The following is a 63,212-nucleotide window of genomic DNA, read 5'->3' as shown; positions in this document are numbered from 1 at the left end:
TTCTAATGCTATTGCTATAAATATCTGCACCATATGCATGTATGCTGGCGTACAGTGCTTGTGGTAGAAAACTTTTTTCCACATCATGAAATATACAATCTCTGCTAAGGTACCAAGTATATAAAGTACGACATAACCACGAAATGAATACTCATAATTATTAAATAGAGCTTTGCATTTAAAATCATTTCTAAGAACAAGCCAGTTTACAGTCCGGTTTCTATCAGTTGGCACTCCATGGACAGTCCGGTTTCTATCAGTTGGCACTCCAAGGACAGTCTGGTTTCTATCAGTTGGCACTCCAAGGACAGTCTGGTTTCTATCAGTTGGCATTCTTAGGACAGTCTGGTTTCTATCAGTTGGCACTCTAAGGACAGTCCAGTTTCCATCAGTTAGCATTTCAAGGACAGTCCGGTTTCTATCAGTTGACACTCTAAGGACAATCCGGTTTCTATCAGTTGGCATTTCAAGGACAGTCTGGTTTCTATCAGTTGGCATTCTTAGGACAGTCTGGTTTCTATCAGTTGGCATTCTTAGGACAGTCTGGTTTCTATCAGTTGACAGCAAATCATATCTTTTTATCACATCAACAAGTGTTTTAGTTTCAAACACAATTTCTGTTAGCGCAAGAAGGCCAACTACTATCATTGTCACTTTGGAACGACCAGCTTTGGCGACGAAGTTCGAGCAACAAGCGGTTATTGCTTCTAAAACTCTGACGATGTGCCACTCTGAAGCCATTTCTTCCACTATATAGATGCTCCTCCACTATTCACCATACACTGTGAGCGATAACAGCGAGAATATCAGTAAGCTACTAGTAGCCTCAATAGACCTGTTTAGCCACGGATGTAAATATTTCCCACTTCAGATATTGTCAAAGTATCTACTTTGAAAACTGAAAGCGCTGATCAAGCAGGTCCAAACAAGGAAGCTTATGACAGTCTGTTTCAATGCGCATGTGCGCGGTCACGCATAACTTCCTAACTGTCAGGCATAACATAATAACGTGACGCAGTCCGTGTGATGTTCGCCAGAGAATTGTTACTTCATCCATTTCAACCTGAAAATTGTTTGAATTAGAAAGAGTTAATTCTCGAGAGAAACAGCACGTGGTCTAAAATGTGTCAAAAAACAAACATAGCTAAAGAGATGAATTTTCACAGCCGTCATGGCGTGGTTAGAACGTGGTTGGAAAACAAAAAGATCCTGGCTTAACGCCTCTTTGACGCCTGCTCGAGCAAAGACAATACTTTTTTTTTTGCGGTTCCAAATTGCATATGGCCACCGATAGTTCGAGAGGCTTACCACCGAATATTGTCGTTTTACCGTGGAAAATATGTAACATTGGGTACTTTTTCGGTAGGTGTTTATGGAATGACTATCAAAGTCTTGAATTTGAGACGTTGTGTGGAAAAAGTAACAAACTTTGAGAATCACTGCTCATTTCACGAACACGGTTCGGCATTTTGGCAGCTCAAGTGTGCGACATTTCGCTTCGCTTTGATGGTTTAGAGCAATTTAACAATATGCTAATATTCACTCAAAGAATAAAGCTTACATGAATATTTAATATACGATTGATAAAACAATAAAACTCTAATAATTTCAGATCATTTTTATTTTATTTTTAGTCGTATCTTAAACTTAATTTGGCTACCTGTGCTTTGATGTTAACATCTGCATTTTTAAACCGGATGAAACTAAACGGCTTACAGATCTTCACAAAGAAGACAGTGCTTTAGACTGTCGCTTCACTCTTCACCCCTCGCTGAACATGAAAGATTTGTACCTTTTGCTGTTTTGAGGTGTAACGAAGCAAAGCCCTTTTTGACAATTTAAAGACGGTTTATGTGAAGAAAATATCTCCCTTCATTGTTCTTTTCTCCATATAAATTGGCCCTTAGCTACAAAACGGTATTATTTATCAACAGTTCACATTAGTGATCGCTCGTGCGAAAACTATGGCAGACATCATTTTAACTTTATTGACGGAAATATTAGAAAAGTTTCTACTGGTGTTCTGATTTCTAAAGTCGCGTATCAATGGAAATGGCGATAGCATTTATCACATGGTGTTGAGTTGTCACAGCTAGATTGGTGAGATTAACAGAGATAACCTCATTATTCGTAACCAGATAAAACAAATGTAAACTGATTACAAATTTGTGCTATAATCACTTTCAGTTTCCTCTAAATTTAAATAACGAACTCTGCAGCCAGATTCCAGCCTACAATCCCGGCCAAAAGGGTTGAGACAATCCCCCCTCCCCTATTTCAATGTTGTCAATGCTGTCGTTTTATGAAAACAAAGCCTGGTGAATTGCAAACCCCATAAAACAACATTGAGTGGAGGAGAGGGGATGACATGTTTTTCACAAGCTTGCCAGGCAAGACATTCACGAAAAAGCTGTGAAATGCGTTTGTCTGAACTGGTTTTGTCCGGGATTGTAGATATCCGAAAAAAATATATATATGGAAACTGACTTAATGATTTTTACTTTACATTTTTGTTTAAATAGGGCAACATAGCCCACAATATAACATCATACAATCCAATGCATATGCATTATATAACTCAATGGGAAATAAAACTGTAAATAATTCATTCGAATACACCGATTTCACAAATGGCGGACGCGCGGAAAAGAACTGGTACCAGGCATGAAAACGAGGCGTTTTAGGATAAACAACGTTCGTGTTACAAAGGGAGAAGTGAAAATTACGCGAGTTCTGAAGTTTTTGTTCGGCAAACGGGGAAATATACCGTTTTCCTTCCAAGTTTTCGAGATTACGGAATTCTTAACGGGTTTACAGGCTAGTAATAATTCTTGTTTCTGTGTTGCAAGAAGAAAGTGACCGTAGATCTGCAGGGAAACAGAGTTAAATTTTTGGTTTTCCAAAAGGAGCTTCGACGATTGTTGGCCGATAAAAATTTACACGGAACGATAGTAGTAGTAGTAGTAGTAGTAGTAGTAGAAGTCTTTATTAAGAAGCTAGTCACAACAAACGTGTGGCTTTACAATAAAAAAAAACAATCTAAAATAAGCTAAACTAGTAAAATGAACCTATTATATGTATCAGTTACAAGGATTTTAAGAAATAAATTTAAAAAGACATCTATTTACAAAAGTGCGTTTGAAACGTTCTGTTTTTACTTTAGGGAGTATAAAGTCATGGCCCCTTTCTCTAAGAGCTCTGTTCCATTTGGGTGGGAGCAAGTCATATAATACATGGCCAGTGTCACTTGTGATTCTGTTGAAAAGATCACTGTCCCTATTTTTAATAACATCAGATATCAAAATGATCTTATTTGTATAGCCAAAACGATAGGCTCGCCGAAAGAAAGTGTCAATCCGATCTAAATATTTGCCTTGATAGGCGGAGCCCCACACTTCTAATCCATACAGAAATAATGACATTATTAATGAGTCGAAGAGCTTACTAAGCTGATCTTTAGTGTACCCATAATATTTGCATACCCTAAGAATATATAGTCGGCTAGCAGCTCTAGAAAGTAAACTGTCAACATGAAGGTCCCAGTTACAAGGATCTTCATGGAAGGTAATTCCCAAAAGTTTCAGCCACTCTTTTCGCTCAATCCCAAGCACTGGAGGAGGAGCAGGCTGAGTAGTTCTACTATGCAGTAGCATTTCCCACGTTTTTGACAAATTTAAAGACATCCTATTGTTGGCTGCCCAGCTCTCAAGGTTCTTAACTTCTGCGAGCGCCGTGTCAGAGTTCCTTCTAACAGGTACACTATCGAAACTAATTTTCAAACTCTGTCAAGGTACGTTCTTTTCCAGACGCTGTCAAGGTATGTTCTTTTCACCTTTGTGAAAGCAAACGAAAAATTCTAACTCTGTCTCCTTGCGGATTTAGTAGAGCACGAAGACTGGCTTTAAATGGGGACCTGACAAGTCAACATTTAACTTTGAGCAACCTTGACCGGTGTTACGCCGCAAAATGTAATAATCGCCGCAAAATATAATACTAACGAAAAATGTAATAACAATCGCCGCAAAATGTAATAATAACGCAAAATGTAATAACATTGACGCAAAATGTAATAAAGTTGTTAACGCAAAATGTAATAGCTTTTTAACGCAAAATGTAACAAATTTTCAAACGCATAATGTAATAACGCAAAATGTAATAACTCTAAAATTTATATATATTTTGAAATTGTTTAGCCAAGCTCAGTAACATTAACTTTTTGTTGGTTTTATGCGAATTCGGCATTATAGACGTACCATTCCGCCTTTGCTTTAAGAAAAGCTCCGGTCTAACTCAACTTGCATACTCGGGATATTCCTCGACAAAACAGACCACAAATAGAGTGTTTCTAGTTTAAAATGAAACAAGAAACTTCAAGCAGTTTAAAACCGGGCGGTTAATGTTTCGCCACTTCTTTCCGTTCTTTGGCTAGAAAGGCACATCACCGCACAGTAAAAAATCTTTGAAAAAGCAGTCACTTAACCCTATTCAGACCGGGCTTTTTTGACCTTCTCTGACACAGAGGGGGCCTATGTAACCTCCAGAATATTTAATCAATCACAATGAAACTTATGGGATGTATTGTATGTCCGAATACCTTTCTTTTGGTATATGTCACGTGGGATGGTGACGTCACATCACGTGACAATTACATCATGATGTAAAAACAGCCGCAATCTTGGATTTCAATTTTTTTCCAAAATGCCAGAAAACCACCCAAAATTACTGCAAAGTACTCAAAATCAATAAAAATGTGCTTTAAACCGTAAAAATATAAAAATAATTCCATTAAAGTTAATTTTTATTAACAGAAACACGCAAAATTACAAATTTGGGAAAACATGCCTGTCAAAATGTTATACAAGTTATAAGAGTTCAAAGTCACCGCGGGCCTCAAACTCCCCCCCCCCCCCCCCCCCCCCCCGCCCCCCGGTCTGAATAGGGTTAAGAAACACACAAGTCGTGTTTGCGTGAGTCACGGAATGTGCGTGAGCTGAATTACGCATGCAAACATAAATTTTGTTCCGAATCTTAAATAAAACACACTCAAACCGCTTGAAAGGTATTAATTGATTCCGGTAAAAATTAAAGAAGTTCTTGAAGTTAAAACCAAGTTCTTGAAGTTAAACTGCTATTTTGCTGGAAAAACACAGTTATACCTGACTGCATGTTTTAGCAGGTAATTTCCCTGGCGCGAAGACGTGTCACGGCCGTGTCTTGACACATTCTTGCTGGGCTTGCAATTTTCGTTTCGATTCCCAAAATAAACTCAAAACAAAAAGTGGAAATATCCAGAAAACAATATTCAGCACGTTCCGAGTAAATTGTACGACTTGCACTCGCTCCGAGCCAAACGCTTGGAAAACACACAAAAACTAGTTTACACAAACAGAGCGCAGCGTATTCGTAAATATTTTTAAAATAGGTGAATGATTATTTATAGCTACAGGCGGGCGATCGCGTAGGTCCGACGTTGTGGTTTCATTTTAAATAACTTGGACATGTCCAAGCGGTCTTCGGTTTCGCAATGTGATTATTCAGTCCTTTCTTCGGGTAAAACATGCACTCCAACGACACAAAAATATTTTACACTAAACAGAAAGCAGTGTTCATGTTAAACAAGTGATCGCTAGTTAACAGCAAATCTTGCGTGACCGTGACCAAAAGTTTCAAGTTACGAGTTGCGCCAACAATTCACATGACTCAACTTATCCAGTAGCAAATGTTCCCTAAGAAGCCTAAAAACAATCCGAACACCATTTCTTTGAGTACTGTTACTTCACTAATACTTCTTATTTTATTCTCCCCAAAAACAAACCCAAAAATGGCAATAAACACACGAACCTGCAAAATGCACTTCAAGACATCCCCGCCGTTGTTACATTTTGTTTACCTCAACTCTCGTCCACAATCACCGATATTTCAAGTTCACAGCCTAATTTCAACTCTTCTTGCCAAAAAATTCTTCCTCTAATCCTTCAAATATTTCTTCCGTCTTCATTCGGATTTTAAAACAGATATTTCTCAGCCTTCTCACCATTCTCGTCCCCAGAGTCCACGACCCCTCTAGTCTCCACCGGTCAAATATGTCCTACGTTCAAAATGACCGATTTTGAACTTAGTTTTTCACTCTTTTGGCCCCTTAAAATTCGCATTCACTTGCTTTTTCCCCTGCAGTCTAACTCACTTCTACCGTCCCTAGTGATATTACACAACATCAAATGGACCCGTTCCATTTCCTTCAAAATATACGCAGAAAACGACACCGAAAAACCAGGGAGAATGAGGTATAAAGTAGACTTGCATTTTACGAACCGGCCTTATGCCCGGTTAAAAATAAATTTTGACAATCAATTCAAAATGGGATTTAGACTGCCTACTGGCAGGGTCTGAAATATTGTGTGGACACTGACTGTTTTGTTTTTAAAATGGATTTACTGAAGAGATAACGTCGGAAAAAGGAAGTTTTTGGTGATTGTAATAAGTTTCAAGTTGATAATATTATGAAATCAGTGTGTGTTTAATATTTCCCAAGTTTACTGGAAAAGGAAGAGGACAAGTTATTCTTGTTGTCAGGGATCTTATTAACCATTCACTTAAACTTTCTTGTTTACCTTCTTCGATGAGAAAGTGTTAATTACATAGGACTGTCGGTGACAAAAACTGACGAACTATTGACAACAAGGACGACTATTTGCTTGTATCTGTTTTGCTAATATGACGGATTTGTGGGGTGTATTTCTTAAACCGCCCCTTTCTATTTTCACTTGTCTCGGATGCTAAGAGGCCAGTTTTACCAGCTCCAATGAAACACGTTTGGTTTGCTTCATTTTAATGTACAAAACAGACCCAACCTTTTGACAGTTAAGAGTCAAGGCTCCATCTCCTCCCAAATCCGATCTAAAAGGACAGCGGGGTTGACGGGGGTAAAAAATTCATATTTAAAGTAACTGCCAGAAAGAAATAGGTCTAGGAGGGGGCAAATACACGAGGTCAATTATTGAGTACAATTCGCCTAATTCAGGAAACAAACATGTTATTTTAGAGTTATTACATTTTGCGTTATTACATTATGCGTTAGAAAATTTATTACATTTTGCGTTAAAAAGTTATTACATTTTGCGTTAACGACTTTATTACATTTTGCGTCAATTTTATTACATTTTGCGTCAGTATTACATTTTGCGGCCTTTGTTATTACATTATGCGTTAGTATTACATTTTGCGGCGATTATTACATTTTGCGGCGTAACAACCGGTCACATTTTCTTTCAACAAATTTTAAGCTTAATTACTATTATTCTCTCGCTTTTTAATTATTTTTATACTTCGCAAAATACCTTTGCTGTGCTATGGCAAATCTTTGAAATGTTGACAAATAATAAATTAAACAGACGAATCGAAGCCCAAGACTACCGGTATTGAATTCCAATGGTATGTTATATATGTTTCTTCTTTGTAATAAACCCTTATATTTGAGAAAACTTGATACACATTTTTTCACAACGTACACAGGCAATACATTTTTGCGTGTTTATTTTCGTTATTTTTCAATGACTTACCAAAATCCTTAAGAAAATGTGTACACTCGTCTGGATACTGGAGCTTTCTTGACAATTCTGAGGTTTGAAATCTTGTGCGACCCACCGTATTTCAAGCCATGTGAAAGGGTTTTGCTTACAATCCGAAACAAAACAACATATATTTGGCCGCGAACTTATTTCGAACTCGGTTATCTCGAAATCAACCTGAAAACGATCTAATACCCCCATTTAACGGAGGAGAGCTTCAAAACTCAAGTAATTTTCACATTTTCCCTTGTAACACGAAAGTTGTTTATCCTAAAACGCCTCGTTTTCATGCTTCAGTACCAGTTCTTTTCCGCGCGTCCGCCATTTTAGAACCTGGAAACATGTATCATAGACTGAACAATAACGATTATCTCTTTATCAAGAATAAACTCACTCTTCTTTCATTTAGTAATCATCATCATCATCATCATCATCGCACGTGAACCAAAATATTAAACACAGATATAAACCAGGAAAACCAATACAATAAAACCTGAATAAATAGTATGAGCCGTAAAACAGTGCTGGGACCACAAATAATAGACATATCGTCAGCTTATATTGTCCAACATACCTTATTATCTGCCTAAGATTTTGCGTGTCTTTGTCATGAGCGATGCCGCTAAAGTTTCCAGTAGCCAAAACACTATATTTCATCTAATTACTAAAAAGAGCCGGTGTCTCAAAAAAGGACGTCATTCTTAACTTCTATTGTACATGCATAAGACCAGTTCTAGAGTATTGCGCGCCGGATTTTCACCATAGCCTTCCCGCTTACCTAAGCGACGATATAGAACGTGTACAGAAACGCGCGCTATTTATTATCGATCCACACGCATCATATCAGGATAACCTTTCATGTTGTAATCTAAGCTCCCTAAAGGAACGACGTTCTATCCTGTGCAAGAAACTCTTCAATAAGATCATGCTCGATAGTAGCCATAAATTACATAAGTTCTTACCACAGGAAAATGTAAATACGTATAACTTAAGAAGCCAATGTCATTTTCAAGCATATAATGCTCGAACCAATCGTTTTTTAAAACGATATAAGGAAAAAAACTATATTTAAAAATATAGTTTTTTTCCTTCTATGGCCAATTTTTAATATTTTGTAATATAATTTAATAGTTGTATTTTTAATAATTTATATCTTTGTAAATTTTTACGCAATTCAGTTTTTTACTGTCATGTAAAAATATGAATAAACTATCTATCTATCTCTCTATCCTAGGAGTAAACTTTGACTCTGAAGATGACTTCCGCTCAGGTTGTCGAAACGTCAGTCACCAACAACAGTTCTTCTCAGAACTACTCTCAACCGGTCGATCACACTTTACGACCTACTGATACTCCTGGGTTCAAACCATTTACTTTAGTTAAAATTCTGTAATCCTTAAACTTAGACCCATCCGCTTAGCTTCCTTAAAGGTCACGATGTTTATCAAAATGGTAAGCTGGGCTTGAGAGTATACTGCGCTGATAGTGTAGGACGCAAAAACTATTTGAACTTCTAGAGTGAAGACCAAGCGCGATTTGACATAAATAAACATTCCGAATTCACGCAAAATGACATTTATTACAGAAAATTAATATTACGTAGAACAATCTTACGGCCTAATCCTGCAGTCAATGCAGGTTTCAATTTCTTTCTAATGGGTAACACTGGATAATCACACAAAGTGTTTGGTAACATTATATCTTGATGTTTACGTACTAGAACAGCGTTTTCTATGATATCGATTTTAAATTTCTTCCTTTGAGACCATTTAGTCAAAGTTTAACATTAAATATTGCATTTTGATTAATAGTTATGATTATAGTAGTCTGTTAAAGGGGAAATGCAGGTCAGTGCAAGAAGTGTTTATGGGCATACATAGTCACAACAAACTGGGTATTGAGGCTGGCGGCAGTCCCAGTTCAAACGAAGTCGATTCATAACACATTTAACTGGCGGAAGTCTGCACTGAATATCCCACTCGGCATTCATACAGCTCTGGACGAATTTAAAGTAGTTAAACTTTTCACAAACTACGAATTTAGTCACTGCAAGAAAAAAATAAAAACAAAATTACTCACCATGACTGAAATAAACTGACTGACAAAAACTTGATTGCTAATAGGCCTTATTCGTATTCTCGGCATTGGACTGGAACTAGCTTGCAATGGAGGCTCATGCGGGGGAATATCATTAAAAACAGCTCCATGTCATTTGCATTTGAAAAGATTACCCGCATTAGCCTCCATTGCAAGTTAGTTCCAGTCCAATAACGAGAATAAGACTAAGGCTTATTAATGAGACTCGATGTAGTTTTTTGCCTTTCGGTGATGGTTTTGAAAATATTAGATCAGAATTCATCTTCCCATAGTACTTCCGTACCGTGTCGCAATAGTCAAGTACTGGTTAAATAAATGACTTTTAAATCATATTTGCAATGTATATTGATCGATTAAACCACAGTTAGCAATGTTAACCCTCGGACGTACAAGGGTGTGGGGGGCGGGGGGTTTGGGTGGATGCCACCAACCCCCCCCCCCATAAGCTTTCTTCCAAATTTTGAAAAAAAAAAAATAGAAGAAATGTGGCAGCCTTGCGATCCTGTAGGAAACATACATACGAGAAATGAGTATCGATGACAAAAGATGACAACAGAAACACTCGTATATATGTTGCACTAACTAGTACGTACCATTTAGCTAGTCCTTGTGACCTGGTGATACTATTGAGGGTTTCTTTATGTGCTGGACAGACTTGAGAGATATTTAAGGTGTTTATCCTGGTCAATTGTTTAACTAGAAATGGCTGTTATGTTATGTGTTTTTGTGTTAGTTTACTTATATAATTACTCGTCTTCCGGTGTAGCTGAAGAGGAACTTTGTAGTTACGTTAAAACGATGATGTTAAAAAAATGCATCGGTGATTGAAATTTTGTTCCTGTTGTGCTCTTTTGTTCTAAACAGCAAAAGAGGAAGTCTACAGAGGTCGCAAAGGAGTACGAAAAAAAAATATTGATCGGTTTAAATTTAATCTGAACAATCCCTAACTACTAATATATAAGAGATAATGAGACAGTCTGGAATATTTGATTCTTCGAAAATTCTTCTTCCTTGTTTCATTGCCGATATGAACTGATTGACATTTTGTTCCTTTATCGCTTATTCGACAGTAGATATATTTCCTTACAGATATCTAAACAGATACGCTATTTTTGGACCGACTGTGAGACGGTACTTTAAATGAAACTCGAAAACAGTGAAAACATTTTGTGTATAACTGACTGGTTGGATGTTTTTCAGTAGTCTGTAATTGTGTGAGGACTTTTTGTGCAGTATAAGGGTATACTGAATAAACAAAAACTGAGTTGGATTAGATGCCTTTCCTACTTCCTTCTTTCTGTCTTCTGAGAATGTTTCCCTTTCCTGTATTGTTGTAGGAAATGCCTGAAGCACATTCTGCTGAAGAGCACGTTTACTTTGTTAACAAAGCAGAAAACTGTTAGTCGACAAGTTCAGTTCATCCTGGATTGCTGAAGCAGGGTAGTGATCTCCTTTTCTCCTTCTCCATAAAGATGCATTTAATGTGCCTACAGTGAAAACTGGTCTCGATTACGTCCTGTAATACTGAATTATTGACAGTTCACTTTCTTCTTTCTGTCTCTGAACTGAACAATGTACTGTACCTACATTGCTGAAGGAACGGAAAGCTAACTTCCACTAGAACGGATGTTCAGGTTTGTTTACATAAGAAGAGACCAGACTCAAGCAGGGTCGCGAGTTCAAGCTTGAAAGAAAACCGAAATATCAACTTAGTCGGGATTCGGGGAAATTGGGCCACATGTCCTGCACAGTAATCCAAGCACTTCATATATGGCTATCTTAAAATCCATTTACTCTTCGTCCTTATAATTTGTATAGATAATCACATGATTTTTCTCGTGCAATTTGGGATAAATAAGCACGAGTAAATTTTTCAAAGGCTAACAATAACATGCGCGAATCTCGTACAAAAAAACAATTTAAGCTTATTCAAACTCGGCAAATATCATCACGCGTTCATTCAAGACAGGGTCAAAGCCTTAATAACGCACAGGTTTCTCAATGTTTTAAAAGATTTTTAGCAGGGAAATCTGGCTAAACAGTCAAACAAATTGTCTGAATAAAAGATCCTGGGTTTTACCTCTTCCAGAGATTTTCTCCTACTTCTATCTGTCGAGCTTTGCTTGAGCGCTTTCAACTCGAAAGCTGTTTCGCTTTTCATTTCAACACTTCCTTAGATGAAACAGTTCTCTTTCTCGTACAATAAAAATGCTATAAGTTCTGTTCTCGAAGTGCAGTGTCTTTCAAGCGATGTTAGCATAACTTTGAGGCTATCTGGTCCATAATCTTCGCCAATGTGTTTGTTGTTTTTGAATTCGGCGAATCTGCCGGCGTAAATAAATTTGTTCAAGCAAAGCGTGAAGCTTTAATATAGTCGGCTTGTAGCTTGGATTTCGTCGGCAATTTCATTGTAAAGAAACCAGATATAACGAGAACCAAAAACCAGTGCTTTTCAGTGTTATGATTTTTAGAGCTGTCTGCAGGTCCTCTACTGTTCTCAAAACGCCAGCCATTTTTTTACTCGTATCTCGAAGCAGATCCAAACTTCGCGCCATTCAGATCGCGTGGAAGCGTTTGATTGGCCACGTGTACATGTGGCTGCCTTTGTTCATTAACCAATTAGGATGCTGCGTTTGTTTCTCTTTTCTGCACTGTATTTCCTCATTTCTGCACTGAATTCCCTCATTTCTGCATCGAATTTACTAAAAACTGCAGTTCTCTAAGCCAATAAGGTTCGAGAAATTTTTTAATGTATATTATTAATACTGAAACATTCACAGTTCATTTCCTTTTTTTCTGTCTCTTAGCTGAACAATTTTCTCCTTTCCTACATTGATTAAGAACGACAAAGTTACCTTTCCATTAAACGGATGTTCTACTCTTCTTACAGAGGGGAAGGCTATTATAAATGAAAACAAAAGCAGGATCGTCAAAATGCAAGTCGGTCTGACAGTATTCTCCTAATTGGAATCGGTAAAAACGCATGTTTGTGTAACTCATTGCTAGGATGTTTTCGGTCTTTTATTTTTTGAAGACTTGTTTTGATTTAAAGAAATAGCTGTGTTGTTGAATATGGGACGGCTTTCAGTTTACTAATGTTATCGCTGACCTTTCCGTGTCGCTGAAGAGGAACTTTGTAGCTAATAGTACGATGATGAGAATAGTACTTTGGTCACAGAAAGGTAGGTAGTTAAAGGTAAAGTCTGCGTCGTGCCGAGTGGCCATCAGGCCGAAGCTTATCGATATCCCTGTGTTTCCGTGGCATTAAGAGAGCAGGAGTATTTCTACTCCTCACTGAATAGGATGCTAGTCCATCGCATGGCTATCCCCCAACATACACCTGGGTGGAGAGAGGCACCAATTGAGTAAATTGAGTGCCTTGCCCAATAACACAACACAATGACCCCGGCCAGTGCTCGAACCCAGACCGCTCGATCCGGAGTCCACAACACGCTAACTGTTAGGCCACCACGTTTCTTTACAGAGAAGTGCGGAAGAAGGAAAAAAAAAATCGGTCAGGTTAGTTATAATTAGCGACGAGGTTTCCGTAATGATTTATTTATTTCATCGCGTCACGTTACATCAGACACATCCAGCATACACTGTACCTTGCTTCCATTTCATATACACGTAAATGTACGATACAAAAGTACTTTGTATATGTCGCTTTTATGGAAGAAAGAGAGGCACTACTTTACATCAGTTACCTTGCGGACTGCACTACTAACATTTTTTATTTTATCTTGCTAACGCTTACCGCGGAGGTCATAAAACATGTACCATATGTCGCCTGCTAGATAAACTGTGGTTGTGCAGCAAGACGTCCACCGAGTGTTCTTAGGATCACTTCCAAATATACCAATCCACGTATATCGTAGGATATCTGTTATGTACGTATGGCAGATAGCACGGCTTTCTTGACTATATATGGGCATCATGACCAAATGTTGAACCGTTATTACTATTCCTAGGCCTAGTATAGGCAAATGACTCAGACATTTATTACTGATTAGTGCAGAATGTACTATTGTGATGGTTTGTTGGGGATGTCGTCCGCTAACGCTATAACCCGCTATGGTGAAAACTTTTAATAGCCAATTAATTAATTAAAATCAATTAATTAATTAGTGCTGTGAAAGTGGTAGGGGGTGGAGAACGCCTGCCGTACATCCTAGGCAAAACGTGACTATATTTTCCTTACTTTCATACAAAGATAACAAAGGTATATATGTGTTTCAGAAAATGCTATGCTCTCCTTGTGGCACTACTCTACAAAAGCGTGCACTGTAAATTTTCGGCCCGAAACTCCTAACAACCAGGAAAAAATATCCTAGCTGTGCCGCGTTTTAAAACAGCTTTCGAAAGAGATGTTTTTGTTATCTGGTTCGTGAAAGAATTGTTTTTAAAACAACTAACGTCGATGTGGACGTGAAAAAAGAAAGGTATCATGTTACAGCATATGCAAGGAAAACAAAAGTATCTTATTACAAACGAACTAAAGTATCGTGTTACGATTGTAAAAGTGTTAGGAACACCCAGGAAGGAAAGCTGTTGGCGTTTCAACGTCTAACTAAAAGTGAAATAAAGCTGATAAACATGAAACATAAAGCATCATTCCTCTTGATCGGCTCGATTGCATTCTGTACTTTCCTTTGAGTCTCTGAGTTTTTGTTTTTAATGTGTTATGAAAAACAACGACCAAATAAGCTTCAACGCCAAAACGCTGATGTATCTGTACGATAAAATTAATGTTAGATAGCCATTAAATATGTACCCTTATTGACTTGTTGCTAGCCTTAAATATAACAGCACAGAAATGCATTCTATGATTTCCATTGTGTCTCTGTTGCTACGCAAGAAAATTTATATAAGTTAAATAAACCACATAAGGTTTCCGTTAAATTTTAAAAAATGGGATGCTTCTTGACAAGCGTAAAAGTTAACTAAAATTTGACGCCAATGCACAACCCTTCCGACATACACTTTCTTTACCTTTTTTGCCTTGTTATTTGATTTTCTTTTTGGGGTTACTTTAATTTTTCTGCAGCAAAGAGATTGTTATAGCAACATCAAATTGCGGTGCAACGAAGTTTAAAACACGGGCAAAGCGCTCTGAAACTATTCATTCTTGAATTAGCTTAATTTTTTTCGCCAAGGGAGGGGAGGCAGACAACACGCTTGCAGTTGGCGAGGACACATTGCTGGGCATTTGCTGGCTTGCTTCGCTATTGAGATAGTTCGTCATAAACGGTGAGGCAACTTCCCAAACCTGCGGAGAAAACCACAAAACAAATTGAAAACTACACTGGAAAATATAACAAAATTCTCGCATCTGGGTTATTATCAGATCCACTATTTGAGAATTACGGTATAGCCCATTTACCTTTGTTTCAAAACGGGTCCTGCTGCAAAACCTTTCACACGAAAATGAGATTTGCTTGTTCACTTTCATATTTATCAAACACATTTTTAACTCGGAAAATTCCGAGTTTGGTGATGAGTGGGCCAATTTCACTCGATTCCTGTTAACATTTTAATTGAATAATTAATTTATATCAGATTGAATTAATTAATTAATCTTGTGAACTGGGTAGGGGTGGGTGCAAAACTCGTAACACATCTACGTCACTCTATATGAAGTACACAAAGGCTATATACTTGTTTCTGAAAACCTCCTGCTCTCCTTATGGTGCTATCTTTCCAAGCTCACGGATGTATGGGCTGAACGCATGCGCAGACTGAAATCTTGCTCGAAAACCAAGATGTAAGATGACAAAAAGTCACTACGTTCAGGTCATGATCAAAATCTACTTTTGTAGCCTCGAAATGAGAAGGAAATATTCTAACACTCAACTGCACAGATCTGGACAACAAGTTCTTTTACATGGTGACAATTTCTAACAGTGGAACGACGATCGGCCACATGCCGCCATGAACCCGTTCTCCTTTCCTAATAATGTATTTTACATAAAACCAGCAGCATTTAAGTATCATAAGTTTTAATTTGAGCTAATAAATGAAATATTCGACAGCCAAAAAAACAAAACAAATGAAATTTAAAAATCGAATTTTCGAACGATTTTAACCTTTGCATTAGTTTTTCCAGATTTTTCGTTTCAGTGAACGGTTTCTTCAATGCTTATCATGGTACAATAAATGATGTTTATAGCGAAATGATATAAACAAATGCGTTTAAAAAAACAAATGAAAAAAAGGAAAAAATAATAGCGGATCGGATGCTCGAACCATTGCCGTTGAGCATGTTCAGATCTGCTAGCAAAACACAAACACGTTGAGGCAAGTGGCCTTCTTGTGGCCTTGATGTACGCAATCACTTGAAACTTAAGCTCGAGTAAATTCTGAATACATAGTCATAGCAAACTTTCGCCGAGAAGTGATTCATTATTATTTTTGTCTTTTTTCGGATGTTATGAGCTGAGTGAAGTGAACTGAACTGAGGAAAGTTCAAAATGATTTATTTTGGCAAATCGTTGTACGTAAAGATTGTGGACTTTTATTCTTGTTTCATAATAATTTTTCCGAGTTCAGATGCTCATAGCCACTTTGATTATTTTAAAGTCTCGTATTGAATGAGGGGTAAAGTGTAACTCGAAAATGGGCTTTTGGAGGGTACACACGCTACGTCACAATAACTGGCTTGTTCCCGGGGTTATAATGAAAACGTCGAAAAACATAAACAACAACAACTACTAACATCTTCGTTAACCAGCGCTCCTTTAAATCTTGTCTAGTTCCCAAACCTTCTTATTTTGGTTGGTAGTCAAACCGTTTAGGATCAATTCGTTCCAGATACGTCACCGATCGGAAACAAGCTCACAGTGAAGGCGTTACGTAGTGGGGAAAAATAGAAAACTGTAAAAATATTACCTTTCCTTCCTTCACAATCTTAATTGCTGCCTCAATGTCCGCTGCCATATAGCGATCTTTATCCCAATACCTTCCAAACAGAAAGACACAAGAGATTACTGCTAGGAGCTGACTGAGAAATTTGTGCGCCAAACGAGGGAAAATGATATTTCTGCCGTTGTGAATGGGTACCGCTACTACTATAAAACCTTCGTAGTGGATCTAGGGGAAGCCCCCTTCCACCACCCACCTTCCTCCTCTACACACTTTTATTGCAAAAAGTATGAGCCCGCGGTCACGCAGGGTTATCATACTCCTTGAAACAAGAAATGACCACATTTTACTTCGGCATCCCCAATCAACTTTAGAACACCGCTGCATGCACCACAGTACCCGTTGGTAAATTATTAGCCCGAGTTCAGATCAGGCCTCGAGAAAATTTTGATTACATGTGCAATTACATTCAATCTTACTTGACTGCCTTGCGCACAAGGGAATGAACCGCTTCAAGAGGCTCTGTGGTCTTTAAAGGTCGAAGAAAATCGATCCCTTGGCAAGCTATCAATAATTCAATCGCAAGCACTGCAAATAAAAGGTAGGGAAACAGTGTTTGTTGTGACAGTAACAGTAACGTGTATAATAGGGTCTCAAGGAACTTCTGTACGACCACGGTCCTAAAGGAGTGGGCACAGGGCGAAATGACACTTGTAAGGTTTCTTTGAGGTAACTTAAAGATACAGTAAAGAATCATTTCCTGGACCTTTAAGTTTATCGTAAATTTCTTAAATGTTCCTTTTCTTAATCTTCAAGTGGATCACTTAAATCTCGTAATGAACCATTTAAGTGTCTTTAAAAAAAGATCTTTCGCTCCCGTTGCCATCCACCCAAATAATCCACTACTTTCTGGTAGGGACGCAGGGGGGGCCCTCATATCAAAAAAGAGAACGAATCGGTGCGTCTTTGTTGGCAGCCATATTGAATTTTAAAACGTGATGAGCTGATGCAAGGTATACAACCGAGAAATCTTCGCAAATGCTCAGAGCTTTAAAAAAATGAGTTGTTACTGTGTTATATTCGACGCGCAATCGGATGTCCGGGAAGTTTTCGAATTTGATGTGTGGGCCCCCTGCGGTGGGAATGAAAACGAAAACGTAACGAAAAATTAAATCAGTTCTAAAGGTTCTACACATACCTTTCTCCACATTTTCAACAACTTTGATAGCCTTCCTCGCGGCGAATCCTCCCATAGACACGTGATCCTCCTGGCCTGCTGATGTAGGCAATGAGTCCACTGAGGAGGGGTGGCACAGGACTTTGTTCTCTGAAACTTAAAAATTTAAAAATCCTATGTTTCCAGGGTGCTTCGTTTCTTTTCCCAAGGTCCCGCCGGCTAAGAGAAACGAAGAGGGCTATGGGGATAAGAATAAGCATATTGAAGCTTAGAACATTTTTTTAATAATCAAAACGCGCAAAACAGACAAACGAACAAGCAAAAGAACAAATAAAAAACAAACATACGAAAAACTCACCTAATGAGGCTGCCGTACAGTGCGCCATCATAAAGCCTAAATGTAGCAAACAAAATACCGAAAAAAATTTAACATCAATCTATACAGTACATGCCAAAATGGGTACGTAAACTGTACATGTGCCTACTAATGCCACCTTTGCAATGTCGATGGCCTCGCATATGATTAAGAAATTCCTAGACTGAAATAAATTCCTGAAGATCTGTGTCATGAAGCACTAATGCATCAGATTAGGGAAAACCAAATAAAATATTGTATTTAGCACAAAACAACAACAACAGCATTACAAAGGTATTAATTAACCACAAAAAGAACAAGGATGTTGAGACTGGAAACAGTGATAGATTACAAACTATATGATCCTGAAAAAAAATCGTGATATATAATCCGTGACGTATTTGTGCGACACCATTCGCAAACAGCTAGTTTGCACCTGATGTCATCACAATTGTGAAATCTAAACCGTTTAAAACTGTTCTTCATGTCTTTAGAATACTTTTATTTGAAGCAAAAAGACATATGATTACCAGAATTTAGGCCTCCCTCTTTCACTAGAAACGCTGGAAGCTCACTGTAGGCTAAATGGACAAAGAACTGCAAATTAAAACGGACTGTCTTCATAGAAGTTTTATAGCCTCTGTTGCTTTAGAGAGATAAAACAACCAAGCAAAACACGATACGTCAAAGAGTTATCATAAGTGCACGTCATCACACTTAAGCGTGACACATTTTCTCAACAATATAGTATGCTGACAATGTAAGTGAAAGTTAGTTCGGTAAAGTTAGTCGTCAGCTGGGCAAGGTAAACAACAGGCAGATTGCATACCATTAAAGACAAGTGTTAGAGTTAGGGAGGTTGAGGGTTACGTCTCGTGTTTCTGAGAGGGACCTGAATACCAAAAGTGATTTCTTATAAAGACCTTTCGCTTTATTCTCGTTTGACGAGGAATAGCTTGTGAACTGATTCTTGAGTAAAATACTTGCATTAAATGCGTACCCATATCAGAAAACAATCTCTATCACATAAAAGGAAACATATCGCAGAAAACATGCACCCAATCGCTACCTGGATTGACTAGTCTTTCCATTCTCCTCTCGCTCATGCTCGCCAATTCATGAATACCAATTGCCAGATAATCCAACACCTAACAAACAAACAAACACTGAAACAAAAAGTGATGTACATGGAAAGCTATCAATTTCCAATCTCGACTAATCCACTGTTTTCGTCCATTTTGAAAAAGACGTCTAAACGACGCGAAAAACGTTTGTATGAGTTATAAAAGGGCACGGGCCTAATGCCTTGTAAGATAAGGAGCTTTCAACTGTGTTGCTCTTCCAGCTCGAGTCAGGTCAGGGCCCAGTCTTTCACTTTCCGCTTTAGTGTCGTCATGGCCAAATGACGTCACAGATTAAGAAAATATATTTTCAGGTTCTCGAAAACTTCTTTCTTTTTTGCCTAAGACAGAATTACAATCACAAGGCTAGTTTTCCACGGAGACGCTTTTGTTGACGACTACAATGCTCACCTTGGCTGGATATTCACCATGAAAGTTTCCAGCGGAAATGACTTCTTCTTGATCGGCAAAAACGATCTTTTGCTATGAAGGAGACTAACATTTAGCTAGGCGCGATTATTATGGGATCTGAGGGTAAGAGATACGAAGAAAACGATTGAATCGTGACGCAGTTAGTCAAGGATACCGGGTTATCAGTGGCGCTGTTCATTTCTGTTGTAATCACGTCTTGCACGAAGTCGATGGTATCATTCACAACTCCATGGACCTAGAACGTTAATAGATTCACTTACTATTAGACTCTTCTTAGGAAAAACACGATAGATACAGAACAACTTAAGACGTGCTGCATTGGGACCGCCCGTTTAAGGTTGTATGGGTTGGTAGGGGTTAGAGGAAAATCGTTGTCGGTTGATTTCTCTATTCAATAAACTTTTTCAACTGGCATCAAACTTCAACACTTAATTCATAAATCAGCAGACTTAGTCAAATTTCACATTACAATTTACAGTATCATTTAAAATAACACTTCTGTCAATATTGTTCGCTGCCTCTTGTTGTTGCTGTCTTTGCTTTTTTTGGTTTGTTTGTTTGTTTATTGTTTGCTGTTTCAATTTTTACATGTTACATTAACCCACGCTCGGGACAACAAAATTTTCATCTTTTCCATTTCAATTACCTAGCTTCAAGTTTTTTTTTTTTTTTTTTATCCCAACACAGCACACTTTCGACATTGCTGATCCTAGCAGTATGCAGGACGAGTAACACATATGAATCTAAGTAAATGGCCTAGCCACCAGTCTCCCTGTAGCTCAGTAGTTGGAACATCTGACCGGTGTTGAAGGGCATGGGTTCGACTCCCGTCAGGTGATTTTTTGACAACTTAAAGATGAATTCCAGTCCGTACTGCGCAATCTCGGCTGCAATGTTTATGTGAGCCCACACGAAGGGAATGTTTAAAAGCAAAACTAAAAATTCCGCGACAAACTTACCTTTTTCTTTATAATTAACGCCAGATATCCTTGCAGAACAAATAATAACGAGTAGAGGAACCTTGACGCTATTTTAAACCGACGTTTCAGCTAATCGGAAATTCTTGAACGAAACGAACTGTAATGGCGGACTAAAAAACTTCATGTATGCTGTCACCGAAGTGTAACGTTTCAACGAATTCAAAACAAAAACGAAAACAAACCCCGAGTCTGCGCAGTACGGACTGGAAATCAGCTTTAACATCTTTTTCAGAGTCTGGAGAAAGACTTCTGGACTAGATATTATTTCACCAATATAGCTAATAAAAAATAATGTAATGGTTATATCGGTGTGAAGAAAATGAACTCAGTGCTTGGGAATTAAACTTTGAGTTTACCTACTTGTGGACAACAGCGCAAAGTGTATGCATCCTGGACTCGTTTGCAGAATCTGTGACTCTCTGTAAAAGCAAAGAAGGGGCGACTTTTTTTTAAATAATCCTAGCCTGAATGTCAGAGCTAGTACATATTCATTAGAAGGCATGATAACACATTGTTAACACATCGAATTGAAGGCACAGTAGCCTAATTGGTAGTGCTGTGGCCTGGACCCAAGATAGAGGGGTCCGCGGTCTAGCCCTGGCGGGGTCATTGTGTTGTGTCCTTGGGCAAAACACGTTGCTTTCCCAGTTGATCCCTCCAGCTAGCAGTAGAAATAATTTCCGGGGATTGCTCGGGCAACAAGACAAAATGTAGATCAAGGGGGGAGGGGGTAATCTGTGATAAGTTAGCATTCTATTCAGGGGTGGGAGGGGGATGCAATAGTCCTGGTCAGAGTTCAGTATCAGGTTCTGGCTACTCTCTGGCCTTAACAACCGGAAAAAACTTGAAATTAAACGTAAACTGTTATCTAGTAGTGTACCAGGTCTCGTAATCTTGAAATTCTTCTGGCCCTGTCTAGTGTAACAGTTGCTTTAATTGTTTTTGGGATTGGAGACATTGTTCCCGTTGTTTGTTCTATTGTTCTCTCGAAAGGTAGCGAGCTTTTCATGCGAGATCTTGGGAGAGCTGCTTTCCCATTCACGATATCGTGCCCCCTTCCGCACTCCCCCCCCCCCCTCCTCCCCTATATTGTTCTCCTTATTAAGATTGGTAATCTAGACCTACCTGCGATCTCCGAGGGATACACTCTTGAATGAAGCAGAGACCGCAGTCTCTCAGCTACCCGACGCTGACCAACGTGCGGGCGCACTTCCTGGATTACTGATAGATTAAAATAAATGACGGCGTCGTAAGTAACATTCTATCACCAATAACACAATAACCGAGAGGTTCTCGCGGGTACCTTTCCATAGCAAAAAAAAAACTTATTTATCACAAAAAGTTGATATGACTTAAACTTCGCGCAGTTGTACATTGTTGTCTAACTTCGCTACTTCGTATTTTATCTTGTAGCGATTTCTTAAAACGAATAAAACATTCTTAGATCATTGAACGAAGCCAAATAAAAAGGCCTTTATCTTTATCAGAGAATAAAGATATAGAAGAGAAATTGTTATTTCAAATTACTTTGCTAGTCTCACAAATTAAGTCATTTACATTGTTTATACCTACAAGCATCAAAAGCTCTTGTAGTCCCTTTCAACACCTCTAGCGACATTGCTGCGATGACGTCAGCTTGCTTGGCAATCAAACGAGACCGCTCAATAGCTACGGGATGAAATGAAGGTAATGTTACTACAACTGCAAGATGACGAACTCTACGGATCACGATTCCGAATCCTGATAAATTCTAGAAAATGTTCTATGGTAAAACGCTAAACTCACGACAGAGGTCCCCTATTTTATGATTCAAATGAGTTTTTGAGTCACGAGTCATGGGACTGTGAGTCACGGCGAATGTTAAGGTTTTACTCAACAAGTTGTGAGAATGGGTTCTGATCAATTCGATTCTGTGGATCTATCTTATTTTAAAAGTGCCTTTTCAGAGCTGTCAAAATATAGGAACGCGAACGAATCAAAAATCGACAACTTAAGTTTGTGCCGGTTAGCCTGCAAGCAGGCTCTCCCGTTTGTGGTTTATTTCTGGGGCCGATAATAGCGGCGAAACCGAGCAAAAATTACACAACAATGGCAACACAAAAAAATTACCTTCAGCACCAAGAGAAGTTATAAGCTGAGTCCCGTTAATGAGGGCAACTCCCTGAAAAGAATCAATCAGTTAATCAATCAATCAATCAATCAATCTATCAATCAGTCAGCCAGTCAGCCAGTCAGCCAGTCAGCCAGTCAGTCAGTCAGTCAGTCAGTCAGTCAGTCAGTCAATCAATCAATCAACTTTGATTGATTGTTGATTCATATGGCATCAATGTGGTTTTAATATACAATCTTCGTTCACTGTCCAAAATCCACGCGCGCAATTGGTTAAAATAGATCACGTGATTTTGCTTTACCTGTCGTCAGCAAACTCAGACAGTGCAGTATTGACAATAATGCACAAAAATCGTGCATTATTGAAAGTGTCTTCAGCTTTAAGGCTTGTAGAAGTGGAAGGAAAATATATTCCTCAAATTATCAACGATCCAATACCAAACAAAGTCGAAGAGGATAACAACTTGAAGCGCTTTCATGTTCAAAGGTAAACTGCAGCTCAATAAATACATTTTTGTGTGCGATTGACTTGCTTGTAGTTGCTTGATTGTGAAAGCCATCGACTTGCATTGAACAAGCTTCTCGCTGACTGTATTTATGAACGACCACAGCTGATGAACGATTTTATGAACCATTTTAAGCTTTATTTCTGTACGGCTAATTTGTGATTTTTTTATTAATCGGGCGGGGCCTGGGCCCGATTCATAATCTGTGTCAGATTTTTTTGTTTTGTCGGTAAATCGATCCAGACCCACGCGGCCCAGCCGGCTCTTCTGTAACAGTCACGCAACATTTAATATTTAATAGCAATCAGCCGATCACTCGCGTTTAACATGAACACTCTGCTCTTTGAAATGTATAATTTTGTTCCATTCCATATTTTACAAGAAGAGAGGGTTGAATATAATCACAAAGCGAAAACAAAGACCGCTTGGACATGTCCAAGCTATTTAAAACTACCACTACGTCAGACCCATGTCACGCGATCTCTCGCTTGTAGCTATAAATAATCATTCACCTATTTTCTGTTTGAATACTCTGCGCTCTGTTTGTGTGAAATATTTATTGTTGCGTTACTCAAGCGTTTGGCTCGGAGCGAGTACAAGTAGTACAATTTACCCGGAACGTGTTAAATATTGCAAAACGACGACTTATTTTCTGGATATCACAATTTTTGTTTTGATCGAGTTTACGGTATTTTGAGAATCGAAACGTAAGTGCAAGCTCAGCAAGAATGTGTCAAAGCACGGGATACACGTCATCGCGCCAGGGGAATTACCAAAAGCTTGTCGAAAGACGCTCAACGGAGAAACACAATGGGATGGCCTTAGTGTACTCTTTATTTTGACGTGATTTGGCTTTCTTTTAAATGAACTGGTTTGGGTTTATTTTATTGAACATTCGGAACAAAATAAATACTTGCATGCGTAAGCAGGCATTTTTCCGGCTAGGCATGTGGTTTTAAAAAGCAAAAGATGACGTGGTAAAGGAAATTCATGTCACGTTCACTCCGTGACTAACGCAAACACGACTGGTGTGTTTCTCAAGTGACTGTTGTTCTAAAGATTTTACTGTGCGGCGCCATGCCTTTAAGCCAAAGCACTGAAAGAGGTCAGGTGGTTATTATAAACTGCTTGCAGTTCTTGTTATTGATGTAATCCCGTGTAATTATGTACAGAAGCATATCACCTCGTTATGTACTACTACACTTCTTATTTTTAAACATTAAGTTTGTTGTTTGAAGTTCGTTAAGTCGATGTTCACTTGCAGTTCGATGCAGTGTACTCAGATTGTATATTAAAAGGGTTAGAGTCTGTTCGTTCGTGTTTTGTTGACAAATACACGCACTTGCTGGCCTCACAATGAACTCGAAATTTTCAATACTGCACTCGGCTACGCCTCGTGCAGTATTGAAAATGTTTCGTTCATTGTGCGGCCAGCGCGTGCGTGTATTTGTCAACAAAACACTCACAACAGTCTCTAACCCATAAATAACAACTGTAATGTTTAGAGCGATTGTCACGGAAAAATATACAGAAAACTCCTTACTTCTTTAGGCTGCAGTTTCAAGGGCTCGAGCCCGTGCGCCTTGAGAACCTGTGGCGATATAAGGTACATTAGCAAAAATTCGCTAATCATAGTTTATTATATGTATGAGATACCATAACGCTCGTTTAACAACCTTAAGTAACTTTAAACAGCTATAATAATATGGATGGGTAAAAATGCGTTTATCAGCTTTAAACTCTGGTTGAATGCACTTGGTTTAATGCGGATAATGACTCACTCACACAAGTTTTTCCGCGCTTGACGCGGGCTACATGTATTTGCTTTGAGTTTTGATTGGTTCACTGGATTGTCTATGCCCTTTGTGATTGGTCAGAATGATTGACCAGTTTGAAAACAAAGTACTAACCATGCCAGCATCAGCCCAACCGCTCCTGGGACTCCACATTTGTCCCTCGCCCATTAAACCAAGCGCCAGATGAGATAACGGAGCCAAGTCACCACTTGCCCCTACAGTACCCTGCTCGGGAACCCAAGGTAAACAAGATTCTACATTGTAAGAAGAAATAAGGATTTGATAACCACGTTCAAAATAAGTTGAATTGTCTATACTCTCACCAAGCACCCTGCTAGGGAATCCACAGCAGACAAGATTCCACACACTAGCCGTTTTTTGTCGTAGAGCAGGAGACTTTTCATCGGAGTCAAATCGGGTCAAAATTTGTCAGTCGCACACTAGCCGATTTTTTGTCGCGACTAACCGTGTCGAGGCTTGGGGCCAACTCACCGAAAATCAAGATGGCGCAAAAACACTTTCTAATTGCTTACGACGCACCCGAGCCGCGGGTGTCGGTGCGGTGTCCTGGTCCACCGCACACTAGCTGAAAAGGCCTGACAAGTCATTTCGAGATGTTGCCAGATATTGCCCGACAATTCACCACACGCAAGGCAACAAGTGATTTTTATTCTTTTGACAGTCGACGACAAATTAGCTAGTGTGTGGCGGGCTTTAGAAATAATGAATTCATTACCACGTCTAAAAGAAGGTGAAGTTACTATGCCAAGTTTAACTTTGTTAAAAATATGCAAAAGCTATGGTAAAAGGAATAAAGAATGAGGTGTATTCATACCATTAAAGGCTGCTATAAGCTGTTTTAACGTCTTAAGCGAGATTCCACTGAAAAGAAAGGCAAGCATACGTTACTGTGATCACAACTGGTAATCACATCAGAGAAATTCATAGCAACTGCTCAAGTCTAGGTTTATCCTCGTTCGTTTGATTTTCTAGAATCTTGTACAAGCTTACTAACCTGTAACCTTTTGCCAAAACGTTAATCCTTAGTGCAAACAACATTCGAGTGTGTTTCGTGGACAAAGGTGGACCAACGCCTTTTAAAATCAATAAGGAAAAAATTAGCAATAATTAAGATGAGCAGTTGAGAATAGGTGAGTTTTGGTCAGGAGATCAAACGGTTAGGTGAGATAAGTCGAGATTTTGGTCACGATTTGGTGAAAATGGGTAACAAACAAGATTTGGAAATCATATACCTTATTCTTACTAATTTTCGCGCGTATTTAATTTTGCGAAATTTCGAGAGCTGAATTTCGCGAATATTAATTTTCGCGGTTGTAAGAAAAATTAGAGAAAAAGTGTTTTAAATTTCACGGTTTTGTCAGTGTTCCATGGATCAGTTGTCAAAGACTAAGGAACAACTGGAAATATACAAAGGTCTGGCTCAATGTAACTTCAAGGAGCCTAAAAACGGAATCGTTGGTTTACTGTTGGTGACTGTACTAAAGAGGTATTGTGCAATTTACAAGCTGGAAATCAATAACAATAACTGCATCAAAAAACTATTATAATTAATACTCATTAATATCAATATAATATATTTATTAATAATTATAATAATAACAATATAATTAAATACCTGCAGCATGCGACCTGATGACATTCTCTTGTAACTGTCTTAAACAGATCAAACAAAACAAATCAAGAACAAATCAAAAACACGCCACACAAAGAACAATGTTATTGAACAACAATTACAAAAGATCGAAGAGTAATTTGGATATTTTCTGTACTGAAGCCGAGCTTCACAAAGGAACGCCATTAACGCCAAAAGCGATACTTTTCCAGTCGTGTCGTGGCCAAGGGAGTCGTGTGTGACCCTCAATCGATCCATAAACGACGCCTCAATTTTAACTTTCAGCAGATTGAGAAAAAAGACTTATTTTATGCTAGTAGAAAGAGAAAGAATGTCATTGCTAGGTGGTTTATTACACTTTGGCAATTGGCGGTTGAAGCCAGTTTTGAGTGTCTGTTTAGGTACATTCTGTAGCAGTGTTGCATACACGTGTGGTTGCCCTGATAACGACAAATAACTTACTGAAGTTCTTCAGGAGGAATTACAACAGTTGCAAACTTTCCAAATCCGGTTGTTACGCCATATACAACTAAACAGAGAAAGTAACACAAGGAAAAGATATATAAACTCGCAAAACAGTTTTTGACTACGTGCGAGCAAGCGAGCCACGTTGCCATTCGGGTTAGCCTAAGTACCACACTGGTTAGTCCAAACAGCACTCCGGTTAGCCTACAGTTAGTGAAGCTTGTGGTCAGCCTAAATATTGAGATTTGGGATTTCTGGCTTGCATGACTCGTGTTAGCATAAATAACACATTGGTTAGCCCAAATAGCACTCCGGTTAGCGTTAGTAGCACTCCGGTTAGCCTACAGCTAGTTAAGGTAGCTTGCGTTTAAGCCTTTATATTGGGTTTTGAGTCCCTGTTCCTCTTACACCAGCGCTTCGCCATAGTGTGACAGTCGCGACAATAGAAGAGGTACTATGAGGCATGAACCTAAAGTTACGCATTTATTCATCAACATTTTGTGCTATAACGAAACATTAAATAACGTGACTGTACCTTTATTATCACGAAGAACGCCGTCTAACAACTTTCGTGATTTGTTCACAGCCTGTTCAGACTTTTCCGCCAGCTAAAAACAGGAAAAACGCTAAAAACATTCCAGAAAAAAAGCCTGCCCTTTACTTATCTGATTTACGAATCTGTGCACATGTGCATCTGTGGATTAGCATGAACAAATGCATGCATCTGGTACATGATTTCCTGCAAGTATGCATACACTTGTGTAATATCTGCCTGTGCATGCAAATTTCAGGCTTGCATGGATTCTCCATGTATGCAACCATGCATACTCTATGTGTGCATCTTTGCATGTCCCGTGCTTGAATCAATCCATATTCGATGATTGCATCAATGCATCCATACATGCTCCGTGCATGCATCCATGCATCTGTACAGGCTCTGTGCACTAGCTCCACGCATGCATCCATGCATGCTCCATCGTACAAACATGCATCTGCAATAGTTCCATGCATTCATCACTGCATGATCCGTGCATGCATCCTCCATGCCCCATGCAGGCATCTTATTATGTTCATGCATGCATCCCTCATGTTACATGTATCTGTACCCGCTCAATGAAAGCTCCCTTGCATGCTCCAAGCATGTTCCATTATAATATGTCTGTGTCTGTGCATACTCAATGCATGCTTTCTTTGCATAGTCCATGCATACAGCTATGCCTGCTCCATACATGCATCTGTTTGTTTGATGCTGAATGCATGCATGCATGTATGCTCTGCGAATGCAGTTGTGCATGACCTATGCATGCATCTGAACATGCATCCACATATGCACCAGAATATGTGTGAATGAATCTGTGCATGCATCCGATCCATGTAGGTATAATTTGTATGCTAGTATGTGTGCCTGCAGCATTACTGCCCTCTGTTGTTTAGAATAGCTCGAAGGGAACAAGAACACAAATAATACCAGTTTTTCGACCTCAACCCACAACCACTGACAAAAGTGGCTGGAAAGTTGTAGCAAAAACTTTGATTACAACATATTTTAAAATATATATAATGTATAGCTATTTATTACGTGTTTATGGGACCCCCCCCCCCCCCCCCACACACACACACACACACACATATTGAAGTATTACTGAACGTTATGATAAAAAAATATATAGCGCGAGTTAAGTCCTTTTGAAGACTTCAAGGGGGGAGGGGAGGAGGAAATTAGGAAATCTTCCCAACACTTTTGTCTGTGGCACAGGGGACCCAAACGCTGTATTTGTTATTCATAATCTTAAATTAAAAATGTTCCTATTTACTTGCGTTCCTGTGTCTTTTTTCACCGGTTTGGGGGCGATTTGAATTTAAACGAAGACGGTTTACGTTGCGAGTTTTAAACGGTAATCGGTCTGTCGTAATGTCAATACGACGCGCCTCAATTATGTGTCAAGTTTTACTTTAACTGTTATTATTAACTATTAACTCCACTCGTGGGAGAGAAGAGAGAAGGAGTGACCATTAATTGAAACACGAAACTCCCCGCGAGGAGAGTTAATAGTTAATGGTTCTAGTAGCTTGAGTTAATAACAGTTGAAACTCTAGGCGCGTCGTATTGACATTGCGACAGATCGATTACCGTTTAGAACTCGCAACGTAAACCGACCTAGCTCTGATTCAAATCGCCCCCAAACCGGTAAAAAAAAAAAAACACAGGAACGCAGGTAAATAAGAACATTTTTATTTTAAGATTATTAATAACTAATACAGCGTTTGGGTCCCCTGTGTCTGTGGTTGTAGCATTTGTTGGCGACTATGTTCTACTTTATGGATATGGTTAATTGTCAACTGTCCCATGTTTCATTTCCCAAGATGTTGCAAACAAGTTTTATTAGAATTTCCTCAATTCAAATCTGGTATATTCTGAACATATACATAAAAATGGTCAGAGGCTGGAGTTCCTGCATCTATAAACTGTAAGTTGAATTTGGTTTAATGCAAATGTACCTTTATTTTTAATTTGCCTTCTCCTAATGCTACCAGTGTTTCGGTTGAGAGTGAACACCCATCAAGTTCCACGAACTGCAATTTCATTCAATCAAGTCAAATATAAAGTTAAAGGTAATTGTAATGGCTCTGAATTAGAATATGTTTAAAAATTCAGAATTTTGCAGAAATTGCTTGAGTCATATCCATAATAGTCGGACACCTCCATATTATGGACAGTTCACTTGTTCTTAAGGACGTTCGCGCCAAAATTTTCTACTCGATAGATTTCTTTAATTTTTTTGTTGCGGTCAGAGAATTAGTTACTTGTGTCAGAAATGCAAAAAAAGTTGGGTTCACCGACTTCGTTTCAGAGAGAAAGCATGTGGAAAACTACCCTGATTTTGAATAATTGGCGCATGGTAATTCAGCATGATTTACAGGGTTTATAGTTAAATATATCAAAGATGAGTAAACGAAGGCTAACGATCTTAGTCACATTTTGTGACTAAGTGCGTCTGTTGCGTAAATAATTCCTAGTTTTGCCATCTTTTTGGTAAAACCAAACCCAGGAAAAACATATTTGAAACTGTCATACGGCAAAAAGGAAAGCTCAAAAAGCAGAATTCAAACCGACAGTGTGACAAAAAAATCAAAATTCCACTCGATAGATTTTTTTTTTCATTTTCTTGCAAAACGCAGATACTGATTAGCAAAAGTGATCCGTTAAGAAAAAAGTAGGGGTTACCGAAAAATAGGAAAAATTTGAACAACACAACTGTCAACACAACACACAAAAAACACAACACAGTCAAGTAACACAACATAATGCAATGACGGCTACTGATATATTATCACCTTCATCCTCAACAACTTTACAACACTTCTCAGAGGATACAAAATACTTTCAGGTAAGCTGCGACAGGTTTCCACTGGGGTTCCTTTATCTGAAAAAAAACAAATAGCTCTTACTGAAATTATGAATATGTCAAACATGATAGAAAGATCAAAAATTGCATCAGATTATTAAAAGATAGGAATTATTAGCCAATCATTAGCCATTTGCATGTAATCAGCATATATGTGATTTTGAAAAGCCTACAGTTGCCATATATATGTTTTAAAAGTACATAAGGGAGGGTTCATAATTTATGTAGAGGGAGGCTATGATGGTGATTTTAGATTTTTTCCCTTGCATTTTTTGGACCCGCCCCTATTATTTGGTGTGTTTTCCCTTCCCTCCCCCCAATTGCATAACCCACAACCGTGGGCAAAATACCCCCCCCCCCCCCCTTCCACCACCACCACACAAAAACCTCTGATGACTAAAACAAGACATTTTTAGTCTCAAAATTAGCCAAATTATGACAATTGAGCAAATTGTCAACAACAATTGAGTAAAACTACTTATAGTTTATTGAGAATGAAAAACTTAAATTTATCAAACTGATGAGCATAAATAAAGGATACAACCTACATTCAGTGCAGCAAAAACCACCAAGCCATTTGGTTTGTTGAGGCATATTTCATGTCAAAAATACACACAGAAGGTGTTGATACACACTCACAGTGTGCTAACATCATACAAATATAATTTAGCTCTCCAAAATACCTTAAGGGTGTACAAATTAGGCTTAAAGTATTATCTTGCAATGAAGTTAATTGAGGCATCAGTGTGAGTTTATTATTAATTGACATCGAATAATATTTATAAGCTCGAGCCATACTAGAATTTCATTTACAGGTCCTTCTGCTAAATATTAGTAAACTGATGGTGACAGTTTTTATGGAATTTTTTATGCCCCCCCCCCCCCCCCCCCTCCGCCATACCTTCTTTCACATCGGGAGAAATTTTTGCTAGCCCCCTCTTAAACCTAACAGGAAAAAATCATGCCCCACCTAAAAATCGCCATAACACCTCCCCCCCCCCCCCCCCCACTAAATAAATTATGATTCCTTGATTCCCTTAAACATTTGCCCTGGGCCACAATTAACAATAACTTCTGTCAATGTGAGCATGTCAAAGCCTAGCCTGCTTTTAATACTTGACTCACTTTCATCCTGCATCTCCTACTAATTGTTATGGGATTGACCTTTCGGGCCCTTTAACCTAATTTTAGTAGTATCAACTCATTTATTGTACAGCATATTGTATATAAAATAACTACTTTAGATTTTATCTCATCATCCTGACTTATATATTTTTATTTATTTATTCACTTATTATCATTTTTTTTTTTTCTTAACTAATTTAGGTGGAATACCTGTAAACTAGCTGGTGTGACATTTCTGCAATGTCACACCTTATTGCTAAGTGTATGACACATTAAACGACTATTGTATTGTATTGTATTGTATTGTATTGTATTGTATTGTATTGTATTGTATTGTATTGTATTGTATTGTATTGTATTGTATTGGATTGTATTGGAAAAAAAAACTCCATTGCACAATATTTTAACCAATTTTAACCGATTTTTAGCATTTATTACGATATTTAGATTTTGTTATTTTTCTTTTACTTTTAAGTGCCCCCATTTAGTGGTTTTATTACTGCTATTATAGTTTTGACACTCAAATAAAGGTTTTATTATTACCATTGATGGTTCCATAACCACTTCTATGGCCCAAATGTATGTGTGTCAATTCAAGCACTGTCAATTAAGGTTACTCATGAAGTGTGCATTCAGGCCAAATGGCCCATCAGGCCAGCAGATATCTCCTAGGAGATCACGTGTTATTTAGGCACCTGTCAGACGAGTATCGGTTCACACTTTTGGCCAGGTGTTAGACAACATATGGACCAGACACTGAGATCGGCATATCAACCGACATTCAGCCAATGTGTTGACTGAGTATCAGCGGGTATGCCAGTCAATGCCAGTTCCCTCTTGACTGACACATTTCAGACTATTTCAACAAATATATACCACCAACAGTCAACTGATATGTTGCTGACAGTTGATGTAACAGTTGAGGTGTCGGCTGAGTGTCAACTGACAAACCGAGCAAGTGTCGACCAATAGTGACGGTCCACCGAGTTGAAGAAGATTGCAAATCGGCCAATATGTCAACTGATATTTGGCCAAGTGGGCTGCATGATACTTGGCCAACAGCACAGGCGGCCCAAGCGCACTATGTGAATTATTCATAAAGTATTAGCGAACGTGACCCTTACCTTCGAGCGGTGTTGTGTTACAAAGATGCGATTTATAAGAGTTTGTATGGGAATTCAACGATTTTGTTTCAAAAGGAATAGTATGTAATGTTCTGCTAATAAAATCGACTAACCTTATTGCCTTGTCGTATTCTTTGTTGTTCGCCCGCTTCTCAGGCCATTTTGAAGCGTTTTCGGCGAGTTAGCGCTGGCTGGTGGTGTTCCACTATTCGTTTATAGTGGAACACAACCAGACAGCGCTAACTCACCGAAAACGCTTCAAAATGGCCTGAGAAGCGGGCGAACAACAAAGAATACGACAAGGCAATAAGGTTAGTCGATTTTATTAGCAGAACATTATATATTTATCCTTTTGATACAAAATCGTTGAGTTCCCATACAAACTCTTATAAATCGCATCTTTGAAACACAACGCCGCTCGAAGGTAAGAGTCACGTTCGCTTATACTTTATGAATAATTCACATAGTGCGCTTGGGCCGCCTGTGCCAACAGGAGCCTGTGAGTATACATGGTCCATCTCTAGTTTCTGTAGCATGAAGTGACTTAAGATGTAGTTTTTACAAATGCCTCCCTGGATGGGATGTTAATCCATTAAACCATAACATTATTTAACTGAATTTGACCATTTTACACTTTGTCACTGAATTATTTTGTGGGACACACCGAATTTATTTAGAATATCAGTTGCTAATCTTCCTTAACAGAACACCCCCCTCCCCCCACTATTGCCATGGTTGCTGTAGTAATTTCCCTTTATGTACAGTACTTTCGAGCGAAAATTTCTTAGCCCATTCAAAACCTTGTATTCCTCAGACTACCCCCCCCCCCTCCCCCCCCCCCCTCCGGTAAGCGCTGGCATCGACGACCATCTACCCGTGGGAGTATGCGTTTTGGTGAACTGGAACTGGAGCAGAATAAAGCCCGGTATAAAAAAATTGGAATCAGCTCACCACAATAGATCATACTCACCAAAAATATGGACAAAGTCACTGTCATTCAACACGTGTTTAATGGCGTCGTTTAATGCACGTTTTCCTCCACTCTGAGCCAAAACAGCTTCTAGGTTTTGGGATGTAATTGGTAACTTTTCTGTCTCAGTCTCGCTTGAGCGACGAATCGTTTCATCGATCAGCCATTGAATAGAATGTTCACCTTCCCCACAAGGAACAACCCACCAGTTTCCATTGAATCGAACGGATAACCTCATTTTCTGCAATCTTTTTGGCCCAGGGGGGTACTCCGGCTTGTAAATGACGGGGATGATCGAAGGATTGTTTTGGGTTTGAAATGTTCGATTCTGGGATTTTTTTAGGTTGGAAATTTTGGCAAGTATTGTTTTGGGTGATTTGGTTTAAATAGAGTATTTTTTTGGGTATTAAAAACGAACTTAAGAGCCTTGGCGTATTTATGGTATGTTAAATAAACAAACACGAGCGTTTAATTTTTTATGATTTTCTTTTTGTTATATTATTGCCCCTCCTGGCAATTTAGGGGGTAATTTGACAAGGGATTTTTTGGGGGTTATTTTTGGTACAGGGATTTTTTTGGGTTATGTTGGAAGACTTAGGGATTTTTTTGGGTCCTAAAATTTGCCTCCATTCGATCATCCCCGTCATTTACAAGCCGGAGTACCCCCCCCCCCCTGGGCTTTTTGGTCACTTTTAAAGAGAACTCGTCTGTATTACAATCGGTGTTTACCCGCTCGCACCCCCGAGCGAGGCTTCATGGGAAGGAAAAGCGTTGCGTGACGTTTGCGTGAGGAAAATAACGCATGGCAGTAGTTTCGTCACCAGTTTTTCTTTCCTTTCTCTTTTTCTTTTCCTTTGAGTGCCTGTGTCTTATCATTAGTAAACTTGCCCAATTTGTTCTTTTATATGTATCATACACCTAAAAACGATGCTTTTTCCTGATGAATGGAAATGATAGATAAGTTATTTAACGAGCCGGTAACTAATGTGCGAGCCTGCGAGCTCGAGCCTCTTTTTGCGAGCCACTATTTTTCTGCCATACACCCTTTTTATTTTATGAGAATCTAGTTTATAAGAATATCAAGGCTGAAATATGCGAATTTTTAAGAATATTTTAAGAATAAATTCGAGGCTGTGATTTTGAAAGGAATATAATTTTGTGTTGAAAATTTGTAAATAGAATGGAATAAGAAATAGAATAATTAACAATAAGATATTTTTTAAATTAACTGAGTCTTAACTGAACCGCATAAAATTATTTAACTCTCTAAACGGCAAAACCTTAACTATCCAATAACACGATAAAAACCTGCACTAGCCAAAATGTTTGATGCTCATGACAGTTCGATGAACAGTACATTAATCATGATTAATTGATACCCATTACGTACTGAAACGGAAATGTCAAACGATACTGGACGGGTATTATCTAAGAATGTTCATAAGAATAATTTCAGCCTAAAATCAGCAGAAAAGTAAGAATATTCAGCCTGGGTCGAAAAAAACAATATTCTTATAAAATAAAAATAGTGTATTTTTCCATTTTTACCTAAATTAAATGCAAATTCACCCATAAACAATCTGTTTTCTGTTCAAACCATACGCCTGTCACGCAACCCGCGAAACCGGGTTGCGTGACAGGCGACGATCTGAGTTTGGTGTAAATAACTGTTAAATTGTCAGTGTCGCATCATCGGTACCAAGCTGGTTCACGGTTGTTGTTGTTGTTGTTGTTTTTTTGCGCTAGAAATATGTCTAAAGGAAATATGGTGATAAGCAATAGTAATTGGACCGAGTGGAGTAATCAGGGAGTAATCAGGCGAGTATTTTTAAAATTGCTTGTACAAAAACTGGGAAAACAGCAAGAAAAAATCCATTTAAATGAGAGTGATTGACGCGCGAAATGGCGTAGGTGTCCAATTACAGGTATTCAATTTGAAGTTGCTCAAATTGGATACCTGCAATTGGACACCCACGTGTTTGCGTGCCGATTACGCGGCAAATAGGCACGCGCAGAACCAATCAAAATCGAGAATTTTATTATAGATACGATTAAAGCCACAAGCCTGCCCGCACCCCTAGGAAGTTGTTTTTTATTCAAAAAGTTAATTAGATGCTTCTTGGAGTTCGTCGGACTATTTCTGCGTATAAAAGAACTTGTCAATGAACTACCCTTTAATTTAGTTTGTTTTTAACTATCTTGAATGAGTCAGTAAAGGCCAAGTAAAAAAAAAAAAATAAAATAAATGTTTCTCGTCCCCGCCCGCTTTATTTTTTTGGGGCCGCCTTTTTTTTATTATTAATTTTGTCTTTGAAAAAGTTGGAACGAAAAAAACGAAACAAAAAACAGCAGACCTTAGTTCAACTAAAAAATTCACAAAGACCTCAATAAAGAAAGAAACAAAGAAACAAAGAAACAGTCAAAACTCGTTGTCATGGCGACTTCACTAGGGGTCAAAGAGACCCTATTTTGACCTTTCGAGGCTAATAACTTAAAAATTACTCAGTGAAAGTTCTTGGTTTTAGAGATTTTTGTTGAACCGACAAAGGAAACACTTTTGCAAAATTTGTAAAACGTCTGTAGGTAGGATTCCGAGCTACATTATTATTTTAAAGATTTAAGGTGGCTCTTAAAATTTCTCTCAACATTATTGCTGTAGCTGCAATAGAATACCAAATACTGGAATGTCTAAACCATAACGAGCCACCTTAAACTTAAGCGTTCACATCATCCAGTCGTTTGATAATTTAAGAAGATTTCAATAAAACAATTATTCCATTCTCTCCTTCCTGTTTGATACGAGATGATTATAACACCTCGTTTCTAACGCCGGATCTTGGAATAATTGTTAATAATTTTCCTCAAAATTATTATCGTAACAACTTGATTGCGAAAAAAAAAAAAAAAAAAAACGGTACAAAAGGGAAACAAGGGTCTAGAAAAATTTTAACTTAAATGAAAGCCCATATGTTCAGGACTTCAAAAAGAGTTGTCATTTGGTGAAGCGCCGCCTTGAATTTTAGCAAAAGGACTTTGAAATCGTCTAAAATCACCGCTTTCGAACACCGACGGCCGCCATCTTGAATGACGTAGGCTATGACATAGCATTAGTCACAGCTGGTTTTGCAATGACTCAGATCTTCGGTGCAAAAGTCTGAAAAGTAATATCTAATAAAGCCCAGAATATTATGGTTCGCTGCCTGGATGCTGGCTGTAGCAACACATACAAAAAATAGGTCACCAAGGGTGACATGAGTCTAATGCCGTATGGCATAGTGATACAGATTGCGCGGTTTTCGTAAGCCGGTTAAAATTGGTTAGAGGTTTGTGTTCGGGAGTTTAATTTAAAATGCTTATAGCAAGCTAGGGGCATCGTGGATGATTATGGATGAAAACGAAACAGTCATAAATGTTATATGCTTCACAAAATGTAAAGTATGAACAGGAGTTGATGTTACTTCTTCCGTATTGTCCGTAAAAGCAGAAACGATTAAACATTTGGACAAGATTGCGTGACGATTTACAAAAAGCATGTTCATTACAACAAGCGTTGAAGAACTTCACATCGTTTTCTTTCAGATTTTTCACCATTTTGATGATGACTCTTGAAACAGATTTTGCAATAAAAGCACTTGAAATAGTGACTGTTACTCCATTGTACTGTAAGCACTTAGTGACAGATTTTCCTAAAAACGGGTGTAAATGCTCACGTCAATATAATGATGACCTTTTGAACGCTGGAAACTAGGCAATTATTATCGAGCTACCATACACAGGAGCGAAGACTGTTTATCATGATGTACAAATTTCGCGAATCATCACTTCCATATCAATGTAACCATTTTATGATTTTTCTAGCTGTAAGAAGAACTTAAGATCTCTGAGTGTCGTAAAAGCATGAAATTCGATTTCAGTGTATGGTAAAGGCCGGGACAGTGTAATACTGCAAAGCGGCCAAACAAACGCATTTTGATTTAGTCGCGTAACTTGATTTACATTTATCCATGTACATCTTTTATTTTTGAAGGTTTTTGTTTGCACTGTAAAGAAAAAATTGGTCAAAATTCGAATGACTTAAATACAAAAACCGAGGTAAAGTTTTCTAATTTTTAAAACAAAATAAATATTTGGTCGCATTGTGTAAATAAACGCGAGTCGCCGTCGAAATATTTTTTCTCAAAGACGTCTTGCTTTTTAAGCAAGACGAACACACAAGTGCTTAACTGAACTGAAAACGAAGATTTATTTTCACAAAAAGCTTACAAATGTCTTAACTGGAAAATTATTTCGTCCTGTTCAAGTGGGGACTCTGTAAAGTGTGGATACGGACGGCGGATGCGGACGGCGGATGGCGGACGGCGGACGACGGACGGCGGACGGCGGATGGCAAAAAAAAAATTCAATAAATAAAATAAAATTCAAAAAAATAAAAAAATAAAAAATAATTAAAATTATTTTTTCTCAAAGGGTTCTTCTGATTGGTTCACAGCGCGGGCAAGGTTCTCCTATCTCTTCCCACAGGCCACGGTAACGCTTTCGTGAGTTTCATTTCGCGGCGAGACGAACGAACCCATGACAGTTTTGCTCTCCAAAATCGATGTAGTTGCTCACAAACCGATTTTTGAAAGGGAAAATAAGCAGTGGAATTGAAGGCCTTGAAGTTCTCCAAAAGGCGAGTATTCATTCTCCATATTGACAAAGTGAAGTTATAGTTTTATGACCGTGGTTTGTCAATCGTTGTTTGTGTATTCGCACTGATTTCACGCCATTGCGGTTAACTGCAAGTCGGCGCTTTACAGACTCGATTTATCCTTTCAAACGCCTTGCTTCTCTGCTACTTTTCTCCAAACTCGAATACTACTTATCGCCATTCAAGAAAATGAGAACAGTCAAATTAATTCTCGGAATATTGTGCCTTGTGCAGGCGACCGAAGTACATAAGCTTATTTCAGCTTCATTCAAGCTTCCCTTTGCAAACTATTTATCAAAACAAAATACTGTGGAAATCAACATTGACGTTTTTGACTCGTTAAATACAAATCCCAGCCTGCAAATAAATATATATACTACCATTTTCATTTTTGGAGCGACCGTGAAAGGCAAACTTTTTTTGCGTTTTCTCACGTGTAAAACATTCAAGTTTGTCTAGACAAACTGTCGCGTTTTACAAGTAAACCATTCAACGTGGGTGTTGGTAAAACGCCGACTCGGGTCGGGGCCGGGGCCGAGGTTGGGGTCAATTTTTTAATTATTTTTTTTTAATTGACTGATTCACTGAAAAATTCACAGAAAAAATATAAAGTTTATATTAGCGTGTGGGTCATTTCGAGTCGAAAAAATCTCGATGATTTGGTAAGTGCAGAATGCAATATGGAACAATTGAAAGTATGATGTTTTATATATGATCGTGTTTATTTGCTTTATTTTACTTTCGGAAAAACTGTTCACAGGCTACTTGTATTCTTTCCCAGGTGTTCCTTACGCTAATCTTTGCAAACATAACACGACACTTTTGTTCGTTTGTAACAAAATACTTTTGTCTTCCTTGAAAATGCGATAACATGAAACTTTTGTTTTTTGTTTGTTTTACGGCGGCATCGATGACATTTGTTTAATTTAATTAAGTTACGGTTTAGACTGCACGAAAGACGATACTCAACAACTAAAGAAACAAATCTAATCAAAAAACATATTTTTCGACAGGTTTGTTAAAACGCAGTACAGCTAGGATATTTGTTTCCTGGTTATCAGGTGTTCACGCCGAAAACCCCGGTGCAAGTTTTTGCATACCTAATAACGAAAGCGCTTTGAAAGTCTCAAAATCTAATTTAATTAATTTGCGGTTTTTACTTGGCGCCAAGAAGTCTGCAGGAAGCCTACCGCAAACATGCAATACAAGCGATGTTCATGATAATTCCAGAAAACAACGTAGACTAATCTGCGCATGCGTTTGGTGTAAATTACGTTGAGTAGTACCACAAGGAGAGCAAAGGTTTTACTGAAACAAATATATACCTTTGAGATCCTCATATAAAAGTAACGTAGATGTGCTCCACGTTTTACTTGGGGGGTATGGTCAGGTGCTCCCACCCCAACCCCCTCCACAGGAATAATTAATTAATTGATATTAATTAATTAATTGACTATTAAAGTTTACACGTTAGCGTACTAGCGGGTTAGCGGACGACAGCCCCAACAAACCATCACAATAGTGCATTCTGCACTAAAAAAGAGCATTTTTTTCACAAATTCGGCACAAATCTTGATCCTTATAAGATCAAGAGTATAAAAGAAGAAATTTGTGGTCTAACAGGCGACAGCTTGGCGGATAGAATTCTCTGCCGACTTCTTTCTGAGCGCTATCTCCTCGCCAAGACAGCATAAACTTTTCTTAGGTTAAAATCTTATTGCCCATGCGTTTGTGTAGCAAGAGAAAATTAATTCAGGTTTATACCGTTAAAATAAAGCCGCCTTTCGTATCCAAAAAAATATTTATAAGGAAGCAGAATTGTTTTGTTTAGACAGCGAAGCTCGCACTAACATGTCTCGCAATCTTTAAGTTTCTAAATTCTGTTATTGTTTTAAATATAAGTGGAGGTATCTAGCCATTTCTCCAATTTGCGTGACCGAAATGCGGAACGACATTTTAATTGAGGTTATGCTGACGAGAAAGTAGCACACCCGCTTTCAGTGTTAGTGCATAGCGGTTACCGTAATGATTCGATTTAGCGCCCTCCTTCCAATAAGCGCCCCCTTCCAAATAAGCGCCCGCCTTCGAATGTGTTTTTGTCAATAAGCGCCCCCATTCTAATAAGCGCCCCCATTCTAATAAGCGCCCCCATTCTTATAATTATAAGCGTTCCTATTGTGGATAACTGCCCCTACTGAAGTCATCGACGTCGAAAAGTGAACTCATGAACATTCACCGTACCGTACATGTATATATTTACTGCTAAAATGAACAATCCTTTTAAAAGTAACTGAACTTTCAACAATTTGTTACTCTTACTGTTTCTGTTATTGTTAGTTATTTTAATTTTTATAAAAGTAAAAGTTTCGAACATTTGGTTGTTTCTCAAAAAATTAAATAAGCGCCCTGTCCCGAATAAGCGCCCTGTCACGAATAAGCGCCCACCCTTGAGGTGCCAAAAGTAAATAAGCGCCCCGGGCGCTAAATCGAATCATTACAAAAAAAACAAACAACACGGATCGAAGTCCGCCAATTACAGCCCACTAGAATGACCTTTTGACCTTGTGGGTGAAACCAACAAGGGTATCCATCGGTGTTAATTGGCTCATTTCAAACAGCACGTCGAAAGATGCTGTCGAAAGATGATGTCGAAAGACGGACGTAAAAAGATAGCTATGCACGTAACATTATAAGCGGGTGTAAAATATTCGATTACAGAGAAGTAAACAACATCTTATCGCTAAACTGTAAAAGTTAAATTTAACCTCTCGCCTGTTAGACCTCAACTAAAATGCTTCTCTTACTCTTGATCTTATAAGGATCAAGATTTGTGCCGAATTTGTGAAGAAAATGCTCCTTTTTTTCAACTCGAAATGACCCACACGCTAACTGATAAACTTTATATTTTTTCTGTGAATTTTTCAGTGAATCAGTCAATTAAAAAAAAAATAATTAAAAAATTGACCCCAACCTCGGCCCCGGCCCCGACCCGAGTCGGCGTTTTACCGACACCCACGTTGAATGGTTTACTTGTAAAACGCGACAGTTTGTCTAGACAAACTTGAATGTTTTACACGTGAGAAAACGCAAAAAAAGTTTGCCTTTCACGGTCGCTCCAAAAATGAAAATGGTAGTATATATATTTATTTGCAGGCTGGGATTTGTATTTAACGAGTCAAAAACGTCAATGTTGATTTCCACAGTATTTTGTTTTGATAAATAGTTTGCAAAGGGAAGCTTGAATGAAGCTGAAATAAGCTTATGTACTTCGGTCGCCTGCACAAGGCACAATATTCCGAGAAATAATTTGACTGTTCTCATTTTCTTGAATGGCGATAAGTAGTATTCGAGTTTGGAGAAAAGTAGCAGAGAAGCAAGGCGTTTGAAAGGATAAATCGAGTCTGTAAAGCGCCGACTTGCAGTTAACCGCAATGGCGTGAAATCAGTGCGAATACACAAACAACGATTGACAAACCACGGTCATAAAACTATAACTTCACTTTGTCAATATGGAGAATGAATACTCGCCTTTTGGAGAACTTCAAGGCCTTCAATTCCACTGCTTATTTTCCCTTTCAAAAATCGGTTTGTGAGCAACTACATCGATTTTGGAGAGCAAAACTGTCATGGGTTCGTTCGTCTCGCCGCGAAATGAAACTCACGAAAGCGTTACCGTGGCCTGTGGGAAGAGATAGGAGAACCTTGCCCGCGCTGTGAACCAATCAGAAGAACCCTTTGAGAAAAAATAATTTTAATTATTTTTTATTTTTTTATTTTTTTGAATTTTATTTTATTTATTGAATTTTTTTTTTTTGCCATCCGCCGTCCGCCGTCCGTCGTCCGCCGTCCGCCATCCGCCGTCCGCATCCGCCGTCCGTATCCGCACTTTACAGAGTCCCGTTCAAGTGTTGAATAATCGTGACTTGAGAAAGAACTTTTAATTATGCGTGGGAACACGTGTCGCTGATTGGCTGTTTTTAATTGAAACTAATCGTGCGTGTCCGTCCGGAGCCCGTTCTTGCAGCTGATCATTGTTTTCTACATTACAGCGAACGATTATCGATCCCGAACCATTCCCTTGGGATTGCTAACAGCTTTTTTCATATAACAAAGAGTCTAATGCGCATGCGCATAGCGCACGCAAGCATTAGACTCAAAAACTTAGGGATGGGTCACCCTTCACAAGTTCCTGAGGGTGAAAAAATCGAAAAAGTGGCACGCCAAGACATAACGAGGGGGTAAAACATAAATGCGGTAAATGACCGAAGCGCGGGAACTGTTTTCTCTTATCCGATCATTTTACACTAATTATAAAATGACAACGAGCAAGATTTTCAAGTACGTAATTTGTTTACATGCACTTTACATTTTAATTTGCATCCTCATGATAAGTAGTGTGCGTTATTTCGAGTTTATAACATTTATTTTTAAGTGGATATGCTAAATTTGTTCCTGAAATAAGCGCCGATTTTCTTCGGAAGCCCGCCCCCCCCCCCCTCCCCCGGTCTGAGAAGGTCCAAAAAAGCCCGGTCTGAATAGGGTTAATTTTGTGTAAAAGAAGGCTGTTTATTGCTGGCTACATAAACCTGCTAGTCGTCTGATGTTGCTCGCGCGATAGGTACCTGTTGTTTGACGCTGCTTCAGTTCAAACTTCGCGATCGCCATTACATTGTTGTCATTAAAAAATGTTTTAATATTAATATTAATGAAATATACGTTACACATCATTATTTTGTTGCTTCATATCATTATGTGACCATTGCCAACTTTTACTCGGTGTTCCATCTTTTTTTAAACACTTGTTTTCACCAAAAGAGCAAAATGTATTTCTAGGCCTGTTTGCTTACTCTGTCATCTATTCCGCAAGCTAAATTCAACTTCTTTTTAATGTTGGTTTATTTTTACCTTACTATATGTTGTTTATTATATTATGCATTGTCATTATATTCATTGTTACTACACTTCGTGTTTGATAATCAATTTCTTGTAGCTCGCTTTGAAAGTCATTTCTATGGATTTATATCATACAAGAAGTTTTTTGTATGATATTAATTTACTTACTACTTATTAACTTTTTGCAGTAAGCGTTGCACATAGTGTATCCGTTGAAATTTTCAATTCACAGCATTGTTCTACTGGAATATGTAAATTCCGTTAAATTGATTTTATTCCTGCAGTGACAATATATTTTTAATTACTTTTCATATATTGTTTACTCTTTCTTTTACAATAATCTAACTCACTATTTGAACTGGGTTTCGATAATGATGTTTAATTGTTAACTTAAAAAAAGGTTTTCTTCTATGTTGTACTTTTAACATATTTAAACATGCCGCTATTGCCCAAGCTTCAAGGGAGTATATGTAACTAAACTTAGTACTCAGTGTGCATTGCATTGGTTATTAATTATAATATGTCGTTTTCATTTGAAAAATTGTAAAAATGGAATATATAATTATCGAGACTTAATTGTCTCGCAACCTTTATCAATAATTAACGAAGTTCTTTGGGAAGACAAGAGCGTCACTATCTATTTAAAAACCTCTCACGCTATTTCGCTTTTCTTTCGTGTAGTTTTAAGGAAGAAAAATAACTACCGATTTTGAAAAAAGGATGGCTTTTGTGATGCGAGAGAAAAATAAGATTCAAAGTGCTGAAATAAGTGCTAGTGAAGGACAGGATGTAAACACGGAATTGAAATCTAACAGAGGCCGCCAAAACGAACCTGAAACCTTGAGGTCCTTTGCCGAAGACACATCCCTACACGGTGCTCGATTTTTGTTTGTTGGAAACGTTTTCAGAAGACTTGTTTGGACATTGGCTGTCATATCATGCTTTGGTTTTTGCATCTATCAAGTTTCTCAAACTATACATGCTTTTGGGCAACGACCCTTTAACACGAAGATAACAAAAAAGATCGCAAAGAAGAACATGAATTTAACATTTCCCGCAGTGACACTTTGCAATTACAACATTCTGAACCGGCGAAGGTACATGGACTCCCAAAAGGCAATGAACGCAAGCAACGAAGATATCGAAAGCAAACTGAACGTTTATGCAAAGATGTTGGCGGGATCGAAGGATGTGTTTAATAACGAGTCAAAAAAACGCCATGAGGAGTTGTTTTGGCGTTTCTATGGCGAAGCTCCTGAAGATATCTATCTTAAAGCCTTTAGTCATCAAATCGAAGAAATGCTCCTACCACGTTCGCTGTTTGATTCTTGCTACATAAACGGCGTAGTTTGTGGGGCTGAGAACTTTACCTCGTTTACAAGTTCGTTATACGGTCAATGTTACACGTTTAACTCCGGACATGATGGTTATCCTGTGATAAATGCCGCTATGGCTGGTCACCTGAACGGATTGAAGCTGTTGCTGAACATCGAAAGAGACAGTTACCTTGATAATCCGTTTTACCCATTTGCTGGGTTTACAGTACTCATACACGATCAAGACACTTTTCCTTACATGGAACAGTTTGGTTTCAATGTTCAGCCAGGCGTTCGTACACTATGCGCCATAAAGAGGAGAGAGGTAATCTGAAAACAAATTTGCTCGATCAAATCATACATTTTATAGAAGTCCGTTTTACTTTTTTTTTAATAATTGTCGTCACTTAGTTTCTAATAGACTTATGAACCTGCAAAACTAAAAACAAATGCTTCTTTTCAAATGCTTCTTTGTGAGAATATTGTACAGTTCAATTTGTCGCCATAAATGGCACTCGAGCTATAATCGCTTTCACCAGGCTTATTGTCCTTATTTAATCCAAGACTCTATCGATTGCAGTACACCTTAGATTTATCTCTTCATAGATAAAGAGCTTGAAGTCGCCCTTCTCAACCGAATGCACTCCAAACAAAAGCCTGGACATGTTCAAGAACACTCGTTATAAGTATTCAAAACCCGCCTGTTTGATGCAGTGCCTGAGCGAGTTCGTAACCAAAAAATGTGGTTGCCGCCCTATAGAATATGAAGGTGAGAGTTGTAAAGCAACTAACATATATAAGTGAGGAAGGGGACAGAATAATCGGATTTAGTTTTCAAATGAGTTTCCAAAAAGTACTTGAGATGCGTCTTTCTTTCTACAGGATTAGAATTCAATTGTTCATCAGGGAATGCTTGTACTAGCTCTCGGTAAAGTTCTGATATTAATATGAAGTAGCAAAAACATTTAAGTAAGCAGCTCTTGCTTTATCAAATTTAAAACACGAGGCACAGCAGAAATGCGAGTTTATTGAACGGCTTCAAAAACCTCTGATGTTGAACTATTTTCATTCTTACACTTATATATTTAGATTTTGGGTTATTTTGGCCAAGAAAATTGGACATAAAATTTAGCCGTGTCTTTATCAGATATAAATACACTCAAAAAACATTTATTTACTTTTAATTTTCTTGATGAATTATGAGTTTTTGAATGATTGTTAGCAAATCCGGAAAATAGCGCGCTCCTAAGAACGAGACCCTGCAATTGTCGCAACCTCAAATGCAGCTAAACTTGTTTTCGAAAACTATGAAGAAAAAAAAAACAGATGCAACAATTTTGTTTAAAAAGGTATTTTAGTCCAAAAGTATTTATTTATTTTTGAAATGTAATCAACACTATTTTCAACAACATTCATCGTTTCAGCTCTAATATATTGAAAAAAAAAACTTTTATTATTTTCCTTGCGCTGGATTTGCTGACATATTGTACACATGTTAGCTCGTACTCAAAAAGAACGACACCCTGAAGTTTGACCGCCCTAACCTAGCGATGGAAAAAAAGGCTGCTTAATCCGAGAATTAAATTGGGTAGTTGCTGTTGTAACTTTATTGTAGTATAAATCTGACGGCGAGATTAAATGCGAAAAATTAACTAATAGTAACTTAATGCCACTTAACAGTAGCTTTACTTACCGAGCTTATATAACTATTCTCTCTTGCTCTTCTCAAAGACCTTTTTCTTGGAATATTTAGCAAGTTATTCCACTAGAGAATGACAACATAATATTATATCTTTATCCATGATTCTTTTTTAGATCTAGAATTTCCACTCTGTGCCCCAAATGATACAGTGCTGTGCATGCTTCCTGCATACAGTAAGTTTTGATTTATTACATATTTTGCTCTCTAACGGGTGAAATTATGGATTATTGGGAAAACGAAGCAATGTTTATTAAACAACCCGCTCGGTAGAAAGTCGGCCTGTTAGTCTGTCGGTTTGTAGATAAGTGAGTTAATAAATGAGCCAGCCAGCCAGTCATCTAGCAAACCAGCCTGTGTAAGCTGGATCGCCCGCCATTCAGTAAGTCTGTCTGTCCGTCCGTCCGTCTGTCTATCCGTAGGTCTCGGCCGTCCGTCCGTCCATCCTGCCGCCGTCTCTCAGTGAATTCATCTGTCCGTCAGTCAGTCCGTCCGTGCCTCTGTCAGTCGGTCGGTCGGTCGGTCGGTCGGTCGGTCGGTCGGTCGGTCGGTGCGCGCGGCGGCGGCGGCGGCGGAGGTTGGTCGGTCGGTCAGTCAGTCAGTCAGTCACTCACTCACTCAGTCAGTCTGTAGGTGGGTCGGTCAGTCACCCAAACCCTTTTACGATTTTGTGTCACATTTAAGTTAATTGTTTGTCAACAATATTTGTGCAATTATTGTTTTATCCGTTTATTTTCACATATTTAGAAGCGTTTGGGGCATCTGAAGAAATGGATGAGTGTGAGGAAAAGTGCACGCAGCCATGCGAACACATCGAGTATGAAACTTCTTTGTCATATGCCGGTCTACAGAGGAATGTTTTCATTCAAAAATTAAATTCATCTGTGAACGTTACAAAGGATTTTCCATTCTACGAACATTTCCTGAAATTGTCAGTTCCGGAGAAGATGGCGTACATAGAGTAAGTATTGGTGTTGAGGAGAAACTTTCTGCGCTTTGGCCTTAATCACCAACACACTTTGGAACATATCTCCATTTTTTGTCTGGGGTGTCTAAGGATAAGGTTTCCTCTCTTGGATGATATGTGAGCCATTCGAAGGATATCCCCTAGCCCGTTGAATTTTTCCCCATAGGTTGTCGGGTTTCCGGTGCTCATCGAGCTAAATGAGAGAAAGCTGATAAAAGGGTAAAGAACACAAGACGGTGAGCCCGGCCAGTGTTCGAAGTCAAAAGCGCTAACCATTCGGTCACCACGCCTCCTTGAAAAGAAGATCTACAATGCTGTCGCGTTCCCAGCACGGCAGACACGGGGTGTAGCGTAATTGGGTTCGCCAGGTCAACCACAGTGAAGTACAGGACGGACAGTAGACTCTTAAACACGTTTATTGGACTTATTCGAGAATCAGGCTAGCCGACTTGTTACAACACTTGCGGTAAAAACTAAAAAGAAAAGCACGATTGTCTAAGCTAAAGAAACGAGCTAAATACAAATTTGACGACAGAAAATACGACAAAAACTAATATAAACTAACGATCGTGACTTACGTCTGATCTTGACTCCGGGGGTGAGAAAACTCCAAGTTGTAAAAAACTCCGAAATACTCCTATAAACTCCTCTTTACTCCAGGGACAACTCCTTAAAACTGAAATGTTCGCGTGGAAAAAGACCTAATATACTTCTATGACGTAAAGGAAACTAAATTGAAACAACTCTTTGTGCGGCTAGCCAAAAAAGGATAATTTAAAATCACGCAATCAAAACGAAACAAAGCTACATTTTAAGAAAACAAAAAGGTTATTAAATGTTTCTAAGCGTTCTTTGTACAGCAACGTGACAAATGCTGAAACTTTCAGTAGCTGTTCTTTTATTCCTTGCGGAAATTTTGATATGTCAGCCATGTGTCCATGATGTTTGACGTTGCCATGATCGTCTGGCCAAGATCTTTTCGAGTTTTTTTGAAGCAAATTTCTACGATTTGTTCAATTTTACATTCTACAAGCATTCCGGTTGATTTTGCATCAATTTTCGTTATCTTCTGACTTTTTAAGAAATAGGTGAATTTAAAGATGGCAGATCCAAGATGGCGGCTCTAATTATGTCATTGACGTCATTTGATGTCACAGCCAATAAAAAATATGTCAGCTTATAAACTAAGCTAAGGGGTTTCTACTCAGAGCAAAAAAAAAAATTAACTGCGCCTTAATAGAACGAAAACCCTGGGCAGGGGTTTCATCCCCCCTTCCCCCTGTACCACGACGGAGATATTAAATTTCCTTGTACATCCGAGGGTTATTTAGGTCTGCTCTGGGACAACAAATGAGCAATAATTGGAACATTTATGGATTGGAGTTGAATAGACTTGCGCGAAACGCAATCTTTTCTCGGAATTTGTGGTTTATACTTATTTATATCAAAACATTCTGCCTTTAATTTATCGTTTTTTCTTTACAGTGACAACATAATTTCTTTGGACATCTATTTCCAAGATATGAGCTATGATGAGATTAAACAAACTCCGGTTTTCGAGGGGTGGACTTTGATAGGTAGGTCGAGTTTGTGGGATCGATTAAAATACGTCTACTTTACATAAAAGAGGAAGAAGTATGTAACTAAGAAGTACGAGTGGGTAATAAGCAAAATAAAACTGATAAAGTGCTTTATAAAAAAGTGTTTTTTTTGTTGGCATGGTACGAATAGCTAAAGGAAGGTCATTTAAATGGTACCATTCAAAAAGAGTGGGGCAAAATTCCCTTATATTTCTTTCTGTAATATTTCCTTTCCAGCCTTGGAGCCAAGGTGTTGCTTTTAATGTTTCGAAATTGGCCTGTTTATCCCCATATATGGACTTTTTAATTTATGATCATGAACGAATTCGAAAAAGCATAATGTATCATTTATTAATCCTTTTGATTTTTTTTTTTCAGCAAATTTGGGAGGAAACTTTGGTCTCTTTCTCGGAATGAGCATCCTGACAATTCTCGAATTTGTCGAGTTCGCCATCAGGAAAATATTCTTTTTAGTTTGCAAACAATAAGAAGCTTGAAAAAGAGAATATAGAAAGTAGCATTATTAGCAACATTTATTATTGCAAACGGGTAGTTCTGTATTTATTTGTCTTTCTTTTTTTGGCGAGTCCACAAATAGGCAATAAAGCCTGAAGCGGTGTTAGTGGACACGGCTTGAAGAGCACCATGAACATGGCGCATTTCCATCAGAGCTTCGAGTGGTAAACATATATGTGAGCTAGCTGTTAGCGTGGAAACATGGATACATTTTGCACACGTTAACATTATTGCTAAATTAAAGTGGCTTTTCGTTTCCATGATAGCAGGTTTTTTGACCTACTGCTGTTCACAGATATACGAGAGTTTTCTGGGTTAGCTTTTGGGTTTAAATAATATTTTGTTAACGTTCCTTTCACTACAGCATTGCTATAATTTTTAAACATTTTTAAATATTTTTAAATTTTGAGTTAAAAATATAAATGTAGCATATTTTGAAATTGAGAGGTTATTGCAATAATTGTAATTGACGTGCGATGACCTCTAAATCGACAAAAAATATTGATATTATATCTCTTTTGGAAATAAGGAGGAGAAGTTTCCGTTTCCCTTCCCGAGGCTCGCGGAGTCTATTAAATAAAGTCCAGCTAAATTAGTTGGTCGCACTTGTTATAGTCCTTAGATATAATAATTATAGCCTAGTATATTACTATAATATATTACATGTATCGCTTTTTGCACTGAATCATATATCAGAAACTGTTGGGGCTGTCAGTAATAAAGCACTGGGAGATAACGATGCTTTTTCCTTATTATTTAAGATTGATTATTGTAATGCCTATTTCACTGATACAATTTGAATGAATTTTAATAAATCTTAAGTTTAACTACAGGGAGACTGTATTGTAGAGGCTCTCTGGGTTTCTTTAGTCTTCCTTTCAAAGTTATTGTATTGTAACAATTACTGTATGTACTGTATAACGTAATGGGAAAAACATTCTTTCATTTATAATTAATTGTGTTTAATAGCGGAGCTCCTCAGCGCGCGCCAGCGCGCGGAGCGGAGCACCATGGGTAATGCGGGTACGAGAGAATTTTTGTAAACCCAGGAGGCCGAAAAAATTTGGTGCGTACGCCCGACCGCGCGCGCGTACAGACTCTCGGGGAGGGGGAGGGGAGTCCCAAGGCAACCCAAGCAGAGGGGGGAGGGGGAGACAATCTTCTGCCTCCTTCGTTAACCAGAAATGAGTGAGGTAATCGACTAAGATCTTTGATATTGGACATCCATTTTATGGTCAATTGACAGCTGTCAAAACAACATATCCGCTGACCAGTATCACATGACCATATCGCGGGCTCAGGTTTAGAACTAGTCAAGGACGCGTGTTTTTTTGAAGTTGACCGCTGACCAAGTGATAGCATTGCTATTGGTCCGCGGGCGCAAGTACTTTTCCATGGTCAGTCCATTTAGATTTACATGAAGGACAAAGTGAACAACCCGGTCAGTTTGAAAGCTGAACGAAGCACAAGGAGAAACCGAGCAGGAAAAAGAAATGTCTACGTAAATATTTCTCGGTCTACCCCGTCTAAAGGCTTTACACATCATGGAAGTTATGGCAAACGATAAGGGCTTACGGGGAGATCCGAAAAAATGGCACAGGTGGAGAGCGAGCGAGTTTCTACCGTTTCGGCGGCTGACCAGCTCTAGTAATTGAGCTAAACGCAATTAACTGAAGTGAAGGAAAAAAGAAGTGTCAATAGCTACACGGATGGAAAAGGCTGAAATAGACCTTCGCAGATAATTCAAAGGTCGGTGGTGCTGGAGTAAGTTATAATTTATAGCTTACACATATCATGTACTACGCGGTTGGATAATAATACGAAAAACTGCGGCCGCTTCGCCTCCGATTAATTCATGAGCTGGTTGAAAGCTTTGCCCTGCTGAATTGCTGTGAATTGACAAGCATTCTCCGACTTCAAATATGAGGTAACAAACTTTGACTTTACTGAATACACTAAGTCCATGTTTTTTGTGAAAATCTGTAATTATATGCTTACACATGTACTACGCGGTTGGATAATACGAAAAACTGCGGCCGCTTCGCCTCCGATTAATTCATGAGCTGTTAATGACTTAATGTTTTTATTTAAACTCCCAGCTAAACTTAGTGTTTTAGTTTTTTTAATTCATCTATTTATTCTTATTTACTCGCTGTTGGAATTCGTTTGAACGAACTATTTTAGGGTCGTGGACGAATACGCTAAGAGATCGTTACGTTGCGAATTTCTTGCGTTGACACGTTTTTACCACACCTTAGCAGAAACAAAAAAAAAACTCAGTTTATTTCCACATAAAACTATCTTAGTTAATTATTTTGAGTAATTTTATAAAACACAATTGTTCGCTCTACTTGTAATTCATGCCATTTTAGACACTGTATGCAGCTGTGTATGCAAACTTACATTGACTATCACCATGACAGTGTTGAATGTGTATCTTTGCAATGGCAATGTTTTTTCTATACAAGTAAGTTAACAAGAAATCTCCAAGTAGAAAAGCTAAATATCCCATTGTAGGAAGGAAGGGTCACTACACTGAGTGTATAAACGAAAGAGGCTAATATTATTATATTTGATGAGATCCATTAAATAAGACAGAATTTTTTATAAATTCTTTTTATAAACAGGGCCATTAATTAGAGCTAGTGTGGTGGTTTTTAATAGATTATTATGTCAATCCTTCTTTTAGGTAGTGTTATATTCTGCCATTAAGCCGCAATGAATGAACAATACCTACTGGCTACAGTCAAGTTTTGTTGAACTTGGTATAGAATGCTCTGTGCAAAGTGGACAACAGCAAAGTAAATCAGGTATCTAGTTTATATTAGTTATAATTGAAATATGTTTTTATTCAGTTTCGTTCTTTTTTTACCCATCTGCTTTAATCTGCATTTGGTTGCTGCTGATCTTCTTACTTTGTGAAATATTTGCATTCATTATTCAACTCCTCAATGGAGGTTGCCTATTCACCGAGTTAGGATTTCAAATTGGATTTCGAGTTAGGATTTTGAGTTGGATTTACGAGTTCGATTTTCCAGTTGGATTTCTAGTTGGATTTCGAGTTAAGATTTCGAGTTGGATTTCAAGTTAGGATTTCGAGTTGGATTTTCGAGTTGGATTTTCGAGTTGGATTTTGGAGTTGGATTTCGAGTTAGATTTCGAGTTAGGATTTCGAGTTGGATTTTCAAGTTGCTTACCGTACTAAGCACTCCGGTTAGCCTACTATACACGCCAGTTAGCTTACTATGCACTCTGGTTAGCCTACTACACACTCCTGTTAGCCTACTATTCACTTTGGTTAGCCTACTATGCACTCCAGTTAGCCTGTTTATGGTTAGCTTTCAATAATTGTAATGGGTTTTGCTTTGTCAAAAAAAATCCAACTCGAAATCCTAACTCGAAAATCCAACTCGAAATCCTAACTCGAAAATCCAACTCGAAAATCCAACTCGAAATCCTTACTCGAAATCCAACTGGAAAATCCAACTAGTAATCCTAACTCAAAAATCCAACTCGAAAATCCAACTTGTAATCCTAACTCAAAAAAAATCCAACTCGAAAATCCAACTCAAAAATCCAACTTGAAATCCTAACTCGAAATCCTAACTCGGGAGTTAGTTTGTCTCTCTTCAATGACATTCAAAACAACTACAATGTATTAGTAGACAATTTAAATAATTAATATTTCACTAAAAGTATGTTTTCATGAAATGCCTAGATCTTGTACCAGAAAATATCTATACCCTATCCTCACTGTGGAAGGTTAAATGGTTTGAATGTCACCTCCCCTCACAAACTCCTCACAAATTCCAATGTGTGGTTATGGCAGAAATCCATGGCCAGCTCATCCTCAGTGTATGAACCAGTGAAACAAGGCATCAAAGAGCCTCAAAACAACATGGAGCAGGAAAACAATAGCTTCAAAACAGACATTTTTCACAGGTTCTTATACCAAGGAAAACCCAAATATTCAGATCCATCCCATGTAAGGTCAATGGAAGTTCCAAAAGGGCTAGCGGGAGGGGGAGGGGGGTTGATTAAAGGCCAAACCTTTTAATTACCGGTAAGAGGGGGTGTTAGGGTTTGCAGTGATGCTTTGAGTTTATTAAAATATTTAGTTGACTTTGCAGTTATCAGTAAAAAAAATAGTCTGTGCTGATCCATCTCTGTTAAATATCTAATGGATCCTTTTGCATCCAGTGGTTTGGCTTCAGTTAAACAAGCTCAAGTTAAGTGTTTTGTTTTATAAATTATTGATATTGATGACAATTAATCAATTTTAATTTAATATGTGGCATTTGACTTTTTTCAGGGTTAACATGAGTTGCAGAGTTTGCAGTGCCACAGACACAAAAACAGACAAGGACAAGGACATAAATAGAAAACAGGAAAGATTAAATCCAGCTCGATGTTTGGGTGTCGTCATGATGCTATTTTTAAGAGACTAGTAAATTACATGTAAATTAAAATCAAGAAAAGCTGCAAATAAGCAAAATTTAGATTTTAAATGTTAACCTATTTACAGTGTACTTCAGAAAACGACTTCTTGATTGACCTGTCACTTTCACATCTTGTTAGATGTAACAAGGGCATTATGAAGTGATCTTTTCAAAAATATGCAGCGAAAACAGTAACAGCAGAAATGGTGGTAGTTTAAAATTGCTATTTTCAATGTTTTGACTGGTAAGAAACCACATGTGACCAAGCTAAAATCTGTTTGGCAAGTTAACATGACCTGCAAGTGTCCAAATGTTTTGAGCCCTCAACTACACAGGACTTACATGTAGTTGTCTAATTATATGATAAGATCTTTGGTTGACTTTGGGGGAGGTAGTGGAGTTACAAAGCAATGTAATTATTTGAATTTGGATTAGTTATGCTGAAACTGGTGGTACTGTAATTCTAAAGTATAGGTGAGTTTAAAACCGTTATTGCAAGCAATATACATTACCAATTTCATTCTTATGTATTGTATGCTGTGTACAATTTATAAGAACAGCTATATTTTTAAAATAAGTGAAATATTCTAAAGCCAGATAAAATTTGCAGTATCCATAAGGTACCATGTAGCAACCAAATTGTGACTCACTTGCTTACTTTGTGAACTCCATGACAAATGGGCAACATGACTCCATAAAGATGTGGACAATAATACAAACAAATTTTTAAAAGAGTAGTCAAAGTATTGATGTTATATTTTTTCTTGCATAGTTTTATACACAAGCAGACATGATTCTATTTTTTTTCTGGGTAATCAAATAACAAAACTGAGTTTGAGACTCACAAACAATATTCTAGCTTCCCAGAATTTTTGCTTTTTTTCTGTAAGTGAAGTGAAACCCCTTAAGAGGAAGGGGAGTCAAAAGACATGTAAAAGTGAACAAGGTGCTATCTTCTTCTTTTCTTTTTTTTTTTTTTTTTTTGGGGGGGGGGGGGTTGGGGATGGGGTGACCCTGTTCGGTGGAATGACAGAATGTCACTTCTTTGTTTCCGGAGTTAGGTTCACCCCTGTTTGCTCGCGGTTAGCTTTATTCATCTGGTTTGCTTGCGGTTAGCTTTCACTCTAGTTTGCTTGTGGTTAGCTTTCACTCCGGTTTGCTTGGAGTTAGCTTGGTTTGGGCAACATGCTGTAAACCATTAGCTATAACCTCTGCCATTTCCATTCAAAATTAAAATATAGGCAAATAGTGAAAATGAAAATGAATAAATGAGTGAATGAAAAAAATTAAAATCAGCCTTATTATAAATGTAGATGTTTGTTATTTCCTTTATACTCTAAATGTAAAGTGATTTTTTCTTTCTTTTAAAGCTGGTAAAGCAACAACAAAAATGCCTAATTTGCCATGTGATATGCCTATCTACCCCGACATGCAGCCCTACTCCTCCCTCCTTTTTTCTACATGAAGGTAACATAATTGCCCGTTTTGCAACATAATTTCCCATCCAGACTTCTTTATGATAATGCTTTCGGTGGAATTATAACATTTTGATTGATTTTGTTTGTTCTCTTATTTGGTGTTGCTGAACACGGTACCCGGAGGGGGGGATGGTACTCCCATATAAGAGCTATACGGGTATGTGCCGCTCAACATGGTATGCTTTTTGTCTCTCTGACTCTGAAACAGGGTATACAAATCACCCTTTTGACTCTGGAACAGGGTTGATTGTTTTCCCAGAATCCTGATTAAACACTATCAAGTATATAGCTATGAAACTCCGCTCCTTTCATCGCTTTATCTCCAAGCCACAGACGAAGTCAAGTGAGAGCTTTGTGATGTACGGTAGTGTTTTTATATCTATCTTCATATATTTCCATTGTGGATATTGCTGGAACAGGGTACCTACTTTGCAGTGTTTGTCTGGAACAGGGTCGCAAATTGAACCTTTTGCCTCTGGAACAGGTCCAGAGTCTCAGCAACGCAACGGCACACCCCCATAGTAAATTTTAGGGAGTACCCCCCCCCCCCCCACCCCGGACACGGTAAAAAAGAAATAAGGAAAAATATTAATTACCGTATTTTCTCGATTAAACGCCCCCGGCGTTTATTTCAAACTTGGCCCGATAGGGCCGGCGTTTATTTGAATTTAGGAGTTTTGTTAAGCCCTATGTTTCTAAGAAATGATTTTTATTCATTCTTTTTGACAGCTATATAATTAGACATTATTTTTAAAGCATATTAAACCGTTAATAATTGTGTAAGGGGTTTATTTTCAAATACAACTTGGAGACCCGGCGTTTATTTGGGGCCCGGCGTTTAATCGAGAAAATACGGTATTATTTATTAAAAAAATAAAACGAATATAAAATTCTTAGCCTTAAAGTTTTACAATGGCCAGAATTCAGAGTTCAATAAAGTGCAAAATAATTAACTGGGGAGCTCCGCTTTTAGGCTTGCCTAAATTTATATATTAATTCGTTATTTAGCAGTCAGTAGACAGAACACAAATAAAAATTGCTGGGGATAACGTTAGAAAGCTTGAATGCCCATTAATAAGCCTTCCTCTTTTATAGTATATTTTTTAAAATGAACACCAATCTCTATCGTTTCACAAGGGCAGTGGCCTAATGGTTATTGAGGCTGTGTTGTGTTGTGTTTTTGAGCAAGACACTTTACCTCTATGCCTCAGTTCGTACCCAGAAGTAAAGATGGCTACAGGTATCGCTTTGGCTACTTTGCATGCTTTATGGTACAGCTTTAACTCCATGTTTCATGAAGCACTTATGTTTAAACGATAATTTAAAATGTAAATGTAAAATGCGCCAGATGGTAGATAATTGTTTCCATACGTTTCGGGGTTACTGCCCTTTCTTCGGTAGATATTTTGAAACGCCAGTTATATGCGCTACACAGTTGCACGAAATTTTGGTTAGGGATTTCTATGTTACACTTATGTTTAATCCTAACGGTCGATAGCCTGCGAAAATAGTAAACGGCTACACATATTGATTGCTGCATGATTATTTCTCTCACATCATCAGACAGCCTTGACAGTACCGGCGAAGCCAGGGCCGTGACCAGATCAGCAAATTTTGAAATCTAGAAGCTTTGGAACTCTTTTTTCGACATTTTTCATAAGGTATTTCTTGAGAAAAATTAATCTTGTTCAACTTGGAATTATTTTCCCAACAAAACATGCCTCGTCTTGCCCTCTTGCTAGTTGCGGTTCTGAAAAGAAATGTTGAAATCGTACTATACTTACAACAGTTCTTAATAAAAAGATGTAATGCTGTTTGAGATAAAGCACTCAGTGTACTTGTGTTTGGCAGCAAAACTTTATCAGAGTTTGATTAGCTGCTGCACGAAGGTCACGCTGCCGACGAAAGTACAATAACGGATTGAGCGAAGAATTAAGGAGCACGAATACGTAAGCGACCTCGAGAAAAACAACATTTGAAGGAGTAACTTTGAAGGTCAAGAAAATTTTAGAAACAAGAAAAGGTACATAGCATACAAGAAAAACTACTAAAACCAACATGGTGTTAAGAGCAGAATGTCTGAATCTTGCCATGTTAAATGATTGCTTAGCGGCATTCATCTGATCCTGAATCTGTGCTTGGTGATGTCGTACAACTCGGTAAGTCTCAATCCAAACAAACGTAACTATGGCAAGGCAAACTGTTATTGTGACTGTAAGAACTGAAAAGCCCGCCAGGGCATCAAAAAATATTATCATTGACTGCAGTCCACTTATCAACCAAATGCACACAATAATTGTCCTTGTTTTGCTTTCTGTGACCACTTGTTGGTATCTCAGGTGCAGATGTATCGCTAGATAGCGGTCAATGCTCATTGCTGTTACGGTTAAAAGCGTGACTGATGTTAGAAACGTCGATATGAAAGTACGTGTATCCATCAGCGTACATGAGGTAATTTTACTTGAATTCTTTAAAAGAACAACTTGAAACCCAATGTTAAGAGGCTCTGATACTAAGCCAACACACAGATCAGACAAAGCAAGACCGAACAGCAACGTGTTCGAAGGCGAGTGCAAGTTTAGATTCCGCCATATTGTAACAAGAACCAAAAGGTTTCCAGTTGTAGCTGCTATGGAGATGAAGGTGTTTAAAATTATCAAGGTTATTAACATCTTTGAATCGTCAACTAAGATGCTTGCTGGTATTTCATGGCAGAACAGCCCTTGGGTCATATTCACTTTGTTGCTGAGATTCGTCATGTTGCCATCCTTTCGTTGAAGTCCTCCTGGATAAAGACGTGTTGCAGGTGTAATTCGAAATTAATTACTTATGTGTTTAATATATTTTTCAGTTTCTAACCGTCAGAGGACAAAGGCAATGGTAAATAAATATATTAATGCTGACGCCTTCTATTATATTAAAGAAGCAACTAACCCTTGCACACAGTTGTCAGAAAAATATTGAAGTGAGCTTCCTGAGACTGACACAATACTGTTTGCTCAATAGAACATGAATTAATTTTCTTGATTTTTTTTATTAAGTTTGATCAGTGAATAGAAAAGCGACTCAATTGCAATCTAGCTGTTAATCAAATAATGTAAAATGTCTTTTTTTTTTTCGAAAAATATAATGAAGTAAGAGAAGTGAACAGTGAAGTAAGGCGGCATTAAAGCCCGTTATATTTTTTCAATTCATTGAATCAGCGTCTGCCAGTGTTATATGTTAAAATTCTCGCGATCCTTTCTTTCAGCTTACGACTGCCATCTGACAAGAAAAGTAAATAGAACACAGTCAGTTTTTTTGCTAATAAATAATATTCACTAGCAATAATTATTGAATATTTGCTATTTACTTTTCTAATTTTACTTGTTGCAATGGCTTCTAACTTTGTTCCTTTTAAATCTTGTTTTTTTACATTGTTGTCGTCAACATAATCTTCGTTGATAGGCTGGCCAAGTCGGAATTAAGTTTTGCTGTGACCGTGAAAGTTCTGGCAACATTTTTACATATTTTTTTAAATATAACTGGTCAAAATTTGGCATGACCATTTGTTTTTCTGGGAACCTTGCGTTCACAGGTTTGTCACATTAACCTGTTTTCGTATGTTTTTTTTTAACTGCCGTTGACTGTCCTTCAGCCAGTGGTTGTTAATGAAGTTAATGAAGCGATTTTTATATTCTCCTTTTCAATCTTCACGTGAAATTGATTTCTGACACCAATGTTTCATATAATTTATATACTAGATATTTTTACCGACTGATACCAGGGCATCATAATTAACTTTTAAGAGTTTTAGTAAATTCGGGTTGTGATATCTTAGTGGTAATGTAAACATTTACTTAGAAACTTTAATGAAAGAAAAAAAAAAAAGAAAAAAAAACACAATCACTTTGTGCATTCGCAATGACATCACTTCCCAGTGATCCGCTCATGTTTATTTAATGAGAAATCGATAAAATGTGAGATTTTTGTTTTTTGCAACGAGCGTGGAGTAAAAAATAAGATTTTCACGGATGATTTCCGAAGCGACACACTTTCGCCAGCATTTGTTTTGCAGCAGTGCGAATTTCTCGATGACGCCAGCAGTAAACCAGCGGATTCAGCGACGAGTTTAAGTAGACAAGCATATATGACAGAGTAGTGGCCATAAAACTGGAAGATTTTGAGTTTGCAATAAAAATTGCTAATGAAATCAGGACAGGAAGATAGCACAGTAAAAAGACAAGTACGAGAAGCATGCTATTTACAGCAGATTTTCTATACGTCATCACATTCAACTGTTGTCCTTGGACATGTACTTGGTCTTGAATTTGTGCTTGGTGACGCTTTAAAACTTGATAAATTCTCAGCCACACAAAAACCACCACTGAAAGAGAAACAGTTTGTGTAACAAGTACAGTCCAATTGAAGATATTCGGCGATAAAAGGGAAATAAACGGTATTGCACCTCCAGTTGTCCAGATAGCCACAAGAAGAAATTGTACTCTTCTCTTTGTTACAACTTCACGATATCTTAAATGAAGATAAACTGCTAGATATCTGTCGATGCTTATAGACGTCATCGTTAAGAATGTAACAGCTACAAGGGTCATACTAATAAAAAAATGTTGTCGTAACCAGTGAGCAAGATGCCACCGGTTCGCTAAACAGTAGTTGTCGTTTTAATTCGATGTGAAGAGTTTGAACTACACAGCCAATGAACAGATCCGATAAAGCCAAACCAAACAGCAACGTATTGGAAGGTGAATGAAGCGAAGGTGTACGCCATATAGTGATAATCACCAACACATTTCCCAACGTTGCCAGGCAGCTGATTATTATGTGAAGGGAAATGTTGAACAGGATTGCTTCAGGATTAAAGGTATCTGACAGAAATTCATGGCAGATAAATTCTTGCAAGTCGCACGATTTGTTAATACACGTAAACATGATATAGTATAGTCGTCCAACTCAATTTATCATCAAATGTTTTCAGTCTGAATTAAGCGTTATCTTCAAGAAAGATTTTGGACAATTTTCTCTCAAAAAAATCAGATGTATATTTTATGCTCCAGTTGGAGGCGTGTTTGTCTTTTATAATTAAAAATACCTAGAAGTCAGGAGCAACAAAACAAATACACATGTAAAACCTCTTATTTTTCTATTGTTATAATTCAAAGTTTTCTTGAAGGATTTGGATTACTATGATAATGAAACAGATCTAATAAAAAAATATTTTCTCTTCATATGGGGTATGCCACGCAAATTTCAATTAATGCCCCCAGTTTTCAGTGTGGTAGTTTTTTTAATAAAATAAAGCTCGTTCCCTTGCAAAGATTCAATCAGTCAATGGGATGAATTGAATTTTCCAGAAAACATTACAATTTAAATGCAAATGTTCTAATATAAAAAAAATCTCTTTCATATTGTCTATTTGTTTAATTTAAGGTTTCGTATTTTGAAAGGAAATCATTTGCATTTAACCACAATTTTGAAGCGCGAGAAAAACAAACGGGTTTTTTGGATGATTTGGTTTTTGGTTTTGGTTTCAACGTGAATCTCCTTCGTAAAGAACAACCATTAAAAGATAAACTTTATATATGACGGTCAATTTTAAATAAATCATAAAATTTATAGAACAAAACATGGCAGGGGAAGGGTTTCATATGATGTTTATTGCAAAATCAAAAATTAATTTCATCTTAAATTAAGTTTGCAGATTCACACATAATTAAAGTTGAAATTAATTAACGTCTGATAAAGCAAAGGCATACATGTACAATGAAGTGAATTGATTTTTCCTTATGAGCAATTTTATTCAGACTTTTGGAGCCTTTTTACACGATTTCCAATTTAACAACATATTTAAATTCAGGAAAAGATTTTATAGTAACGCACGGAGAAGACGTATATTCTATATTCTATTAATCGTTCCGGTATGACTGAGTTTGGCCGAAAGGAATTAGAAGAAGAGTCGCCCTTGTGTATGGGAGCACCTGTAAGGCTGCTTGCCTATTGCCGTGTTTCGCTCGTTTTGAATATCTGTTTGAACATATTTGTTTGTATCACCGCTGCTTTAGGAAACGCATTGATCCTGGCAACTATTTGGCGAAATCAATCGTTGCGTTCACCTTCTACAATTCTTCTAGCCAGCCTCGCTCTTTCCGACTTTTGTATTGGTTTTATCGCCGAACCTGTTTACATCACGATTCTAGTTTTTCTCTTCAACAGCGGTGAGGTCTCATGCGACCTTATTGTGGCGAGCTCTGTTGTGAATGGCTTCTTGTGCTCGGTGACTTTTTCGACGATCGTATCAATAAGTATCGACAGATATCTGGCGATATCATTCCACCTTAGGTACCAGGAGCTGGTAACAGAGAGAAGGGCAAAACTCTTCGTAGTATGGTCGTGGATAACATGTGGGTTGGCAATGACTTCATTCAAAAATGTACAGCTACTTAAATGGGTCACGATACTTTCAATAAGTTTAAGCTTTGCAGTTGTTTCTTTTGTGTGGATTAGGATTTATCTGGTTGTTTGACATCACCAAGAACAAATTCATGTCCAAATGCAAGTCCCTGGACAACAAGTTGACATGGCAAGGTTAAAGAAGTCTGCCATAAACACCTGGTACATTTTATTTGCCCTTGTTATCTGTTATTTCCCTTTTATAATTGCCTTTACTACCTGGAAACCTGGTTCAAAGAATTCAAACTACGAAATTTTTATAACTGCATACACGGTTTCACTGGTAAACTCATCAGTAAATCCGCTGGTGTATTGCTGGCGTCTTCGAGACATCCGCACGGCAATTAAACAAACTATTGCGAGTTGTTTATGTTCAACATAACAATAGCTCTTATTTATATCCACACCATAATAACTAGTTTCTACCCAAGACTCGTTTTTTCAGATGCATACTTCTAACTTTATCATGAACGAATTCCCAAAGCAGCAAAGACAAATAACCACGTGAAAACAGCATGAAGGTTGCGGAGGATTGGGAAGAGACTTACGTGTAAATTAGGCTTCGGTGAAGTGTGAGCAGCTGACGTCATCATAAATAAGGCGTATTCTTAAACACGGATATCAATGTTCCTACTTTTTGCATTATGGGTATTTGTTGTACATAACATTAATAGTAAAGCATATTTATACATCAATGATTAAGAGGGCGTCTTTCTTAGAAACACCCACACAATTTCGCGTAAAAATAATTTTGCCTGAAACTCTGTCAACTGAAAGACTTTACCGAGGTAAGAACTAAAACAGATTTGGTTTGATTTGAAATGATATTCTGGCCGCGTTAGGAGCCATAAAATATTTTCCCTTGTCAACCCCCGTCACAACGTCTCGAAAATTGAAAAATAGGCACTTTTCGTAACACTGTAAAATATTTCTTTCGCATCATTTAGCCGCAAATTTTATATCAACTTGCTCATAAACCTTTCTAGTTTTCCAAGAAAGTCACAATTTGCCTCTCAATTCTCCTGAAAAGACAAAATGGAGCGTAATATGACCACTACTAATCGCCTTCGAGCGAAGGCTGTAAATTGGCTTCGATTTAAAGGCTATTTTTTAAATTTTGGGACCAACCTAATACTTCTAGCCTATACAGCCGACTAGAGTAGTCGTTAATCTGCAAATATGTGCAAAATCCCATGTACGTTTTCAATATTTCAAAAGTTGTGACCGTTTTTATCAGCACATGTACCAGCATTTTCGATTTTTTAGCCTATATTGAAATCGAACTCTCTCGAGCAGATTTTGACACACATGCAGCCTACCTGCTTCTCATCTCGGTTTATGTCCAACGTTAGACGGTTAACAATCCCCAGATTGCTAAATTCCATAATAACTCCAGCAAATTGGTAGGTATTGCCTTCAAAACTTGAGCACCACGGCATCTATCGAGTCCCTTGTTGGCGA

At 37.9% G+C, this 63,212-nt stretch overlaps 4 protein-coding genes and 1 long non-coding RNA gene across 5 annotated transcripts; 2 read left to right on the top strand and 3 right to left on the bottom strand.

Moving 5' to 3' along the window:
* Nucleotides 1-2,967: 2,967 nt before the first annotated feature.
* Nucleotides 2,968-8,225, bottom strand: LOC144642137 (uncharacterized). The gene is made up of 2 exons (XM_078501128.1): nucleotides 8,143-8,225; nucleotides 2,968-3,759 (listed from the first exon to the last, which is right to left on the bottom strand). Exons 1-2 carry the CDS (start codon nucleotides 8,223-8,225, stop codon nucleotides 3,096-3,098), a joined length of 747 nt encoding a protein of 248 aa, XP_078357254.1. The 3' UTR covers nucleotides 2,968-3,095.
* A 4,991-nt stretch (nucleotides 8,226-13,216) lies between these two features.
* Nucleotides 13,217-29,671, bottom strand: LOC144642948 (histidine ammonia-lyase-like). Its single transcript, XM_078502069.1, has 21 exons — nucleotides 29,600-29,671; nucleotides 27,636-27,708; nucleotides 27,098-27,164; nucleotides 26,639-26,676; nucleotides 26,018-26,096; nucleotides 25,838-25,884; nucleotides 25,117-25,256; nucleotides 24,750-24,797; nucleotides 22,701-22,752; nucleotides 22,164-22,259; nucleotides 21,717-21,812; nucleotides 20,952-21,010; nucleotides 19,766-19,846; nucleotides 19,591-19,656; nucleotides 19,128-19,206; nucleotides 18,589-18,639; nucleotides 18,062-18,097; nucleotides 17,725-17,859; nucleotides 17,006-17,114; nucleotides 16,554-16,623; nucleotides 13,217-14,934 (listed from the first exon to the last, which is right to left on the bottom strand). The coding sequence occupies exons 5-21, from the start codon at nucleotides 26,059-26,061 to the stop codon at nucleotides 14,788-14,790; spliced, it is 1,356 nt and encodes a 451-aa protein (XP_078358195.1). The 5' UTR covers nucleotides 26,062-26,096; nucleotides 26,639-26,676; nucleotides 27,098-27,164; nucleotides 27,636-27,708; nucleotides 29,600-29,671; the 3' UTR covers nucleotides 13,217-14,787.
* A 14,293-nt stretch (nucleotides 29,672-43,964) lies between these two features.
* LOC144641764 (acid-sensing ion channel 2-like) lies at nucleotides 43,965-50,349 on the top strand. The gene is made up of 6 exons (XM_078500789.1): nucleotides 43,965-44,950; nucleotides 45,232-45,394; nucleotides 46,441-46,500; nucleotides 47,072-47,285; nucleotides 48,777-48,868; nucleotides 49,250-50,349. The coding sequence occupies exons 1-6, from the start codon at nucleotides 44,030-44,032 to the stop codon at nucleotides 49,357-49,359; spliced, it is 1,560 nt and encodes a 519-aa protein (XP_078356915.1). The 5' UTR covers nucleotides 43,965-44,029; the 3' UTR covers nucleotides 49,360-50,349.
* Nucleotides 50,350-50,696: 347 nt separating this feature from the next.
* On the top strand, nucleotides 50,697-54,563 carry LOC144642873 (uncharacterized). Its single transcript, XR_013568809.1, has 3 exons — nucleotides 50,697-51,314; nucleotides 52,077-52,197; nucleotides 53,700-54,563. It is a non-coding gene; the product is annotated as an uncharacterized LOC144642873 (long non-coding RNA).
* Nucleotides 54,564-57,133: 2,570 nt separating this feature from the next.
* LOC144642136 (melanocortin receptor 4-like) lies at nucleotides 57,134-58,216 on the bottom strand. Its single transcript, XM_078501127.1, has one exon. It carries the CDS (start codon nucleotides 58,061-58,063, stop codon nucleotides 57,134-57,136), a length of 930 nt encoding a protein of 309 aa, XP_078357253.1. The 5' UTR covers nucleotides 58,064-58,216.
* Nucleotides 58,217-63,212: the final 4,996 nt, after the last annotated feature.

This window comes from Oculina patagonica, chromosome 2 (genome assembly GCF_052425735.1).
Source record: "Oculina patagonica isolate OP01 chromosome 2, crgOcupat, whole genome shotgun sequence".
Lineage (NCBI taxonomy): Eukaryota > Metazoa > Cnidaria > Anthozoa > Scleractinia > Oculinidae > Oculina > Oculina patagonica.
This window is presented reverse-complemented; position numbering and strand designations above follow the sequence as displayed.

What these genes read in the sequence shown, in the direction of transcription:
- LOC144641764 (XM_078500789.1), top strand. Translation starts at nt 44,030, where the DNA reads ATGGCTTTTGTGATGCGAGAGAAAAATAAGATTCAAAGTGCTGAAATA. An exon ending in CCGCCCTATAGAATATGAAG is followed by an intron (nt 45,395 to 46,440) that starts GTGAGAGTTGTA and finishes ATTCTTTTTTAG; the next exon opens with ATCTAGAATTTCCACTCTGT. An exon ending in GTGCATGCTTCCTGCATACA is followed by an intron (nt 46,501 to 47,071) that starts GTAAGTTTTGAT and finishes TCACATATTTAG; the next exon opens with AAGCGTTTGGGGCATCTGAA.
- LOC144642136 (XM_078501127.1), bottom strand. Translation starts at nt 58,063, where the DNA reads ATGACGAATCTCAGCAACAAAGTGAATATGACCCAAGGGCTGTTCTGC.
- LOC144642948 (XM_078502069.1), bottom strand. Translation starts at nt 26,061, where the DNA reads ATGTTGTTTGCACTAAGGATTAACGTTTTGGCAAAAGGTTACAG. An exon ending in TACAAGAGCTTTTGATGCTT is followed by an intron (nt 21,813 to 22,163) that starts GTAGGTATAAAC and finishes TTAATCTATCAG; the next exon opens with TAATCCAGGAAGTGCGCCCG. An exon ending in GGAAAGACTAGTCAATCCAG is followed by an intron (nt 18,640 to 19,127) that starts GTAGCGATTGGG and finishes TTGTCCATTTAG; the next exon opens with CCTACAGTGAGCTTCCAGCG.
- LOC144642137 (XM_078501128.1), bottom strand. Translation starts at nt 8,225, where the DNA reads ATGAAATATAGTGTTTTGGCTACTGGAAACTTTAGCGGCATCGCTCAT. An exon ending in AATCTTAGGCAGATAATAAG is followed by an intron (nt 3,760 to 8,142) that starts GTATGTTGGACA and finishes TAGTTTCGATAG; the next exon opens with TGTACCTGTTAGAAGGAACT.